This window comes from Moschus berezovskii, chromosome 21, assembly GCF_049115385.1.
Source record: "Moschus berezovskii isolate FMDL1 chromosome 21, NW_MosBer_1.0, whole genome shotgun sequence".
Classification (NCBI taxonomy): Eukaryota; Metazoa; Chordata; class Mammalia; order Artiodactyla; family Moschidae; genus Moschus; species Moschus berezovskii.
Genome location: NC_142480.1, coordinates 60,166,956 through 60,239,044, shown reverse-complemented (window position 1 = coordinate 60,239,044; position 72,089 = coordinate 60,166,956).

The window sequence follows — 72,089 nt, the reverse complement described above, 5'->3', positions numbered from 1 at the left end:
ATATTTTTACACTCCTCTCTATTATACAAAACAATAAACCCTCTCCAGCTGATTTCTCTCATTGTGAAATGCAAATCGCCTATAAAAGTCCTCAGGGTGTGAGAAGACACTCATCAAACAGACATTACACATGCATTCATAGAAACTATGCAGCCTCAGACTCTATTTAAGATGCATTAAGGACCAAAAACATAGGTGTGAACCTGTCTGTGTAGCTATAACAATTATGGCCTGAAGTAGCTATGTTGGTTAAGATATGTAGATTACTCAACTGCTCCCACTAACTTCTGATCTACTGCACACCTGCCTCCTACCAAGAGAAGTAAAATCTTCAGAACAATTAAAAAAAAAAAAGAAACAAAACACATTATGTGTGAGGTTTGAAAGACTGTCCTAAATTATTAATCTGGCTTTTACCAGTTAGCTACATTTTACATGTGACATACTCAATATTATACTCTTTGCTTATTCCCCCATGGAGATCTGCACATTCCCCTGTGTGATAAATTGACTGTTGGTAACAGGTAATGCAAGTTCCATGGGGTTAATGACCTTGAAGAATCCACATAAACTTTCATCCAGAAATTCACTGCTGCCCATGGTGCATGAATAGTCAAACAGGAAAAAAAGAAAAGAATAACATTTCACAGAAAAGTGTTCCGGCTTCAATTTGTACTAGGAGAGAAAAAAAATAGTCTGCAAAGGCATTAGAATAAAATCTAAATTGAAAACACAAGGAAGATGTTAAAATTTTCAAATAAAATTAGCTGAAGATGTTCTAAGAGATGAAATCTTGGAGACCAGTAACATGTGACTTATTTTTATATTTCCTATGATGTTTATGTCTTAGATACTATAGGCAATATAATATATATAAAATAGATAAATGTAAGAATATCTTAAATAAATGAAATGAATATCTTAAAAATAAAATCAAGATGCTTTATAAGCATAAAATGAAAAAAAAAAACAAGGTCTGATTTAGATAAAACATTTAAATTCTGCTTTCTGAGGGAAATATTATGCACAATTAAACCTCATCATGAGATTTCATTTGTTTACCAAGGACCACTTCTAAAATTTGAATTTGCATTTCAGCAAGTTAAATTTTTTTTACAAACCTTACACTGAATTCAAGTTCCTTGTTCTATGAGAGAAGCAATTAAGGGCCAATCATTTTTAATACATCATAAATAATCTTCACACTTGCTGTTAAGTTAATTAATATAATCAGTAAAGCCAAATGCATCAAAATGAAGCTTATTTTGCAAACATGCAAAATGTTCTGCCTCATTGCCCTACCACCGAGACTAAATGACATTTTACTAACAACTGTTTCAAAGTTGAGCCCAAATTTCGTCTTTTAAAAAGGATCACCAGAAGGAACACAGTGATGTCAATGGATATGCAAAATGATTGGCCATGGAAGTGGTGGTGGTATATCTAGCTACCTAGGTAACATTCAAATACACTGGTACTAACCCAAAGCCAGAGGACTTGGTTTTAAAAATAGAGTACAAACGATAACATAATTAAAGCAATCCCATTCTCATTCATTTTAAAGCACTTTAATTTCTTTGGGGTTGAGTCTTTCCCTAGGATATTGTCTATTCAGATAACTTGTCCAGAGAAGCCAATATATTACCAAAAAGCTGTTGAACTAGTCTATAGATCATTCTTCAGTTTGTCTATCCATTTGCATGATATCTACAAATCAGTAAATAACCATTTTACAGCACTCATAAACAGTTTCATGTTCTCCAACTCTCAGATGCACTGCAACATGTTCCACAACAAGATAAATTTCCTTTTCATAGTGTAAAGGCAGAGACACAATTTCTGAGTACAAATAGCAACATGAAAAAGAAGAGACTGCCTTTTTCTCTTCCTAAAACCTGAATGATGACAACAATAAAAACACTTAACCAAAAGCAATCAAACCAGGAAAGGAATTCGTATTTAAAATAAAAATTCAAAAGGTGAAGTGATGAAAAGAGGCAGAATATTCTAGTAAGTTTGAGAAAGATGGGTGTGGTACTTACCTCCAACCTATCTTCCAGAAATTCTACCAAAATATAGTATGGTTGAGTTTTGCAGTTTTGGACTGATGCCAAAAATTTATTAGACTCTGGACTGTGGGCATGTCCTTCCGCATCTGTTCCATTTGCCTGAAGAGCAGAAGCAGGTCCTTGGAAGGGGTGAGTGAAGTGGGGCAGATAAACCACTGGAACTAACGCTGACATGTCAGTAGCCTCTGCCGCGTTCTGGGAGAGACCTAAATCCTAGCGTAGCCCCGCCCACCTTGTTAGGTAATACTGCTGCGGAAAAGTCAAGAAATTTCAGAAGCAAGTGCAGAACCTCACTCCAAAAGCAAACCCAGAACTTGGCGTTAGTAAAGGAATGTGGCTTCTCCTCCCTAGAGGAGACTCTACGAGTCTGTGGAAGATTCATTCACAGAAAATAAACATGAATCAGGTAAGGTTAGATGTGAGTCAAAGAAAAGTTACCCACACTGTATTAGTGCAAGCAGCAACCCATACAAAGACTCATCATTCAGTTCAGTTGCTCAGTCGTGTCCGACTCTTTGTTACCCCATGGACTGCAGCACGCCAAGCTTCCCTGTCCATCACCACCTCCTGGAGCTTGCTCAAACTCATGTCCATAGAGTCGATGATGCCATCCAACCATCTCATCCTCTGTCATCCCCTTCTCCTGCCTTCAGTCTTTCCCAGCATCAGGATCTTTTCCAATGAGTTCACTCTTTGCATCAATGGCCAAAGTATTGGAGTTTCAGCTTCAGCATCAGTCCTTCCAATGAATATTCAGGACTGATTTCCTTTTAGTTTGACTGGTTTTATCTTCATGCAGTCCAAGGGACTCTCAAAGAGTCCTCTTCAACATCACAGTTCAAAAACATCAATTCTTCAGTGCTAAGCTTTCTTTATAGTCCAACTGCCACATCTATACATGACCACTGGAAAAACCATAGCTTTGACCAGACGGACCTTTGTTGGGAAAGTCAAGTCTCTGCTTTATAATATGCTGTCTAGCTTGGTCATAGCTTTCTTTCAAGGAGCAAGTGTCTTTTAATTTCATGGCTGCAGTCACCATCTGCAGTGATTTTGGAGCCCAAGGAAATAACATCTATCACTGTTTCCATTGTTTCCCCATCTATTTGCCATGAAGTGATGTGACTGAATGCCACAATCTTAGTTTTTTGAATGCTGAGTTTTAAGCCAGCTTTTTCACTCTCCTCTTTCATCTTTATGAGGCTCTTCAATTCCTCTTTGCTTTCTGCCATAAGGGTGGTGTTATGTGTATATCTCAAGTTATTGCTATTTCTCCCTCTAATCTTGATCCAACTCGTGCTTCATCCAGTCTAGCATTTTGCATGCTGTACTCTGCATATAAGTTAAATAAGCAGGGTGACGATTACACACGCTTGACCTACTCCTTTCCCAATTTGGAACTAGTCCATTGTTCCATGTCTGGTTCTAAATGTTGCTTCTTGACCTGCATACAGATTTCTCAGGAAATGGAACATAAAAATTATACAAAGTCTTAGGCCAAGGATCACAAACTGGGAGGAATGTATTTTGTCTCACTTGTGCATTCTCTCTTTTTAAAAATTGTTCCTCAGAGTTTTGATGTAGAGCATCCATGATCTGGTTTTTCATGGGCCCCATCACTTCATCTAAAGTAACGCAACTTACTTTATACATTTCTGGTAGGTACCAGCCCTGTGTCAGCCTTTAAGGTTATGACTTCTGACATAAAGTGAGATTTCATTGGACCTAAGGAAAAAATTAGTAGTCTGAGTGGTATCTTATCTCCCAGATAAAAAAATTATTAGCTTAGAAACAGAGCCTGGTTAAATACTGAACTTGAAGGATAAGGAAAGAAATATTCAAATACCCAGGCAAAGAAAACAAATTAATTATAAGAGGAAAAGAGAAAGTTCAGAAAGGGTTTGTACATTTTATACACATACATACCCAGACATATTTATACATGCATGATATATGTGTATGTATAATACTCACATGTGAAAATATGCATATATACTCAATTACACCCTATTATGGAGTAGCAACTACAAAGTCTTGAGAGAGACAAAGTTTGGATACAAATTCTAAACCCAAGAAATAATCTGACTTGCAAATATGAAATATAAATATAATTGTCATTTAAATATAAAAGCATCAGTCAGGTACACTAGCTACAGAATGTCACACCATCAACTCTTTAAAAAGTTACTAGACATTATAAAGCCTTGGAAGATGTGATAAAAGGACTGATGCAATTCTCAGGCCAAGAGATGTTGGAACAATGCCTAAAATAACCCTGATGGAAGGAAAATAACCTTTAAAAAATATATCCAGATAAATTGTCCTTGATTTTTAAAATTGTAATTATGCAAAAGCCCAGGTAGGTAGCCCCAGTGAGATGTCAACCAGCACAAAACCAGACCTACCTGGTGATGAAACTCAGGTAAGCACGATTTGGTGGGTGATCAGAAGTGAACACTGAACCCATTCATGCATAAAATTAAGATTAAACAATTGTGAATCACACAGTTATAGAACAGAATCTCAGTGTTACATATCCAGAAATAAAAAAGTTTATTCTATAACTAAAAAAACAGAGAGATAAGGGAAGACATTTTTTTTTTTAATGTTACAGTAGAATTTTTCTTCTTTCAGAGCAGGGGATTGATTGTCTTCATCTGAAATTGAAACAGGCTATGAAAAGATGGATTCAAACACTTTAAGTTTTATTTTCTCTTTATATTTCTTTTTCTTCCTTAGAGATTTCAGGAAGCAATGAAAAATATAAAATGCATACACTCATATGTATATATTAATATATGCTTATGTATGGCTTTTCCAGTTCAGTTCAGTTCAGTTCAGTCGCTCAGTCGTGTCCGACTCTCCGCAACCCCACAGCACGCCAGGCCTCCCTGTCCATCACCAACTCCCGGAGTTCACTCAAACTCAGGTCCACAGAGTCGGTGATGCCATCCAGCCATCTCATTCTCTGTCGTCCCCTTCTCCTCCCGCCCCTAATCCTTCCCAGCATCAGAGTCTTTTCCAGTGAGTCAACTCGTCGCATGAGGTGGCCAAAGTATTGCAGTTGCAGCTTTAGCATCAGTCCTTCCAATGAACACCCAGGATCAATCTCCCTTAGAATGGACTGGTTGGGTCTCCTTGCGGTACAAGGGACTCTCAAGAGTCTTCTCCAACACCACAGATCAAAAGCATCAATTCTTCGGTGATCAGCTTTCTTCACAGTCCAACTCTCACATCCATACATGACCACGGGAAAAACCATTGCCTTGACTAGACGGACCTTTGCTGGCAAAGTAATGAATCTGCTTTTTAATATACTATCAAGATTGGTCATAACTTTCCTTCCAAGGAGCAAGCGTCTTTTAATTTCATGGCTGCAATCAGCATCCACAGTGATTTTGGAGCCCAAAAAAATAAAGTCTGACACTGTTTCCACTGTTTTTCCATCTATTTCCCATGAAGTGATGGGACCAGATGCCATGATCTTTGTTTTCTGAATGTTGAGCTTCAAGCCAACCTTTTCACTCTCCTCTTTCACTTTCATCAAGAGACTTTTGAGTTCCTCTTCACTTTCTGCCATAAGGGTAGTGTCATCTGCATATCTGAGATTGTTGATATTTCTCCCGGCAATCTTGATTCCAGCTTGTGCTTCTTCCAGCCCAGCGTTCCTCATGATGTACTCTGCAGATAAATAAGCAGTAGTCATGTATTAATATGAGTGTCAAACTATAAAGAAAGCTGAGCGCTGAAGAAATGATGCTTTTGAGGTATGGTGTTGGAGAAGACTCTTGAGAGTCCCTTGGACCACAAGGAGATCCAGCCAGTCCATTCATTCTAAAGAAAGTCAGTCCTGAATATTCACTGGAAGGACTGATGTTGAAGCTGAAACTCCAATATGTTAGCCACCTGATGCGAAGAGCTGACTCATTTGAAAAGACCCTGATGCTGGGAAAGACTGAAGGCAGGAGGAAAAGGGGACGATAGAGGATGAGATGGTTGGATGGCATCACTGACTCAATGGACATGAGTTTGAGTAACCTCTGGGAACTGGTGATGGACAGGGAGGCCTGGCGTGCTGCAGTCCATGGGGTCGCAAAGAGTCTGACACAACTGAATGACTGAACTGAACTGAACTGAACTGATGTATATTTCAGCAGGCTTCCCTGGTGGCTCATAAAGTAAAGAATCTGCCTGCAATGCAGGAGACCTGGGTTCAAGCCTTGAATCGAGGAAATCCCCTGGAGATCAGAATGGCTATGCATGGCAAGGAGATCAAACCAGTCAATCCTAAAGGAAATCAGTCCCAAATACTCATTGGAAAGACTGATGCTGAAGCTGAAGCTCCAATACTTTGGCCACCTGATGTGAAGAACTGACTCACTGGAAAATACTATATTTCCCTGATGCTGGGAAAGATTGAAGGCAGGAGGAGAAAGGGATGACAGACTATGAGATGGTTGGATGGCATCACTGATGCGATGGATATGAGTTTGAGCAAGCTCCGGGAGTTGGTGATAGACAGGGAAGCCTAGTGTACTGCATTCCATGGGTTCGCAAAGAGGCAGACACAACTGAGCAACTGAACTGAAATGATTTTTGCCTGGAGAATCCCAAAGATAGAGGAGCCCGGAAGACTATAGCTCATGAGGTCTCAAAGAGTTGGACATGACTGAGCAAATAACACTTCATATTACAATTTCTTTTGTTTCTTTTTATCTGTTAAATTAAATAAAAAACACAAAGTTTTAATAATTTTTATTAAAATGTACAAGTAGTGTGAAACCATTTTCATAAAATTATTTGTCTGTATACTATTGTATCTGAACACTGACACACAAATATATATTAATAAGTGAAAGTGAAAGTGGCTCAGTCGTGTACGTCTCTTTGTGACCCCATGGACTATACAGTCCATGGAATTCTCCAGGCCAGGATACTGGAGTGGGTAACCTTTCCCTTCTCCAGGGGATCTTCCCAATCCAGGGATTGAACCCAGGTCTCCCACATTGCAAGTGAATTCTTTACCAGCTGAGCCACAAGGGAAGCACAAGAATACTGGAGTAGGTAGCCTATCCCTTCTCCAGCAGATCTTCCTGACCCAGGAATAGAACCGGGGTCTCCTGCATTGCAGGTGGATTCTTTACCAACTGAACGGTCAGGGAAGAAGCCATATATTAATAATATTCATTTAACTATGCAAATTTCTAAAAGATGAACATTGGATTGATTTTCTTTCCTTTTACTTTTTAATTTTTTGGTTCTTTGAAATAGATAAATCATTAAAATGAGCTTGAAGTACTTTTTAAAAAACAATGAAATAGTTTAAAAACCAAGAATTATGGCTAAAGTTTTGGGGTTTTTCATTATGCTTTTTTGCTGTCGGTACTTAGAGATATTTTTTTAAAACCTGAATTTCAAATGTAGTATATCCGTATCTTCAATGCCTTAGGCCCTTCTTACACAGCCTCAAAGTGATAAAATTTGGTAGAGAAAGGTTTCAGGCAGCAACCACTGTTTTCTCAGAAATGATGACACACACAAAAAGGGAAGATCTTTTATTTTACTTTTTGACAAGGTAACATATTCATATAATACAACAATTAAAAGGATAAGACACACTTTTACCTAAAAAGGGCAGATTTTTGTTGTCAAAAGAAAAAAACGCAATTAATTATCATATTTTGATTCTTCCTTGTATCATAATTCCCCCCAACTTTTTGCTCTCTTGCATCTTAATATCAACTGATAATTTCCATCTTCTCAACCATTATTCTGTCCTCTGACACCCGTGGCTCCCCCATGACCTCCACACCTTGTGACTTCTTACCTTGACCCCTTCTCAGATGAGTATCTCAAAATGGTCACCCCCATCAGCTAAGTGCTGCTTTTTGTGCCAGATATTGGGACTTCAGCATGGCAACCCACTCCAGTATTCCTGTCTGGAGAATCCCTATGGACAGAGGAGCCTGGCGGGCTACAGTCCACGGGGCTGCAAAGTCAGACATGACTGAGTGACTAAGCCCACGTTGACGACCTGGGTCTCCTGCATTGCAGGCAGATTCTTTACCATCTGAGCCACCTCAGTTCAGTTCAGTCGCTCAGTAGTATCCAACTCTGCAACCCCATGGACTGCAGCATGCCAGCCTTCCCTGTCTATCACCAACTCCTGGAGCTTACTCAAACTCAAATCCATCACGTCGGTGATGCTGTCCAACCATCTCATCTTCTGCCGTCCCCTTCTCCTCCCACCTTTAATCTTTCCCAGTACCAGGGTCTTTTCCAATGAGTCAGTTCTTCACATCAGGTGGCCAAAGTATTGGAGTTTTAGCTTCAACTGGGCAAGTTAACCCATTTGCAGCAAGTTCCAAGACCCCTGGAAAGAAGGTAAGCACAAAGTGAATACACATTTCTCAGATACCTGCATCTAACTTATTAGTCATTGAAAATATAGGTATTCTAAGCAGAAATGGTTTATATACAACAAAGAAAATATTGGGGAGCCACTATGGTCTTAGAATGGTGTGACGTTTAATTGCCAAGTAATTGTCATAGGTCAATAATCCGATGTTAAGGTATTTGAAATTATATAACAAATAAATTGGTAGGGGGACAGCACTCAGTAGAATATCAGATTGACCTGAAGTTGTTTTTGGATTTTCACCTACTAACTTGGAATCTTGGAGGAATTATTTTAATGACTCTGAGCCTCAGTTTCCTTTTTTATGGAGACTATAATACCTATCTGGGAGAAATACTTGGGTTTCCAGTATTTGCTTCTGTCATTCCTGGGCTCATCTTTCACCTCTTTCATAGTAAGATGGATCATGTAACTGACTCTGACTCAAAGGCATACTTCATTCACACAATAAGGCAAAGGAAAACCCTTTTGCAAACTTCTAACTCTCTGTCTTGTATAAAGAGTTGAGGCCCTTCCTAAGGAAGCAAGGCAGAAGATTGAAGAAGCCAGTATCCTCAAACTTGCAACATGGATATTTGCCTAATCTGCAGTGGACTTTTTGTAAGTGATAAGGTTCAATCTTAAGCCTCTGAGGGCTTGAAATTGTTTATCATAAAGGATAAGCTCAGTCTGATCTAATATGGTAAAGTCACTTCAGTCCTGTCTGACTCTTTGTGACCCGATGGACTGTAGCCCGCCAGGCTCCTCTGTCCATGGGTTTTGCCAGGCAAGAATACTGGAGTGGGTTGCCATTGCCTTCTCCATGGGATCTTCCCGACCCAGGGATCGAACCTGCATCTCTTACATTTCCTGCACTGGCACGCAGGTTCCTTACCACTAGCACTACTTGGGAGGCCCCAACCTAATATAGGCTGAGGAAACTATGTCAGGTGCTGCAAAGTGAGGGTGGTAAAGAAAGGTTTATGAAAGTATTATCCATGTTTGTTGTTCGGTTGCTCAGTCATGTCTGACTCTTTGCAACCCCATGAACTGCAGCAAGCATGTTGCTGCTGTTAAGTCACTTCAGTCGTGTCCGACTCTGTGTGACCCCATAGACGGAAGCCCACCAGGCTCCCCCGTCCCCGGGATTCTCCAGGCAAGAACACTGGAGTGGGTTGCCATTTCCTTCTCCAATGTGTGAAAGTGAAAAGTGAAAGTGAAGTCGCTCAGTCGTGTCCGACCCTTAGCGACCCCACGGACTGCAGCCTACCAGGCTACTCCATCCATGGGATTTTCTAGGCAAGAGTACTGGAGTGGCTTGCCATTGCCTTCTCCGAGCAAGCATGTTAGCCAGGAGCAAAATGCGTGCTACACTTGTGGACACTTGGGAAGCACTTGCCTCAGGAACTTGTATCTCCAGGGGAAGGGATTGAAGACACAGCTTAGTCCTCATTGCTAGTGGCTAATAGCTACATTTGGCAGGGTATTACAAGAAAGCTATGAGTCTAGAAAAAAAATTTTTTTGCAAATTTTCAAACAGTAGCAAGATTTAGTAAGAATAGAGAGACCGAAGAAATTTAGGGTATTTTGTGTTGACACCAAAGAGTAAGAGATAAAATTTTAAAAGATTTTGAGGGACAAATGCAGATTTTTAAAAAATTGTTTCACTTGATGTCCAAATGCCTCAGTTGACTAAAATAACTCAGGATAGAGATAAGATCAAGGATGTGGCTTTCCCCCAAAAGCCTGACAGCCCCCATGTAACACGGAAGCAGGAGATAATGGGATGTAGCAAACCAAACGGTTTTATGATGGCATCAGTCTCCCTCCAGTTATAAGGTGGCAAATTATCAAAAAAGAACTTTAAAACAATTACAAAACCAATTGAAGATCAGCTTGACTTTATCATCTCCATATGCCAACAATCCTATGCCACCTTGTCAGGGATATAATTCTCAATCAGCCTGAGGCCAACCTATCTTTCCTCTCTTTTTATACCATTATGAGCTTCCCTGGTGGCTCAGAAGGTAAAGAATCTACAGTAAAGTCTCCTACCTTGCAGGAGACCCGGCTTCAATTCCTGGGTCGGGAATATCCCCTGGAGAATGGAATGGCTACCCACTCCAGTATTCTGACCTGGAGCGTCCCAGAGACAGGGCAGCCTGGCAGACTACAGTCCGTGGGGTGGCACAGAGTCAGACACGACTAAGCGACTAAGCACACACATAAAAGAGTGAGAAAGCAAATCAGTATTTCAGACTGGAGAACCCTGTCATCATGAAGACAGGAGTTACTAAGTTTTTGAGTTGCACTGGTTGAGAATCTTTAGGCCTGGGGTTAAAGAGCCTATGATTGTGAAACACTCCTCAGTCCTCTAATATTCAGTAGTCAGGAATTGGACTTAGAGAGTTTCTCAGTGCCTGAGAGGGATGTATTTCCTCATCCACTTTAGATGTGGCCAAGGAAAATAATAGACGAGGGAAAATTCTCCCGAGGACAGGGTATCTGCTCCATAATGAGAGGCGTACCTGTATTACCAAAAGGAGAAATACAAGGTCATGTAATGTGCTCCAAACTTGAAAATGTGAAGATTTAGGTTTAATGTTCTACATGGCTGTTGGATACAACGATTACACTTATATAAAATGTGTAATAGATACTGGGCTTCCCTGGTGGCTCAGTATGTTATATTAATACAAGCATGCCTGGGTTTACTGAACTTTATTTTATCACACCTCACAAATACTGCATTTTTGCAAATTGGATGTTTATGGTTATCATGTGTCAAGCAAGTTTATTGGTCACATTTATCTAACAGCACTAATTTTTAATTAAATTAAATTATTTAATTTTTAAACATTTTTACTTTGTATTGGGGTATAGCCAAGGAACAGTATTGTGATAGTTTCAGGTGAATGGTGAAGGAATTCAGCCATATATCTACATATACCCATTCTCTCATCATGGGCTCAGTGGACATGAGTTTGAGCAAATTCCAAAAGATAGTGAAAGATGGGGAAGCCTGCCACGCTGTAGCCAGTGGGGTCAAAAAGTGCTGCACATGGCTTAGTGACTGAACAACAGCAATATTGTCCCCCAAATTCCCCTCCTATCCAGGCGGCCATGCAACACCGAGCAGAGTTCCATGTGCTGTACTGTAGGTCCTTGCTGGTTATTCAGTTTAAATATAGTGCACACGTCCATTTCCAACTCATTCCATGGGATCGCTAAGAGTTGGACACGACTGAAGCGACTTAGCAGCAGCAGCAGCAACTATCCCTTCCGCCCATCATTTCCCTACTTACTTTCAAAACAGAAAGAGACTCACAGACTTAGCTAACAGCATTATTTTTAAAATTAAAATTTGTACATTTGAAACATATAATACTATTGCACAGACTCCAGAATAGTGTAAACATAACATGCGCACACTGGAAATATTCAAAATATTCATGCACCTGACTTTGTTGTGATATTTGTTTTATTGCCGTGGCCTAGAACAAAATTTGCACTATCTCTAAGATGCACCTATATAAAATGAATGTGCACTTTATTTTTGTTCAGCTTCTAAGTCATATCCAGCTCTTCATAACCCCATGGACTGCAGCTCACCAGGCTCCTCTGTTCTCCACCGTCTTCCAGAGTTGGCTCAAATTCATGTTCACTGAGTCAGTGGTGCTGTCTATCTCATCCTCTGCCATCCCCTTCTCCTCCTGCCTTCAATCTTTCCCGGTATCAGGGTCTTTTCCAATGAGTTGGTGTTTCGCATCAGGTGGCTAAAGTATTGGAGCTTCATCTTCAGCATCAGTCTTTCCAACAATATGTACATGGGCACATTTTAATTGTTTACTTTAAATGTTCTGTGGCTTAATTTCTTATTTATTTGTTCTGTTAGATATTGATGGGTCTTAAACTCTACTGTTGTCATGGATTTGTCTACTTTTCATAACTGTCAATTTTGCTTGGTGTAGTTTGAGGCTATGTTACTATATATACACATATCAAAAATATTGTATTTTCTTGACTCCGTTTTTATTACAAAAATTTCTGTTTCTAGTAATGTTTCCTGTCCTAGAGCTTACTTATTCTGGTAGTATATTCATACTTCAATTAATGTACATATGTTATATTTTCTCCTGTCCCTTGCTTTCAACATTTCTGTGTCCGTTTATTTAAGATTCTTCCCTTAGAATTTGCATCTATGTGGCCTTTGCTTTTTATGGCTTTCAATTGGAGAATGTAATCTATCTACATTTGAGGTAATTCCTGTTATATTTGAATTTATATTTATCATTTTTCTACTTCTTTGTTATTTGACCTAATTATTTTCTTTCCTCAGCCCTTTCTTTGGGATTAATCATATTATTATTATTACTATTCTTATCCTATTTCTTCTTCTCTCTTAGTTTGTTATTTGGGTATCATTTTATTCCTCTTTTGGGCTTCTCTAGGGGCTCAGTGGTAAACAATCCACCTGCCAATGCAGGAGACAAGGCTTTGATCCCTGAATTGGGAAGATTGCCTAGAGAAGGAAATGGCAACCCACTCCAGCACGCTTGCCTGGGAAATCCCATGGACAGAGGAGCCTGGAAGGCTGCAGTTCGTGAGGTCGCAGAGGAGTTGGACATGTCTTAGTGACTAAACAACAGCAATATTCCTCTTTTAGGGATTTCCCAGATATTACCATACAAATCTTTGACTGACTTGATGAAATAGAAATTATTGCTTTGAACACTTCTCATGTAATTCTAGAACTTTAGAACACTTTCACTGGAAACCTGTGAATAAACTGGAAGTCTTACTGGAAGTGGTTCAAGAACTTTGTTAGAAAGAAACCATTCCAACACAGCTGAGAAGAGGTGAAAATGAAGAAATCCATTTCCTTCTACCACTACATGTTGATTGCATCTTGTCTTCCAAGTGAAAATGACTTGTGCATGACCCCTCCCAGGTCACAGTTTTGCCTCCAAGCACCACTGCCGGGGCAGCGTGTAGCATTTAGCCCACTGCGTGTACCAGAACGGACAGGAAAAGTAATTGGGACCTATTAGCAGAAATTTTCGTAATGACTTTGGCAATAAACACCCATTATCTTCATGCATTAGTATCTGTGTGATTACTTAACTATTTTAGATGAAAGATCATTGTTGTTTGGGTATCAGTTCAGTTCAGTCGCTCAGTCATGTCTGACTCTTTGTGACCCCATGAATCACAGCACACCAGGCCTCCCTGTCCATCACCAACTCCCGGGGTTCACTCAAACTCATGTCCATTGAGTCAGTGATGCCATCCAGCCATCTCATTCCCTGTCGTCCCCTCTCCTCCTGCCCCCAATCCCTTCCAGCATCTGAGTCTTTTCCAGTGAGTCAACTCTTCACATGAGGTGGCCAAAGTATTGGAGGTTCAGCTTTAGCATCAGTCCTTCCAATGAACACCCAGGATTGATCTCCTCTAGAATGGACTGGTTGGATCTCCTTGCAGTCCAAGGGACTCTCAAGAATCTTCTCCAGCACCACAGTTCAAAAACATCAATTCTTCGGCAATCAGCTTTCTTCACAGTCCAACTCTCACATCCATACATGATCACTGGAAAAACAATAGCCTTGACTAGACAGACCTTTGTTGGCAAAGTAATGTCTCTGCTTTTGAATATGCTATCTAGGTTGGTCATAACTTTCCTTCCAAGGAGTAAGCGTCTTTTAATTTCATGGCTGCAATCAGCATTTGCAGTGCTTTTGGAGCCCAAAAAAAGTCTGACACTGTTTCCACTGTTTCCCCATCTATTTCCCATGAAGTGATGGGACCAGATGCCATGATCTTTGTTTTCTGAATGTTGAGCTTCAAGTCAACCTTTTCACTCTCCTCTTTCACTTTCATCAAGAGGCTTTTGAGTTCCTCTTCACTTTCTGCCATAAGGGTGGTGTCATCTGCATATCTGAGATTGTTGATATTTCTCCCAGCAATCTTGATTCCAGCTTGTGCTTCTTCTAACCCAGGGTTCCTCATGATGTACTCTGCATAGAAGTTAAATAAACAGGGTGACAATATACAACCTTGACGTACTCCTTTTCCTATTTGGAACCAGTCTGTTGTTCCACGTCCAGTTCTCACTGTTGCTTCCTGACCTGCATACAGGTTTCTCAAGAGGCAGGTCAGGTGGTCTGGTATTCCCATCTCTTTATAGCAACTATCAAATAAATTGCAAGGGAAAAAATTAAAGTAAAAGGCTTCAAATGGTGTTTTCAAAATTATATTCTTAGTGTAAATTATCTTTGAGAAAACCTATATCAGATTTTTCAGTGTCTTCTACTTTAGAACATCTCAGGTAAAAAATGTTTAAAAGTCACAACTGAATTTCAAATAGATATCAAAGATAATCTTTAAAAAGAATATTTTTTTAAAGGGGAGCAGAAGTCTGTGCCCTACAATGCTTTATCCTGATATGATCAGGCATATTTGCTGTCTCTTTTTTCAATCTAAGGGCTTCTCAAAAGCAATTGCGTCTTAGAAAAGCAATACTGACTGGGGAAAATAATTCCATTACCTCAGCTACCTATCACAACACTGGCTAGAGTCTTTGAGAAACTGTAAGCTACCATTTGTAAGTATAAGTCGTGTCTGAATCTTGTGACCCCAAGGACTGTAGCCCACCAGGCTCCTCTGTCCTTGGGATTCTCCAGGCAAGAACACTGGAGTGGGTTGCCATTTCCTCCTCCAATTGTAAGTATGGTCAGTGAAATCAGCACACAATTGTTTACTAAATTCTGAGAGCATAGCAGTGACTTTCTCCAATAGAACAATGCAATACCATAAAAGATCTTAGCAGTTATCTGCCTAGAAATCTGCAAACATTTTTGTAATGGGTCAAATAATATATATTTAGGTTTTTTGATCTCTGTCATAAACAGTAAACTCTATTGTCATTGGACAAAAGTGGCTGTAAACAATACATAAACGAACTTGGCTATAATCCAATAAAACTTTACTAACAAAAGCAAATATTAGGCAATATATGAGGTGTGTTTCCTTGCTTCCCAATCACAGATCTGTTTCAGACTCTTCACTGAACATAAGGCAAAGCTAAGCACAAAGCCATCGCAATTTGCTCAAGAATATCCAGTCACCAAGTTGCCCTATTAGTTCAGTTCTCATTAGAGGAACTTTTTCATATTAAAAAAAAATTAATTTTAGTAAAGCTCTCTCATTCTCAGTTTCCTCATTGGCAAAAAAATGGAAATAATGATAATGATAGAACATACCTTGCCTTTCATACAACGTTTGGCCCAGGGGAAATTCTCCTTGACTGCAGCAAATGTTCTTGGCACAGGGTCTTGATATAATGTTTCTGTAAAGACAAACAGGTACAATCACAATTGTACTGCACAGCCAGAGGTGTGTGTATATATGAGAGATGACTGTTTGTGGAAATCTGGGTCAGTGGGACTTGGACACATAGTGCCTTAGTGCACAGGGCAAAGAGAGCTTGGCACAGTATTTTTATATTTTGTTGACAGCTACTCACTGCTTTGCTTTTCGTATTTTGGCCAAAAAATATCAAGCTGAAGTTTTATTGGAATAAAAAGAATAAAAATCAAGGGACCCTCAACAGACAAATCTACAAAGTCCAGGTCTGCTAGATAGATTTGTTGATGAATCTGACACCTCTGAGATGGAGACCCCATGCAAAGTGTCTCCATCCATGATGATCAAGGTTTCTAGAACCTTGTTGTGTTTAAAGCACTGGTTTAAGTTCATGTATAGGATCTCGCTTAATGCTCACACAATATCAGGAGGTCTTCAATCAGGCATTAAACCGTCTTCTGGGCATTAAACCTTGGGATATGGCAGGAAAGCAAAATGAAAAAGTTTCCATTCTTGTGTGTTACATTCTTCAATAACTATATATATGATTCTGGGTGTTGGTAAGTGATATTAAGAAAAATAAAGTCCAACCCAATATATTAACACATTTATGTGGAATCTAGAAAAATGGTATAGATTATCTTATTTGCAAAGCAGAAGTAGAGACACCGACATAAAGAACAAATATATGGATACCAAAGCAGGAAAAGGGGTTGAGAAGAATTTGGAGGTTGACATTGACATATTATACACTATTGCTGCTATGTATAAAATAGATAATTAATTAGAACCTATTGTATAGCACAGAGAACTCTTATCAGTGCTATGTTGGTGACCTAAATGGGCAGGAAATCCAAAAGAGAGGGAATATATGTATACACATAGCTGATTACTTTGCTGTACAGTAGAAACTAATGCAGCTTTGTAAAGCAACCACACTCCAATAAAAATTAATTTAAAAAATAAAAGTAAGGTAAGGAGATAGAGAGATGGCAGAGCCCTTTAAAAGGATGACCAAGGATATTGACTCCTTTCAAGCATAAGCCTGAATAAAGCAGGTAAGCAAGCGAGGAGCACTCCTGGAGGAGTATGACCAACCTAGACAGCATATTAAAAAGCACAGGCATTACTTTTGCCAACAAAGGTCCGTCTAGTCAAGGCTATGGTTTTTCCAGTGGTCATGTATGGATGTGAGAGTTGGACTATAAAGAAAGCTGAGTGCAGAAGAATTAATGCTTTTGAGCTGTGGTGTTGGAGAAGACTCTTGAGAATCCCTTGGACTGCAAGGAGATCCAACCAGTCCATCCTAAAGGAAATCAGTCCCGAGTGTTCATTCGAAGGACTGATGTTGAAGCTGAAACTCCAATACTTTGGCCACCTGATGCGAAGACCTGACTCATTTGAAAAGACTGTGATGCTGGGAAAGACTGAAGGCAGGAGGAGAAGGGAACGAGAGAGATGAGATGGTTGGATGGCATCACTGACTCAATGGACGTGAGTTTGAGTAAACTCCTGGAGTTGTTGATGGACAGGGGAGCCTGGCGTGCTGTGATTCATGGGGTTGCAAAGAGTCAGACACAACTGAGTGACTGAACTGAACTGAACTGAGGAGGAGAATGTGCCAAGACCATAATCAGAGGGTGCTCACAGTTAGGGGGTGCTTGGCATGTGTGAGGAACAGTAGGGGTTATCCAGGACTCTTGAAACCAGTGAGCTAAAGTGATGCTCAGACTTGGGCCCACAGTGGGAAGTTGGAGTGTCCCCTGCCTGAGTTGCCCTTGGGATGGCCTCCCCAACTCCTGCAGCAGGCTTCCAGGGCCCTGTCTCTCTGCACTGGTCACTGTCTCGGCTGGAGGCTCATCTGCACATAATCTCATCTGCACATCAGCGGTCCCCCCAGCAAGCACAACCTTCCTGACTTCTCCTGGAGCACCACCCTCCCTTGCGCTCAGTACTTCCTTCTCTGGGATATTCATCCACAGGGACATTATCCCTGGCCACAGAGGAGATTGGCTTACTGGGAGGCCGTAAGAAAGACCACAAGCTGGGTGGCTTAAGCAACAGGCACTTATTTCCTTATAGTCTTGGAGGCTGGAAGTCTAGGACTAAGGTCTCAGCAATGTTGATTTCTCCTGAGGTCTCTTTTCTTGGCTTGTAAATGGCTGCCTTAACACTGGGTCTAAATGTGGTCTTTCCTGCGCTTGACGACCCCTGGTGTTCCTCTGTGTGTCTAAATTTCCTCTTCTTAAAAGGACATCAGTCGAATTGAATTAAGGTTGACTCTAACAGCCTTCATTTAACTTAGTCACCTCTAAAGGCCCTGTCTTCAAATACAGTCCCATTCTGAGGTACTGGAGACTAGGACTTAAACATCTGAATTTTGAAGGTGGTCATTTAAGCCCATTACAGAGGCTTAACAGTTCATGGTGCAACTTTTCCAGGTAGAGTTTGGTTCCTCTTTGCTGATCATTGGACATGCACTCGTTGGGTAGAGGATGACCAGGCTTCCTGACTTGCCACACACTAGGCACAGAGTGCTCATCCTCAGCGTGTGTACCGAGGGATAACCAGGCCCTTTCCAGGGAAAATCCATCAGTCTACAGTTTTTGCAAAGCAAAGGCCTTAGGGAGTCTGCTGGTCAGAGCAGAGCATTTATTGGGTGTTATGTTCCAGGAGGAGCTTGTATTCATGTGCTGGCTCTACACCCCACATACCTGGTTTCTAGCAGATCCTCAGTCATCAGTATCAAATGAGTGGAAGCTCTCAACTCTGTCTGGAGAGGAAACTAGGAAAGTCACTGCTCATAATTTCCATGTTAGCAGCCTGGAAGAACATACCTACACGTCAACACAGTAAACTTGTAAAGGTGATCAGGAAAGCTTCAGCAAATCCCATTTTGATGAGATGGTGGAGAATTGCCAAACAACATGACTTGAGTACTCGAGGACATTGTCAGTCTGCAGAACAGCTTGCTAGTAGGGTAAGTGCTGAACTCACCCCATGGTAGCCCCAGCATCCACAAGACATTTTGTTGTGATTTTAGAATCAAACTATGTGACCCACATGTATACATATTCAGTCATGGTTAAAGTTGTATCAATGAACATGCTTTGATGTCCACGGTCTCCTAACACATTTTTATGACTCATTTGACTCAAAAATGGGAGAATAATGGCTTGCTAGAGTGAAAAAGAAAGGTGGAGTAGAGTCTGTTTTGGAGGATAGTCTTTTTCAGTGTCAGTTCTGACATGTATGATTTAAACAGAGACCATGGTGTGTCCTTTCAAAAAAAAAAATCAGACTCCAGTTGACATTCTGTTGGTAATCCTGTTCCTCATGAGGAAAGCCTCACGAGGATTATTCAAACAGAAAATAACAAAGTAACCCAAAGGAAAAAAAAAGTTAATGTCTTAGAGAGAAATTTTTAATGACAGCATGATGTCCATTTTACAGAATTTAATTCAAATAACAGGCAAAGCGTTTCCCAACTGGGACATTAGTTCTATTTCCCAGCTACTTCATCATTATGTGTTTATTATGTCTTACCTTAAAGTTGCTTCCACCACATCAGAAATAATTTACCCCTAGCCAGGTTTTAAATCAAGGATATTCATCAACGCACACTGGTTTGAAGTGATGTTATTTTCAATACCAGGGACTGAAAAGAAATGAGTTGAAAATGTTAAATGTGGTTCAAGTTCTTGTCACACCACAAGGAAAACATATTCCAAGCTAAATTAATTTAGGAAGTAAGACACTGGAAAGCATCCTCCTGTCAGCTGCAGCTTGACACATTGTGATTTTCTTGATGAAAAATGCAGCAGGACGTGAATTTCTCCAGTACACTCACCAGTGAAGAGGAAAACAGAGAAGATAATGTTCTTAACTAGTTGCTCTTCAGACTTTTCCAAAAAGAACACTATTTGCAGTTTCAAAGAACAGTGGGTCTCGAGCTGGGCTATGACCAGACTAGCTTGTTGGTCAATTCATGTGAAACGGAGGTTCAACTTCACTTGGGCTGGAGTCTGGAGCCCAAAGCCTGTCCCCAGACTGAAATTCTTCTGTACTTCAGCTTTCCTTTTGTTCCGACGGCACTTCTCTCAACAGTGCTTGACAATGAGTGATGCTCTAAAACCCTGCTCTTTCACACCCGGTGGGTGACCTATAACTTTTCATGGGTCACCTTTGACCTGGGAGCTGACAGTTTGATTTATTGTCCAGTGTTATGATTTATGAGTATCTTCTCAGAATAATTAACAGACAACAGGTGGCAGCATAATAATTTTGATTACCCAGCGGTTCATGAAACCACGACAAAGGTGACTTCATTTTCTGAATAAGAGAAGGACAACAATTAGAAATTAAACAAAGAAATGCTTTTATGCCATAGTTTTCAGCCTTTTGTCCATCACAACAGAAGACTTATTTAAGAAGCCTGCATTCCTCTTAGACACCAGGAAAAAAAAATAAGGGACTTCTACTCAGTGAATATCAGAAGACACTTTTCATCACCGTATGGGTAGAATTATTTTCCTTTCTTTGGTGAAGTCTTGATTAATTGAGTTATGTCAGACCTGTCATGCAGACCACCTTTTAGCATCCAGTTTTTGACAATGGCCATTGCCCAGAGGAGAACTGATGGTCAAAGGAAGTTTGGGAAAGCATTTAATTTTCTATAAAGCACTCTAACGTAATTCAACCAACTATACTTTTAAACATTTCTGCCTGAGTATGCAAACAAAAGCCAAAAATACTCCCCTGCACAGAGCTTATTTTTATTTCAGAGTCTACAAAAAGCAATCTGCATGTGTTTTTTAAAAAGTACTATATTATTATGGTCCCTGTTAGTTTCAACTTCCTCCCCTATGCTCAGTTTTTGTCATGTTTTTCTTCGGGAGACACTACGTCTCTCTTATTCAAGTCAAGGGGGGCATCCTCACTAGAGATTTTATTATGGGCACCTCACTCTCCTAGGGATTGACATTTATTTCCAAATGAATCCTCCGTGCATTTAGGTAGGCACCTACCTTTAAGAATGCCTAATGCCGTTTTTGTAATACTAAATAAAAATCAAGTCAGGTAAGATTTATTCCCCATAGCTCTCCATTTAATCTCTGCCGAAAATGGACCTAAGTGTTACTAATGAAATTGAAGTACACAGGCCTCTGAATATGTAACAGTCCTGCCTGCCACCCAAATGCGAGGTGGCTAAGGACCTCCCGTGCATATGAAATGCCATTTTGTACAGCTCCACCACAGTGATATTACAGGCTTATCATTTTAATTGACTTTCTGACATATAAAAATATTCCTGCAATCCTGCTTTACATTATAGTTTAATAACAGCTTAACACACATCTATGAAATATTCATTCCTGTTACATTCAAATTTTAAAATATCTGATGGAGAGCCTGGTTAATAGATAAAAGAGAGTTCCTGGAATATTAAAGACACTTAGGTGCAGGTAGTTTCCTCCACTGGAAAAGAAAGCACAATTGCCATGAGGACCGCAGATTTTTATTTATTTATTTTAATTCAGAAAGATCCTCTTGAACCAAACTCTGGTGAATATAAGGGCAATTTTGTGGCAGACTTTTTTTTTCTCTCTCTGACTACAGCTGCAAGTTTCCTGTTTCTGTTCCATCAGCCTCACTAAACACAACCATATTTCTGAAGAAAAATCACAGAAATACCAGATTCATACATTTATGTTTGAAGCATTCTAGGGATAAAAACCTGCATATTTAGCAAACACCTCAGCAAATTCAGCGCCACAGAAATCCACCATTTGGTTACCATGTTTCCAGGATCTCCACCCACCTTTCAGCTTCAGCGAGCAGGCTGGGGAGAAAGTTTACTTTTCACACATGATACATGTGCGAATCATGAGGTGATTTCGGTACTTTGTTCCCCATCAATTTTTAAATTAATTATCTGGAAGCAAGCAGCGGTTAATTTTGGCCATAGACTTTTTGATTAGAAGCGTTGACCCCTTTTGCCTTTTGGCATCTCCTATACAATCCCCTGACATGCAGGGTAACCCCTGACACCTGACTCAACACAAAGTCACACCCTGGCCGGGCCATCTTCCGCATTCAGCAATCCTTTTGTCTCCTTGGGACGTTCACCCACCTCCGTCCTCCTCTAAGGAACGCTGCTCCCTTGTCTTCCCCTTAAGCCTCTGCTTCAAACTTATTTCCCAGGGAAAAGAACAGCTCACCCCTCCCCATCCCGACTTTGTACCATTACTTCTGTTTTTACAAACTTTTCACTACGGCATCATCCCATATGTTTGTGCAGCGCACAAGAAGGCTTCTTTAGAAAGCGCTGATGCTAATTATAAATTTAATTTGCATTTTAATTAGAATGGTAGCAAATTAAAAGCGTGGCAGCTGGAGAATTTTGAACGCTTTGCAGAGATTTGGTGTCAGTATCTCCCTGTTTTTGACTTTGCAGCCCTTTCCCTTTTTCTCCCTCGCTATCTTTCCTTTGCACAAGCTTATTGGCAATTTTTCTCCCCTCATCCCTCGGTCTCTCTCTTTCTCTCTCATTCCTTTCATTGGCACATTTTTCTATTCCTCCATTCTCCCCCTCCCCTAAGGATCAACTTATGTATTCTTTCTTTCTCGTGCTGATAAACGCCTGGTGCCAGCATACGGTGTGCAGTGGTGATAGTATGTGTGTGGAGAGCCTTTTAAAGCCCCTTCTGGTGTGACTCAGTTTTGCGCTCCACGTCTGTCATACAGGTAGGAATCTGATATTTCCTTTCCTGGAAGAAGGGAGCTGTTTGGATTCCTTGAGCCTCTGTTTACCACAAATTTTGGTCTCAATAACAGTGTCTTTAAATGACTCGAAATCTCAGCCACAGGCCTTGGATGCGTTAATAAAATATTCATCAGGCCCTCAGATGCCCCCTCCACATCTGAGCAGAGGCATTGTTCAGGGTATACCTTTGGGCAAAAGCCCTGTGCCATCAGCCCGCGGACTCCAGTGGTTGCATTTCTCAGAGCTGTCTCTCACTTGGGATGTGAGCATGTCTGTTTTTAGCGCTCACGTGAGCACACTGAGGCAGTTCTGTCGTTTTCCCTATGTTGTGTCTCCATGGTCATTTTCCTTCCTTCTGTTCACTTCCCCCACGGTGTCCTTGCTCAATAATTTTCATTAATTGATTGACAGCTCTGATAGACCCAACTAACCTCTAGCTCACTCTCATGTCTGTTTTTAAATAAGTACTTGTACGTCCAATGACCTTGTCGCCTCGTCAGCTATCAGAAAATGAGCATGCAGATATGGAAGGAGCTGATTAGCAAAATAAGCAATAGATCTCGTTGCTGGCTGAAGTCCACTGTGAGCAGTGACAGCAAAACTTTGCCATTTTACATTTCCGAGAGCATTAAAAAATAAAAGGGTAAGCAATAAACCGGTGATGCTGAAACTCACTGGCATCTGTTCAAACGTATTAGGAACAAGCCCCTGCCCATCATTTGGTCACCCTGAAGGAAGAGGAGGAAGGTGTGGGATTCGTGCCTCAACTGCTCAGGGAAGGAAGATGCTTGGCAGTCACCTCACTGGTCCTCCTTAAACCTTGAACCCAAACAGTTCCGACTGAGAGCATTATTCATCCTAAGAGCAGGTTGCTTCTACAGAATTCTGTAGAAGCACACATGTGTGTGTGTGTATTACTTTTTGTCTACCTGTGTATTCTTGATTTGGGGGTATGCTAGATAGATCAACCTTCAAGATTTACTGTTGATAATGAGCTCTACGACTCTCATCCACCTAATAAGGAGTGAAATGTACTTCTACATCATCAAACTCCCAACACTGTACTAAATACTAAGACAAGATAAAGGACAGTAATCTACATCTGATAGCAGCAAAAACTTGTTATAGAGTGTTTTAAATATGCCAATTTTTACCTAAGTCAGTAGTCATATCCTATGAATGAGACTGAATTAGAAAGTTACTAATTACCTAATGGTAAGACATCACATTTCTCAAACTACCAAAAAAAAATAAAATAAACCCACTGATACAAATGTCAAAATTTACTTTTTAATTCCAAATAATTTTTAGTGGATACTACCACTCATTTTACTTGATGAATATTTTACATTTTTTAATTTCAAGGATCTCGAACATGATTTAAAAACTATTTACATCAAGGATGCAGATAAAAGTGGAATTTCCTAAAGGAAGAATTGTTTTATAAGTACCGTCTATAATTTACACCAAGTTTTGGAAGTCGGAGATTGCTAAGTTGCCAAATAAACTATTTTATATTTTTATAAGGTTGATTGGGGTTATTTCAGAAATAAAAAAGCCTACCACAAAATTAAGTTCTTTAAAATTTGGACCCAGAAGAGTTAGAAAAAAAGACGGCATTAGCGTTTACTTTAAGTATAGGGGTGAATTGATAAGATGTGCTGAAAGTAACATTTTGATGATGGCAAAGGTATCTAGAGTTTCACAGTTTGGTTTACTGGTAGTTTAAACTTTGTTGTAAAGAGTGCTTTATTGTATAAAAATTTGCTTCTTTAATTTATAATTTTCATTTGAGAATTCTATCTTGAATTTTCAAAAGCAGGAGTATCTCTGTGATACTGGCATTTTAAAAATGTTAATAAGCATATTGCCATCAAAGAGTAATTGTTTAAAATAGGGGATAATGGTATGCAAAACGTTGGCCATGACTTACCCTAATTAAGTAACACAATGACAAGACAAAATAGTGAAAATAAAACTTCTTATTTCTTGTGCCACTGTGGCATCCACCACTTGTCTTCTTCTTAGCCAAAATATACCCACTGTAGTTTAAAACCATACACGTCGATCCCCTGGCTTTGAAAGGAAACACACATTTTTGATGGCATTTTGAGATGGACAATGCAGTTTTCTGAGATAAATCTTTTTCACTGCCACTTTGGAAAGGTTTAGTTTTTCTTCATGTAATTTTTTGCAGCTGTACAAAACACTTTCATTAACCCAAGAATGGATTATTTGGAGTGCTAATTAATTGATTCTTCAAAATGCCAATTGACACACTCCCAGGGAAAACCTGATCTAAGCAACTATGTTAATCAAGCTATTGTACTTGTGGTTCTGTCTGAATATCAGACCATCTGAAATGAGGAGAACTTTGCCATTACTCGCCTGGCCCTCTCATGGGCAGCTAATTAATATGAGCTGAATATGACAGTTGTACTTGTACGTTCGCCGTACTGCCTGACAATAACTCTATAAAATTACATTTCAGCTAAAGAATGGAAACAGTGTTAAATACCATTATTTGCCTTCCTTTGATGTCTCAGAGTCATTATGAAAGCAATTACAGCAGTTTCTCTGTCTGTATGTCTACGGGGTATTTATTATCTGTATCTGTCTGAATCCTTTGCCAGGTGGAGAATATATGGCATATTAAAGACAAGGGAATCCAGCCACAATTATCAGGATGGGAACAGAGAAAGAAACAAAATCAGAGTTTTGTGGATGATCCTGCCAGAAAACAGTAATTTGATATTGAAATCTGGTGATCCGGGGGAAACTTACAGGCTCTTTTTATTTAAATTTTTTTAAAAAAAGAAAATTCTCCAGGTTCACAAAGCTCATGAATCTAGGGCAAAATTAATCAAAACCAATAGGGAACTAGAAAACACAAAAACAAAAGGGGGGAAAAAAAAAAACCTCAGGGCAGCAGCAGAAAATATATTTTTCTTCTTAATTATAAGCGAATATTCTCCTTTTCCACAAGCCCTTTCCTCAACAACCAGTGCAGTCCCCAAGATGGGTTTTCACTTTTCCAGGTAAAATGACTCATGGTCTTTTCGCACATGGAGTGACAGACACCAAGGATTCAATTTTCTGGTCACCTCCAGGACTTTCCCGGTGCTATTGGAATCTGGCGTAATTCTGACATATCCCTGTGCCGCTCAGGTCTAACTTCCCGCTATGAAAGATGTCTCTGCACTTCAAAGGACACTTCTGACTGACAGGCAAGGCATGGCGGCTGCCCGCCCTGTGGTGGAGTTTTTCTCTAGGGCAGTGTCTGAGGACCGGCCTCTACATGATTCAATTCAGAGAATATTGATTGCGTCTCCCCGTGTGTTCAGCCTTCCATGAATGCTGTGGCGAAGGAGAGATGAAAAAGGCGGGTGGGGGGCTTGAGGTCTCCCCCCCTTCGAAGGACTGAAGGAGAGACAGAGCCCAACCATCTTTTAGCCAGGCTTTGGGCAAAGTCCTTGATGTGCATTATCATGTTTCATCTGTGTAATGGCATACGAGGTGGCTTCTATTATCTCCGTTCATGGATCAACAAATCACAGTGCCCAAGGGTGAGGCAGTTTGCCCAAAGTCACACAATTGAGCGGCAGGGCTGGGCTTCAAACTACCTTGTCTGGCTCCGAAGCCTTACTCTCTCTCCTAGCTCACAGTCCTGCAAATGCCTAAGATCTTACTGGGGGCAACCACAGGTGCTGTGGGTACCACGTGCTGCCAGGAGGAGGGAGAAAGAGGACGGTCTACAGGGAGAAGCTGGAGTTTCGATTTGCACAGCCTCCTGCAGATGGACAGAACCACAAGAAGGAAGGGAGCCCCTGCCTTTCCTCTCCTTCAGGATTCCTCACTAAGACCCAAACATGGACTCCTACGTAACGAAGTTAACCAGTGTGATTTGCAAAACACTGCACAGAGAAATGTGCTCATTAATATTACTGATCCTAAACAGATTGACATAGGATTCAGTTCAGTTCAGTTCAGTTCAGTCGCTCAGTCGTGTCTTTGCGAGCCCGTGAATCACAGCACACTAGGCCTCCCTGTCCATCACCAATTCCCGGAGTTCACTCAAACTCATGTCCATCGAGTCGGTGATGCCATCCAGCCATCTCATTAGCCAGGATATGCTGGAAGGACACTGAAGAGATGGGCTGGTTAGAACGAAGGGTTGGAATTCTGATGTGCTGTATCCGTAAAGCTTTGAGGGGCACTGCCTTGTGTATCCAGAGAGCAGGGCCCTTCTGGGTGGAGATCAGTGGATACAGAGATGCTGGGCAAAGAGAACTCAAAACAGTCCAGCACTACAACCAATAGTCTGACAATTTCAGCTCTGATGAATGGGTCTCTCTTTTTTATTCCTTCTTCATCTGCTGCTGCTTCTTTTTAGACAGGTGCATTGGAAAAGTTAAACCACTGTCCAGAGCAGGAAGGATGCTGTAACAAGTCATCAGTATCACAGTCTGAATGGCATCTGGCTTGCAAATATAAAATTGTTTCCATGACTGCAAAAATAAAGTCAGCTGCTGAAACAGTTAACGGAAGGCTAACCTGAATTGGACAAAGGGCTGGATGTACATTCGTGATGCTAACACCTGGAGTCGGGGAAAATATAGATATTTATTTAACAAGAAGGGCCCTGGAAACATTTTATTTTTTTGTCCCAAGTAACTTTAACTAAAGTAACTCAACAGAGTTCATGGAGTTGGCGATTCCAGTGCCTACAAAGACTAGATCTGAATTGAATCATGTTTCTGTTTTGTCTCCAGAACAAAATGTTTGTATATTTTTCAAGTATGTGAGTAATAAACTAACGTATGTATTTCTATTAATAAAGTGGTAAACCACTTGTAAAGGAGGGAAAACAACAAAGGCAATAAATTAAGACCAACCTGGGCTCAAGGTCGAATCTTTCCATCTCTGCACATTGGAGGATGTTGTTTTTTCTTTTCCCCTTGAATAGAAATATCATTTGCTTCCCATGGTTACTATGATGTCTTAAGTAAAAAAAAAGATACAAATTATCTAGCAATATATATGGCATGTAGCAGGTGCACCATACATGTTATCACTCCTTTTCAGTTTTTAATTTGGTGCATGAAATTTTATTTGGAGTAGAAATTGTCGTACAAGCTTCAAAAGTATTTAGGACTGGGAATGGCTTAAATAATTTCGGCTTTTAAAGATACTTTGTGCGTTTCTTTCATGAGAAATTCAATTCTTGTAATCAATGATGACTTTTATTTTGAAGGTTTATAATCATGCTGGAGAAGACTCTTGAGAGTCCCTTGGACTGCAAGGAGATCCAACCAGTCCATCCTAAAGGAGATCAGTCCTGGGTGTTCATTGGAAGGACTGATGCTAAAGGTGAAACTCCAATACTTTGGCCACCTCATGCGACGAGTTGACTCACTGGAAAAGACTCTGATGCTGGCAAGGATTGGGGGTGGGAGGAGAAGGGGACGACAGAGAATGAGATGGCTGGATGGCATCACAGACTCGATGGACGTGAGTTTGAGTGAACTCCAGGAGTTGGTGATGGACAGGGAGGCCTGGCGTGCTGTGATTCATGGGGTTACAAAGAGTCTGACATGACTGAGCGACTGAACTGAACTGAACTGAATCATCATTAAACATTCATTAGGGAAAAAACTTCAACATGCCTGTATCATGGGTACATGTCTGTATCACGGGTGAGGTTATACTGCAGTAACAAACCATTACCAACAATGTAACTCAAAAACCTCAGGGTCTCAGAGCAATATGAGGTGCTTTCCCATGTCTGCTTCATGTCCTGTGGAGACTGCAGGATCTGCTCCATGCTGTCCCTACTCGGAGACTTCAAATTTTTCTTATCCCTGGGTGTTCATTGCAAGGACTGATGCTAAAGCTGAAACTACAATACTTTGGCCACCTCATGGGACGAGTTGACTCACTGGAAAAGACTCTGATGCTGGGAAAGGTTGGGGGCAGGAGGAGAAGGGGATGACTGAGAATGAGATGGCTGGATGGCATCACCGACTCTGTGGACATGAGTTTGAGTGAACTCCGGGAGTTGGTGATGGACAGGGAGGCCTGGCGTGCTGTGATTCATGGGGTCGTGGAGAGTCGGACACGACTGAGCGACTGAACTGAACTGAACTGAACTGTGGCAGAGGGGAAGGAAGCTGGAGGGTCCCTCTCGGACAATTAGATGCCCCAGCCTGGAAGTGACCCGAGTCACCTCTTCTCACAGCTGGTGCAGCTGGAGCAGTCACAGGGCCCTATCTCACTCCAAGACCCCAAGTTTTTCAAGCCTACCATTTCCCCAGAAGGAAAACGGGAATAGTGGTGAACTGGTTGCCACACTGGTCTTAGAGGACCATTTTTACATGTTTTCAACATGCTTATAAACATCTGAACTTAAAATTTAATGAAAGAGCAGAGTGACTGCAAAATCAAACCACTTTTTAAAATCTGTAAACGTGTCTCATAATACTCTTCTCTAAGTTCATTAAGTACCAGGTTGTCTTGATTTTTTTCCTTTGGGATCAGGTCAGTCACAAGCATCGAGACCCGTGAGACTCTTTGAAGCTGAGCAGACCTCTTGGATATTGGCTGCAAACTCGGGTGAAAGCGTTTCTCCTGCCCATCGCCAGCACTCCCTTTTGCTGCCCTGATCAATAACTCTAGCTACAAAAAGCATCAAACATCTCAAAGACATCCCAAAGGCACAGGTCGCCAAAGGGAATAAAAAGAAAACACCGCATACATTAGCGTCCTCCTTAGGCTGCGCAGACATCCTTGTAGGCCCGAGGCCTACAAGAGGCCGGTGGTGATTGGGATGCTTCAAATTAGAGACCTGAACAACATTTCTTTATGAAATAGTTTTTTGAGCCTCTAGAGAAAAGAATTCTCATTCAAAGAGTGACTGTTTCCTGTTTCGCAACCTGCATTTTCTCACCAAGTAGGTGAGAAAGGACAAAAAAAAGAAAAAAAAAACCAGGAGAATGATGCCAAGGATACTGATAAATATATAATAATAATAACATCATATTAAGATCGAAAAAAATGTAAATGCCAGGTGTTGACAAGAATGTGGGGCCAGCTAGCAATCTCATCCATTGCTGGTGATAGCGTAAATAGAAAAAAACAATTCTTGAGGGCAACTTGGAAATATGCAGCAAAATTCTCAGAAAAGAAAAATGCATGCCCTTTTACTCAGCAATTTCACTGTTAGGATTCTACTTTAAGGAAGTAATCAGAGATGTGTTTAAAGGCATGTTTATATGAATTATCATATTAGTTATAACACTGAAATAATAAAATATGCTGAATATACAATAGGGATTCAATTAAGTACATTCTATATGTGAAATGCTGATAAGCTATTGAAACTCACATATGTGGGTACATTTCTATATGAGCAGAGAGAAAACTCTGGAGCAAAGCAAACAATTCTAAAGATATTTGATAGAAGACAGAAGAGTAGGATATGACAAGTTTGTCCTTTTTGCTTCTTTTTCTTTTTTTTGGCCCATGTACATTATTTGAAAACAAAAAAAAGATACAAATAAATAAAAATAAACTTTTAGTATGACTCCTTAGAGTTACTTACTAAGTTATGAAGGTGGGTTCTCATCTGCTGTGTCCCAAAATATATATAAGGTAGACAAGGAAGTACAATTATTCCTATTTTCCAGAAGATAAAATGAGGTTCAGAAATTTTGAACACTATCTTAAACTGGTTTTATAACATCAGTGGGCCTGTGTAAATATTAGTATCTAATGATTCATGAGGTCACGGACAGTCGGACACGACTGAGCGACTGAACTGAACTGAACTGAATGATACAATCAAGATAAACCAGTAATTTGTAAATTAATGAGAATGTACATTGAAAAGTGAACTGAATGGACTCCCTCTGTTTGTCCAGTGGTTAAAAATTCATCTTGCAATGCAGAGGGTGTAGGTTCCAGGCCTGATCAGGGAACTAAGATTTCACATGCCCTGGGGCAACTGAGCCCACACACGGCAATTACTGAGCCCTTGCAATGGAAGATCCTCATGATGCAACTAAGACCTACCATGACTGAATAAATAAATAAACATTAAAAAAAAAAAAGGAAAGGGAAGTGAACTGAAGCAGTAAGTTACTTAAAATATCTTTTGTGTTATGTTATATATACTTTAATTTTAAAGCATCAAATTTTAGTAAGCATAAATCATGTTAAGATGGGAAATAAGTCTTTTTTTCTTTAGGGGTAAGATGTTAGACTCAAGAGATAGGAATGGATTGTTAATATATCACTTTTTTGAAACACATTCTGACATTTGTTAATTAAACTTTTCTTAAGGTTTAATGCATTGTCAACATAGGGCACATTTTCAGGAAAGCCTTGTGATCCTCCCAAGATTTAAAATAATCCAAAAGCTCATTTTGACATTCTACCTAATGTAGATAAAAGAGTATCTTAAGCTCATGCAAATCTAAAGAAACAGGGAAATTTGATTCATCCCATTAATTAGTAGGTAACGCACTTATGTTTCTCTGAAAGGATGATTAATGCAGATTTAAACACCCTTTTTGGTTTTACAAAGTTAATACTATTTAATTACATGAGATTAAAGTTATACCATACCACATAGTTTATTCAGTATAGATGGGGTCAGAAGTTACAGTGTTTAGCCAAGATCACCTTTTGCATTTTTCCAATATTGAATAAACATGGAAATTTTAAATTATAAATGCTGACAATATTTAAGAGGTTTCTCATGTCTTCTAATTTTAGCATAATAATCTTCTCTCCGGATATCACTAATTTTCTTGGGGTCATAATTCCATACAATGAAATGACCCAAGAGTGAGGATAAAACACAATCTGTAATCTGAATGTTATCGGATTAGAGTCAAGTTGTTATCTGATCAAAAGCTTCCTACAGAATATGTAAATGTAATGAATGTGAGTGACTTGCTGGGGAAGGAGACACACTGCTCAGTCTTACAAAGAATCTGGGAGACCTATGCCTCTCAGTGACCCACTCCAGTATCCTTGCCTGGAAAATTCCATGGACAGAAGAGCCTGGCAGGCTGCAGTCCATGGGGTTGCAGAGTTCAACACTACTGAGCACACACGAATTCACACATGCCTCTGGTCACTTTCCAGAAGCGAGTCAGGTAGAATGGGAGGAGCATGGACACTAGCCCACCTTCTTAGACATGCAACCTCCAGCTGGTGTACAGTCTCCAAGTCATACTTTCTTCATGCTCAAAACAGGCAAAACACAGGCTGCACCAAGTCTCGCAATGAGTAAAAGGTGACAATGTGCGTAAAAGAGATGGTGTATTAAAGGTGTTTCATGGATATTAGTTTCCTTGCCTCTCCCCCATCCCCTTAACAAAATATTAGACTGTAAGGATTCTAGCATCAGGCAGAGGGACTCTATCAAAAGATGAAGTGCATCTGCAAACTAGTTTAACTGGAATGACATGTCAGTCTGAACTGATAATCATAAATATATGAGGCAGATATTATAAAATGCCTAGACATTTTATGTAATGATGGATTTTTTTTTTTAAAGAGAAGAGTGAAAATGGGGAGAGGGCAGAATTAATAATAATACTATCTACTTAAGTCATTAAAGATCTGATTTAGGTTTGGTTCTTTCCCAAAGTGACAGAAAAAGCATGCTTTACTGATTCTTATTCCATCACAAAAGTGAAAAACTGAGAAAAAGGAGTACTGACCTCCAGGTTGCAAATGAAATGAAAACACCCAGATGGAATCTCAGTTTTGGACGAGGTCAATGCGACACAACACTGTCCACATATCTGACAGCAGTGGGTTCCTTTCCTGGAGTCTGTTATGGGGACTTGTCTTTGCTGCCATATTCACTGATCTAGGCATTGAGTCACCACATTGAAGTCAGTCCAGCACTCTGCTGAACACCAGATAGGCAAGTAAGAATGAAACTTAAAACTCGACTGCAAATCTCTCCATAAAAATCAGAAGAGTAACTGTCTGCACTTACTTCACAGTTTCTAAAGCACTGTTGTGTCTTCTGTTTGTTAACAACCCTGTACAGCAGTCATTATTGTCACTAACCCCCACTTTCAGAAATGTGAGATGAAGGCTCAATGAACCAAGGCCATTTCTTGAAGAACTACTCACTCATCGACAGAAATTCAAGACATCTGCAATCCATGATCCTTGATTGAAATTTGGATTTTAAAAAAACTAAACTAAAAGCTAAGCAAGCATACCAAGAAGAAAGTGGGAGAGTGGAGAGTTTTGTGGATGATGGACTGTGAAAACAAGGAGGTGAAGGGGAAGGGCTTAGGCAGTTGGGAAGGGCAGGAGGAGAGGCAGAGGAAGCAAAGTGCAGGGGTTCATGGTGATCAGAGCATGAAACAGCAAAGCAGGACCCACGGGCTAAGATTGAAGGCCATATGGGAGACAAATGGCAGAGCGAGAGAGATCTGAATGGATACAAGGCAGAGGTAGTGGAGAGACTGCAAAAACAAAGGGGCAAGGCACATGGGTGTTCAACCCCAGATCTGATCAGCAGTCAACTTCTTCAAGCTCCTTACTTTCCCAAGATGACTCTTTCTTCCATAGGGAAGTGGTTAAAGGGGTTGAAGTGTCTTGCCTACAGGGTGGGCCCCTCTGAGTCTGGCCCTCATACTAACTGTCCTCTCTGAGAGAGAGGTCCGCGGAGCTCGCTGCTCTCAGTCTGAGCCTGCAACCGTTTTCAACACCCATGTGATTTGCCCCTTTGGCATCTGGTGAAGTCTGTGAACTTTTCTCTGCATGTTTCTAAGTACAAAGGTAACATCAGTGGGCTTAGAGAGAAAACAATCATTGAGAAATAGTTTTTAAAATATAACTTGAAAGTATCAGTTCAGTTCGGTTCAGTCGCTCAGTAGCGTCCGACTCTTTGTGATCCCATGAATCACAGCACGCCAGGCCTCCCTGTCCATCACCAACTCCCAGAGTTCACTCAAACTCATGTCCATTGAGTCGTTGATACCATCCAGCCATCTCATTCTCTGTTGTCCCCTTCTCCTCCTGCCCCTAATCCTTCCCAGCAACAGAGTCTTTTCCAGTGAGTCAACTCTTTGCATGAAGTGGCCAAAGTATTGGACTTTCAGCTTTAATGAATCACCAGTCCAGATTCGATGCATGATACAGGATGCTTGGAGCTGGTGTGCTGGGATGAACCAGAGGGATGGGATGGGGAAGGATGTGGGAGGGGAGTTCAAGATGGGGAACACATGTACACCCAGGGCAGATTCATGTCAATGTATGCAAAACCAATACAATAATGTAATTAGCCTCCAATTAAAACAACTAAATTAAAAAAAATGGAGAAGACCCTTGAGAGTCCCTTGGACTGCAAGGAGATCCAACAAGTCCATTCTAAAGCAGATCAGTCCTGAGTGTTCTTTGGAAGGACTGATATTGAAGCTGAAACTCCAATACTTTGGCCACCTGATGCAAAGAACTGACTCATTTAAAAAGCCCTTGATGCTGGGAAAGATTGAGTGTGGGAGGAGGAGGGGACAATAGAGGATGAGATGGTTGGATGGCATCAGTAACTCAATGGACATGAGTTTGAGTAAACTCTGGGAGTTGGTGATGGACAGGGAGGCCTGACGTGCTGCAGTCCACGGGGTCACAAAGAGTTGGACACAACTGGACTGAATTGACTGAAAGTATAATAGAGAAAGATATGTGTTGGTTTGTTCAAACATTAACAGTGAGTCTGATAGCTATCATGCTTTGATATAGTGTGAGCATAAACCTTGTTTTATCATCCTGGAATGTGAACTCATCCTGGAATGTAGAGTCAAGTGGGCCTTAGGAAGCATCACTATGAACAAAGTTAGTGGAGGTGATGGAATTCCAGTTGAGCTATTTCACATCCTAAAAGATGATGCTGTGAAAGAGCTACATTCAATATACCAGCAAATTTAGAAAATTCATCAGTGGCCATAGGACTGGAAAAGGTCTGCTTTCATTTCAATCCCAAAGAAAGGCAATGCCAAAGAATGCTCAAACTACTGCACAACTGCACTCATCTCACACACTAGCAAAGTAATGTTCAAAATTCTCCAAGCCAAGCTTCAACTGTATGTTAACTGTGAACTTCAAACTAGTTTTAGAAAAGGCAGAGGAACCAGAGATCAAATTGCCAACATCCACTGGATCCTTGAAAAAGCAAGAGAGTTCCAGAAAAACATCTACTTCTGCTTTATTGACTATGTGAAAGCCTTTGTCTGTGTGGATCACAAAAACCTGTGGAAAATTCTGAAAGAGATGGGAATACCAGACCACCTGACCTGCCTCCTGTGAAATCTGTATGCAGGTCTAGAAGCAACAGTTAGAGCTGGACATGAAAAACAGACTGGTTCCAAACAGGAAAAGGAATATGTCAAGGCTGTATTTTTTCACCCTGCTTATTTAACTTATGTGTGAGTACATCATGAGAAATGCTGGGCTGGATGAAGCACAAGCTGGAATCAAAATTGCCAGGAAAAATATCCATAACCTCAGATATGCAGATGACACCACCCTTATGGCAGAAAGTGAAGAAGAACTAAAGAGCCTCTTGATGAAATTGAAAGAGGAGAGTGAAAAAGTTGGCCTAGAACTCAATATTCAGAAAACTAAGATCATGGCATCCTGTCCCATCACTTGATATCAAATAGATGGGGAAGCACTGGAAACAGTGAGAGACTTTATTTTGGGGGGCTTCAAAATCACTGCAGATGATGACTGCAGCCACAAAATTAAAAGACGCTTACTCCTTGGAAGAAAAGCTATGACAGGAGAAGGAACAAGATGGCGGAGGAATAGGATGGCGAGACCACTCCCTCCCCCACAAATTCATCAAAAGAATATTTGAATGTGGAGTCAAGTCCACAAAACAACTTCTGAATGCTGGCAGAAGACATCAGGCACCCAGAAAAGCAGCCCATTGTCTTCAAAAGGAGGTAGGAAAAAACATAAAAGATAAAAAGAGAGACAAAAGTGGTAAGGACGGAGCTCCGTCCCGGGAAGGGAGGCTTTAAAAAGAGAGAAGTTTCCAAACACCAGGAAACACGCTTACTGGCTAGTCTGTGGCGAGACTTGGAACCTCAGAGGGCCACATAACTGGGAGGAAAAAAGAAAGAAAGAATTAAAACCCACAGATTACCCGCCAAATGGTAACTCCCAGCGGAGAAACAGTGCAGACGCCTGCATATGCCATTAGCAAGCGGGGGCTGGGCAGGGAGGAGCCGGCTGAACTGCTTAGAGAGAGGACTGGGCTTGAATGCTGCGAGGGCAATCTGAGAGAACTGGGGATAGCAAAGCAGACTGGGATAACTTCCCCACGAAAAGGTGGAAAGCTCAAACCTAAGACTCCGCCAGCCCCGCTCACAGAACAAAGGGCCGAGTAGAGTGAGCTGGCTACGGTCGGCCCATCCTCCATCCCCCGCCAAGACAGGCAGGGAGGTCAGCCAGAGCCAGAGGGGGCAACCGCGGCCCCAGAAAGGCATCCGATACAAACTGCAGTCAGGCTTGTTGCTAAACAAGACTTCTTGGGCTTGGGCCGGTCAATATCAGCCGGAGAAGGTGCGCCGGTTGTACACCCAGAAAACCGAGTGGCAGGGACTGGGGAGGTGATAAGTCGCAACGACCGTGCTCGCCAAAGCTGCTCAGACAGGGGAAGGCACAAAACGCAGGCCCAACCAAGTCTGTGCCTTTGTGGAGTACCGGAGAACCTGAACTTGAGCTGCTCAGACCTGGGAAGTGCATACAACCCAGCACCGGCCTCGGACAGTTCCCGGCAGAGCAACCTAGAGCCTGTGCAGTGTAGACTGGGACAACACACGTGTTGTGAGCGGGGGCAAACCCAGTGTGGCCGAGACGCTGAGAGCACTCCCCACAGATGCCAGAGATATTTGTCTGCAGTGTTCCTCCCTTCCCAGAACAGGACTGAACAACTGAGCCTTAAAAAGTGTCCACCCGCACCCTAGTGTCAGGGCGGAAATTAGACACTGAAGAGACCAGCAAACAGAAGCTAAAACACTGAAGAGACCAGCAAACAGAAGCTAAAACAGAGGGAACCACCTTGGAAATGACAGATAGTCTAGAGACTACTCCAAGAATAAGACCAAAAACCAGAGGCAAGAGGCTTAAGCCTGAATCCTGAGAACACCAGAGAACTCCTGACTCCAGGCAACATTAACTGATAGGAGCTCATCAAACGCCTCCATACCTACACTAAAACCAAGCATCACCCAAGGCTCAACAAGTTCCAGAGCAAGACATACCACGCAAATTCTCCAGCAACACAGGAAAATAGCCCTGAGTTTCAATATATAGGCTGCCCAAAGTCACTCCAAACCCACTGACATCTCATAACTCATTACTGGACACTACATTGCACTCAAGAGAGAAGAAATCCAACTCCACCCACCAGAACACCGACACAAGCTTCCCTAACCAGGGAACACAGACAAGTCACCCGTCCAACCCCACACACAGCAAGGAAACTACATAATAAAGAGAACTCCACAAACTGCCAGAAGAGGGAAAGACCACCCCAAGCAAAGCAATATAAGCAAGATGAAGAGGCAGAGAAATACCCAGAAAGTAAAGGAACAAGATAAATGCCCACCAACACAAACAAACGAGGAAGATATAGGGAATCTACCTGATAAAGAACTTCGAATTTTGATGGTGAAAATTATTCAAAATCCTGAAAGCAAAATGGAGTTACAGATAAATAACCTGGAGAAAAGGATTGAGAAGATGGAAGAAAGGTTTAATAAGGACTTAGAGGAAATAAAAAAGAGTCAATATACAATGAATAATGCAATAGATGAGATCAGAAACACTCTGGAGGGAACAAACAGTAGAATAACAGAGGCAGAAGACAGGATAAGCGAACTAGAAGATAGAATTGTAGAAATAAATGAAACAGAGAGGAAAAAAGAAAAATGAATAAAAAGAAATGAGGACAATATTAGAGACCTCTGGGACAATGTTAAATGCTCCAACATTTGAATCATAGGAGTCCCAGAAGAAGAAGACAAGAAGAAAGACCATGAGAAAATACTTGAGGAGATAATAGTCGAAAACTTCCCCAAAATGGGGAAAGAAATAATCACCCAAGTCCAAGAAACCCAGAGAGTCCCCAACAGGATAAACCCAAGGCGAAATACTCCAAGACACATATTAATCAAATTAACAAAGATCAAACACAAAGAACAAATATTAAAAGCAGCAAGGGAAAAGCAGCAAATAACACACAAGGGGATTCCCATAAGGATAATAGCTGATCATTCAACAGAAACTCTTCAGGCTAGGAGGGAATGGCAAGATATACTTAAAGTGATGAAAGAAAATAACCTACAGCCCAGATTACTGTACCCAGCAAGGATCTCATTCAAATATGAAGGAGAAATCAAAAGCTTTACAGACAAACAAAAGCTGAGAGAATTCAGCATTACCAAACCACCTCTCCAACAAATGCTAAAGGATCTTCTCTAGACAGGAAACACAGAAAGAGTGTATAAACTCGAACCCAAAGCAATAAAGAAAATGGCAATGGGATCATACTTATCAATAATTACCTTAAATGTAAATGAGTTGAATGCCCCAACCAAAAGACAAAGGCTGGTTGAATGGATACAAAAACAAGACCCCCATATATGTTGTCTACAAGATACCCACCTCAAAACGAGGGACACATAGAGACTGAAAGTGAAGGGCTGGAAAAGATATCCCACGCAAATAGAGACCAAAAGAAAGCAGGAGTAGCAATACTCATATCAGATAAAATAGACTTTAAAACAAAGGCTGTGAAAAGAGACAAAGAAGGAAACTACATAATGATCAAAGGATCAATCCAAGAAGAAGATATAACAATTATAAATATTTATGCATCCAACATAGGAGCACCGCAATATGTAAGACAATTACTAACAAGTATGAAAGGGGAAATTAGCATTAACACAATAATAGTGGGAGACTTTAATACCCCACTTACATCTATGGATAGATCAACTAAACAGAAAATTAACAAGGAAACACAAACTTTAAGTGATACAATAGACCAGTTAGACCTAATAGATCTCTATAGGACATTTCACCCCAAAACAATGAATTTCACTTTTTTCTCAAGTGCACACGGAACCTTTTCCAGGATAGATCACATCCTGGGCCATAAATCTAGCCTTGGTAAATTCAAAAAAATTGAAATCATTCCAAGCATCTTTTCTGACCACAATGATTAGATCTCAATTAAGGAGAAAAACTATTAAAAATGACAACATATGGAAGCTGAACAACATGCTGCTGAATAATGAACAAATCATAGAAGAAATCAAAAGAGAAATCAAAATATGCATAGAAATGAATGAAAATGAAAACACAACAACCCAAAACCTCTGGGACACTGTAAAAGCAGTTCTAAGGGGAAAGTTCATAGCAATACAGGCACACATCAAGAAACAAGAAAAAAGTCAACTAAATAACCTAACTCTACATCTAAAGAAACTAGAAAAGGAAGAAATGAAGAACCCCAGGGTTAGCAGAAGGAAAGAAATCGTAAAAATTAGGGCAGAGATAAATGCAAAAGAAACAAAAGAGACCATAGCAAAAATCAACAAAGCCAAAAGCTGGTTCTTTGAGAAGGTAAATAAAATTGACAAACCACTAGCCAGACTCATCAAGAAACAAAGGGAGAAGAACCAAATCAATAAAATTAGAAATGAAAAGGGAGAGATCACAACCAACAACACAGAAATACAAAGGATTATTAGAGAATACTGTCAGCAATTATATGGCAATAAAATGAATAACTTGGAAGAAATGGACAAATTCCTAGAAAAGTACAACTTTCCAAAACTGAACCAGGAAGAAATAGAAAATCTGAACAGACCCATCACAAGCATGGAACTAGAGGAAGTAATCAGAAATCTTCCAGCAAACAAAAGCCCAGGTCCATACGGCTTCATAGCTGAATTCTACCAAAAATTTAGAGAAGAGCTACCACCTATTCTACTCAAACTCTTCCAGAAAATTGCTGAGGAAGGGAAACTTCCAAACTCATTCTACGAGGCCACCATCACCCTAATCCCAAAACCTGGTAAAGATCCCACAAAAAAGAAAACTACAGGCCAATATCACTGATGAACATAGATGCAAAAATCCTTAACAAAATTCTAGCAATCAGAATCCAACAACACATTAAGAAGATCATACATCATGACCAAGTGGGCTTTATCCAAGGAATGCAAGGATTCTTCAATATCCACAAATCAATCAACGTAATACACCACATTAACAAACTGAAAAAGAAAAATCATGATTATCTCAGTAGATGCAGAGAAAGCCTTCAACAAAATTCAGCATCCATTTATGATAAAAACCCTCCAGAAAGTGGAAATAGAAGGGACATATCTCAACATAATAAAAGCTATATATGACAAACCCACAGCAAACATTATCCTCAACGGTGAAAAACTGAAAGCATTTCCCCTAAAGTCAGGAACAAGACAAGGGTGCCCACTCTCACCACTACTATTCAACATAGTTCTGGAAGTTTTGGCCACAGCAATCAGAGCAGAAAAAGACATAAAAGGAATACAAATAGGAAAAGAAGAAGTAAAACTTTCACTGTTCGCTGATGACATGATCCTCTACACAGAAAACCCTAAAGACTCTACCAGAAAACTACTAGAGCTAATCAATGAATACAGTAAAGTTGCAGGATATAAAATCAACACACAGAAATCCCTTGCATTCCTATATACTAATAATGAGAAAATAGAGAAATTAAGGAAACTATTCCATTCACTGTTGCAACGAAAAGAATTAAATACTTAGGAATATATCTACCTAAGGAAACAAAAGACTTGTACATAGAAAACTATAAAACACTAGTGAAAGTAATCAAAGAGGACACTAATAGTTGGAGAAATATATCATGTTAGTGGATTGGAAGAATAAATATTGTGAAAATGAGTATACTACCCAAAGTAATTTATACATTCAATGCAATCCCTATCAAGCTACCAATGATATTTTTCACAGAACTAGAACAAATAATCTCACAATTTGTATGGAAATACAAAAAACCTTGAATAGCCAAAGCAATCTTGAGGAAGAAAAATGGAACTGGAGGAATTAACCTACCGGACTTCAGGCTCTACTACAAAGCCACAGTCATCAAGACAGTATGGTACTGGCATAAAGACAGAAATATAGATCAATGGAACAAAATAGAAAGCCCAGAGATAAATCCACACACCTATGGACACCTTATCTTTGACAAAGGAGGCAAGAATATGAAATGGGGAAAAGACAGTCTCTTCAACAAGTGGTGCTGGGAAAACTGGTCAGCCACTTGTAAAAGAATGAAACTAGAACACTTCCTAACACCATACACCAAAATAAACTCAAAATGGATTAGCGAGCTAAATGTAAGACCAGATACTATAAAACTCCTAGAGGAGAACATAGGCAAAACACTCTCCGACATAAATCACAGCAGGATCCTCCAAGACCCACCTCCCAGAATATTGGAAATAAAAGCAAAAATAAACAAATGGGACCTAATTAAAATCAAAAGCTTCTGCACAGCAAAGGAAACTATAAGCAAAGCGAAAAGACAGCCCTCAGAATGGGAGAAAATAATAGCAAATGAAGCAACTGATAAAGGATTAATCTCCAAAATATACAAGCAGCTCCTGCAGCTCAATTCCAGAAAAATAAATGACCCAATCAAAAAATGGGCCAAAGAACTAAACAGACATTTCTCCAAAGAAAACATAAAGATGGCTAACAAACACATGAAAAAATGCTCAACATCCCTCATAATCAGAGAAATGCAAATCAAAACCACAATGAGATACCATTTCACACCAGTCAGAATGGCTGCTATCCAAAAGTCTACGTGCAATAAATGCTGGAGAGGGTGTGGAGAGAAGGGAACCCTCTTACACTGTTGGTGAGAATGCAAACTAGTACAGCCACTATGGAGAACAGTGTGGAGATTCCTCAAAAAACTGGAAGTAGAACTGCCATATGATCCAGCAATCACACTCCTGGGCATACACACCGAGGAAACCAGAATTGAAAGAGACACATGTACTCCAATGTTCATTGCAGCACTGTTTATAATAGCCAGGACATGGAAGCAACCTAGATGTCCATCTGCAGACGAATGGATAACAAAGCTTTGGTACATATACACAATGGAGTGTTACTCAGCCATTAAAAAAAAAATGCATTTGAACCAGTTCTAATGAGGTGGATGAAACTAGAGCTTATTATACAGAGTGAAGTAAGCCAGAAATAAAAACACCAATACAATATACTAATTCATATATATGGAATTTAGAAAGATGGTAATGATAACCCTGTATATGAGACAGCAAAAGAGACACAGATATATAAAACAGTCTTTGGGACTCTGTGGGAAAGGGTGAGGGTGGGATGGTTTGGGAGAATGGCATTGAAACATGTATATTATCGTATGTAAAATGAATCGCCAGTTCAGGGTCGATGCATGATACAGGATGCTCGGGGCTGGTGCACGGGGATGACCCAGAGGGAGGATAAGGGGAGGAGGGAGGTGGGAGGGGGGTTCAGGAGGGGGAACTCATGTACACCTGGGGCGGATTCATATCAATATATGGTAAAACCAACCAATATAATATTGTAAAATAATTAGCCTCCAATAAAAATTAAAAAAAAAAAGAAAAGCTATGACCAATCTAGATAGCATATTAAAAACCAGAGACATTACTTTGCCAAAAGGTCCATCTAGTCAAAGCTATGATTTTTCCAGTAGTCATTATGGATGTGAGAGTTGGACTATAAAGAAAGCTAAGCGTGGAAGAATTGATGCTTTTGAACTGTGGTGTTGGAGAAGACTCTTGAGACTCCCTTGGACAGCAAGGAGATCCAACCAGTCCATCCTAAAGGAAATCAGTCCTGGATATTCATCGGAAGGACTGATGCTGAAGCTGAAACTCCAATACTTAGGCCACCTGATGCGAAAACTGACTCATTGGAAGAGACTGATGCTGGGAAAGATTGAAGGTGGGAGGAGAAGGGCATTACAGAGGATGAGGTGGTTGGATGGCATCACTGACTCAATGGACATGAGTTGTCCAGGAGTTGGTGATGTACAGGGAAGCCTGGTGTGCTGCAGTCCATGGGGTCGCAAAGAATCTGATATGACTGAGTGACTGAACTGAACTGAAACCTTGTTTTGAGACATCTGCAACAGTTACATGATGTAAAAGTATCTACAGGTGACAAAAATGCAGCTAGTGCTAATATTATCATGATTTATTTCTGTCATTCATTATTAAAAGAAATGCTGCATTTCAGTTAGTTGTTAGTGGCTTTCAAAATTGAGAGACCTCAAGGTACAAATCTTGGTAAGGAGATCCACAGGTGCCAAGCTCTGTGCTGGAAGATATACCTGGACTTCTTATAATTATCCTCTGTGACTCTGAGAACTCTGTTAACTATAAACCAAAAATTAAGGGATTGTTATGGTCTCTTTATGCCTTGGGCACACTGCTGAAGGCTCTGTTGAATAATGTCAGAGTGGATGATCACGACTCTCCCCAAGTCACAAGTGTTAGGCTGTACAAATCTCCATCTTTGAATCACTTATTGCGTACATGTATTTGTGCTCAGTGGACAAGTCATGGTCAACTCTGTGACCCCATGGACTGTAGCTCACCAGGCTCCTTCATCCATGGGATTTCCCAGGCAAGAATCCTGGAGTGTGTTGCCATTTCTTCCCAACCCAAGGATTGAACCTATGTTTTCTGCATTGGCAGGTGGATTCTTTGCCACACAGCCACTTGGGAAACTGGATCACCTCTTCTGGGCCCTTAATATAGTGTTTGTAAGTTTTCTTAAATGCTGTATTTTTCACATCTTCTCTGGGCTTCATGTCCAAATTAAGATCCCAGTTATTACCTATTCTCCAAAACCCAGTTTCAAATAAACTAACTTAAAAATTGAGTTTTAACCTAGAATCCAGTGTGATGAATTTTTTGAGATATTCTAAACTAATTTTTAAAAGTCTTTCTACCAAGTTTTCTCACTTATAAAAAATATATAAAATACAAAACATTTAGATATCTTATTTAATGGACAGAAAGATGGCCTGAAATACAATTCTATCATGTATTGACTATGTTGGTCTTTGAGAATAAAGGCCACTTAATTGCTGCCATATCTATTTAAATTGCACCTCATTTAGGTGGCTTCAAAAGAGTATATGTCATAGCATAGCTAAAAAACACAAATGAAAATAAAACATGCGCAAGGAAAAAAAGTCCAGGTCAGGAAATGTATATGAAATAGAAACTAAAAGAGATAGTTATTATAAGTAAGCTTCCAGAAGATCAATGTAAGAAATAACTGATGGTCATTAATTTTAGAAGAAAAGTTAAAATTTCTGGCTTAGAGGAAAGTCAAAACTTTCCTAGGGCTTCTCTGGTGGCTCAGTGGTAAAGAACCAGCCTGCCAATGCAGGAGATGCAGGTTCGATCCCTGGGTTGGGAAGATCCTCTGGAAAAGGAAATGGCAACCTACTCCAATATTCCTGCCTGGAGAATCCCATGGACATAGGAGCCTGGAGGGCTATAGTCCATGTAATTGCAAAAGAGTCAGACATGACTTAGCAACCGAACAAAAACTAGTCTTTCTCAGAAGTAAATTTCAAAGCAGTTTCTCCATGGAACCTTATGCAGGAACACTGACTGGTGACAAGGAGCATACACTTTCAGTAACTTTCTCACAGCAGAAAATGGTAATGGGTGACATATAGCTGACCTTGTCATCTTCTTTTGACTTGACTGTGAACAGGGTGTGAGTTAACATGGACTATTGTGGACCACGTGCGAATTTAAAATCCATCCCTTGGGTACTGTGGTTGGCAGGCTCTTAGGTGCACTCAGTGAGCCAACTCCTGGTGTTCACAGTTAGCTAGTTAAAATAGGAAAAAGGAGTCCAGAATGGGGGTGGCTAAAAGACAAGGAAGGGAAAAGCCCACAAAAATAGAACAAAGGGATACAGAGTGATGTATCAAACTGAGCTGTAACTCTGGTCCGTCCGAGGGTTGTAACGCTGGTCCATCTGTCACTTCAAATTTTTGCTGCAACTAGACAGAACCAAGGAAATCACACCCTCCCCGACAATACCTTATATGATTCCTGCTCCTTGAGTGTGCATGGGACCTTGTTTCTAAGCTATGGAATGAAGTGCTGGTGATGGGATGTCAATTTCCTGACAATGTTACCTGAGACTGGGACTTGCATCTTGCTAGCAGGCTCTGTTGACTCTCTGCCTTGCAGCCTCTGATGGTTAAGACTTCTTAGGGAGAGTCCCATATTACAAGGAGCTGGGAGGCATCCTCTGGTCAACAGCCCTGAACAAATGGCTGAATTCTTCTCACACCATCTGAGCTTGGAGTTAAGTCCCTTCACAGTTGAATCTCAAAAGGTGGCCCCACCCAGGTCATGACACCTGCACTGTTAAAGCCAGAGGACCAGCTAAGCCATGCCCAAATCCCTAATCCACAGAAAATTTAATAGATGGGTGCTGTCTTAAACTGGTGATTTTGTGGTAATTTCTTATGCAGAAATGGATAAAACACAATAAATAAGATAAAACACAATTTTAAAAAGTAAAGCAGAGGCTATATTTGTGCTAGGCTGTGTGTACCACTTGGGTGGTGCTCCAGAAGATAGGATAGTATGATGTTTCAGCTTTTGGTCACTTTGCTAGCTTTTATGATTTCATAGTCTCTCATTAGCACAGATGCCAAATTACAAGCCAAAAAGCTTATGGTTCATATGTGAATAACCTTGCCATAAAACCAGAATTATGGAGATTAATTATGTGCATTCAGATAATTAGAAAGTCATAAAATCATAAACCAAACATGGAATGTGTATATTGTTGGGCTTATGACAGGTGGCATGAGACAATGCCACTAGCTACTTCAAGGTTCCCCATACAGTTTGACATACAATCAAAGAAAAACCAGTGGTTTCAGGGAAATATACATATTCAGAGGGGAACAGGGGCTCTGGATGAAGATGTTTACACAGAGAATGATCTAATTTGGGGGAGGAAAAGATCCAGAAATTGGGAGATGGATTAAAATGTTTATTTGGTCATTCATTCATCAAATACTTTTTTACAATCTTCCATGAGCCAGCCCCTTATTAGATGATGAAGATTTTTGTCTTGCCATCAAACTCACTGTCCAGCATGGATAAAGACTATGATCATATATTGGAAAAGTATGTTCTAGGCTATGATAAGAACTCTACACACTTTGACAGAAAATGGAAGTTTAATATTTATCCCAATTTAATTGGTCAGTTCAGTCACTCAGTCATGTCTGACTCTTTGTGACCCCATGAATCACAGCACACCAGGCCTCCCTGTCCATCACCAACTCCCGGAGTTCACTCAAACTCATGTCCATCACGTCTGTGATGCCATCCAGCCATCTCATTCTCTGTCGTCGCCATCTCCTCCCACCCCCAATCCCTCCCAGCATCAGAGTCTTCTCCAGTGAGTCAACTCGTCGTATGAGGTGGCCAAAGTATTGGAGTTTCAGCTTTAGCATCAGTCCTCCCAATGAACACCCAGGATTGATCTCCTTTAGAATGGACTGATTGGATCTCCTTGCAGTCCAAACTGAGGTTTAGAAATCACACAGCAAGCACACAGCAAAGCTGGAATTTGATCCTGAGTCTTCTGACTGTAGAAATTGCTTTTGCCCTTTCTTACTGTCTTCTGGTGCAATGAGAGTACTAACTTAAAACATTTCGCAACCTAAAAGTTGAGGTTTTATTTTATTCGGTGGGAATTTTTAGGGCTTTTTGTTTACTCAGAAAACAGCATCTAGGTGACCCTGAGATAACAGCTCTGATGAGGTGGGGAAGTCAGGTTATATAGAAGATTGCAACAAAGGGCAGGTAGTCTGAAATCATAAGTTATTGCTAATTAATGAAAGAAAATCGGATATTTCAAGATAAGGAACTTAGCACTTTTCTATATGTGAAAAGAGCAAGAGTCTGGGCTCACTGAATTGATTCTTTTGATACACATTTCAGCATTCTGAGGGCTTTCCCTAGTAAAGAATCTGCTGCAATGCGAGAGACCAGGTTTGACCCCTGGGTTGGGAAGATCACCTGGAGAAGGGAACGGCTACCCATTCCAGTATTCTTGCCTGGCAAATCCCATGGACAGAGGAGGGTAGTGTGAATGGGGTCTTAGCATCAGACAGGATTTAACAGCTAAACAAGAACAGCTATTCACAGCTGGTGGCGTCAGGGCCTCTAATAGTCCTCAAACCTGACATTCATCAAGTGCCCTCAGGTCTGGTGTGAGCTGAGTCTGAACAGCTCTACCACATCAGGCAGACTTGGTCCCAGCCTGCACACACGCATGCCAGACCCAGTGTCAGCTCCACCCGCATGGTTCTTCATGAACACCCTGGGAAAACGCCAAGCGTTCCACTTCCTCACACTTGAAATCAGAAAAGCAGTTCAACCTTTGTGTACAACAACTTGAAACATTTTATTCCAAAGAGATTGTGCTGAACACATATGCCATGTTCTGAGCTAAGTCCTAGGATCTAGAAATGCATGAGGAAGTGTCCTGCCCTCCAGAGCATGAGAGGAGCACATAAAAAGTCAGTGAAGAGGGTGTAACCCAAAACTGGGATTGAGAAGCGTCCATATGGGGAGAAGTTGGTCCTGAGCACACATGATGGATGAAACAGTCCGGATATAGCGCTATGTACCAAGAAGTTGGGGAGGAGTGTCCTCTGTGGGGGCTAGCTAAAGAAGTGGGGAGGAGGCCACGGCATCAGCTGGATGGAGCCTGCACCGGGGGCCTGGGCTGGTGTCCCATGTGAAGCCACCTTCCATTTGCTGTTGAGGACAAGTGGGAAGTGCAAATGGAGAAGAACCTGATGCCCTGCATCCTCCACTCCCTTGGTGATGACCAACAGACTCAGTGTGAGGGTGGCCCCAGCACTGGGGTTCCTGACCCTCGGGACAGCAATACAGAAGAAACCAGTGTCTCCTCATCACCTGAGTCGCTGACACAGGCTCCTGGTGGAGTCGGATGGGTCCTTCTCCTTGAGTCTCTTGGCTCCTTGCATGACTTGAGGTCCAATCTTCCTTGTGAGCAAAATTTAAAAACATATATAAATATACATATATGACAAAACAAAGCAAAGAGGGTGTAAGAGGCAGAAATGGACACGTTGTACAAAATGTGTACAGACATGTACAAAATGCACACAAAGCCTCCCTCTGTTGGAGAGGGAAGACAAAGAGGAAGTAAGCACTGGAGCAGGGCTTCCTAAACCCTCACTCCTGGCCCAGGTGGAGCGGGTTTTACAGGGAGCACTTGCGGGCCCCTGGGCATTTGGCCACGGCCCCTTCTCCTGCCTCGGGGACAACGAGTGTCATCTTCCCCACACACCTGTCAACCCACGCTGCAGGGAGGCTGCAGAGAGGTCTCAATGACCTCCAGGGAGAGACAAGGCCATAGGAGGGGTTCAAGGCAGAGACACAGAAGTGGGGAGACTGCCTAGAGCAGGGGGCGGGGCCTGGAGAGCGGAACCAGGGGCTGGAGCGAGGGACAAGCCTCAATGCGCAGAGCCGGCCATTCCTTGTGGTGTCTCCTCTGCCCTGCAGCTCCTGAGAGGAGCAGACATGTCATCTCAGGGAAGGAGCCGCTGAGGATGCAGGTGTGCGGCCGTGGAGGGGGTCGAGAGGGGCACACAGTGCAGGAGAGATTTCCTGACAAGCGATGTCCTTGTCACCCCCGCCACCCTGGGCAGCAGCCACTCCAGGGCCAACCCTGTGGGCCTCCAGCTGCAGGGACACGGCCCAGCTTCTGGGAACTGTGGCTGGGATGGCCGACGGGGGAGAAAACAGGGCCGGCAGGACAGGATGTCTCTCCCAGTTAGGAGCCCACCGGGAGCCAGAGCCCCCAGCCCTACCTCTGGCCCCAGCACTCCTACCGCTGAGGAAGAGTCTTCACCCTGGGGGCCGCACCCCGGGCTGCGACCCTCCGAGCCCACCTGGGAGCTCTTCAGCAGGTGCCTTCAGACCAAGTCCAGCCCTTCCAGGGCAGGCGCACTGGGTCGGGTCTTTGGCCCCAACACCCCTCCAGCTTGACCCCAGCCTCTGGTCTGAAGGGAGACCTGACAGCTCATGGCATATCACAAGGGAATGCTTGGCAGCTTGAAATGTTTCTTTTCCACAACATAATGGTCACTTAATATGGGTCAGCCCCTCACCCAGGAAAGGCATGTTTAATGGTGGGACATCACATTTGGGACAGACAGCTTCTGGAAGGAGGCAGGAGTCTCTTGGCAAAAGCAGGGGCTCTCCCCTGCCCTTCTTTCCCTGACACCCTGGCTGCCAGAAGAAGCCCCAAGGCCAGGAAGGAGCTTAGTGGTTCTGAGCAGGGATGGAGCAGCCGTCTCTGAGCAAGAGGTCTGCCCAGGCCATTCAGAAGCCCCTGCTCCTGGAGAGTTCCAGACCCGAACCACATGGAGACGTGGTTGCTCTTTAGGCAACTGACAGAGTCCTGCTGGGCCTCCCTGGAATCCCCAACGGAAGCAACTGTCACTGGATGGGGGTTGGGGGGGTGGGGCAGGGAGGCTTTAAAGTCTGGTTCCTCCCACTGCCCCCCATTCACTGTCCTGCTCTCCAGCAGGAAGATCACAGCTCTGAGACCTGAAGGGAGCAACCGCACGGCTCCCACCTGTCCTGGGGGAAACGGGGCTCAGAGATGCCACTGGATGGCTTAGAGGTCTGCACAAACATGCCTCCTTGTCTAATGGGTCCTTAGATAAACATTTTGTAGAGACACAAATACATAAAATTATGGAGGGATATATATAGGGTGGCCACCGTCTACCAGAAGCAGGATTGCTAGCAAGATGGGAAGCTGCACGGTAGGGGGCACCTGGCTCCGTGGGCACCCGCAGCTTCTGAGCCCCCTCCTCGGGCAGAGAGGAGCCCAGAGGGTGGAGGCTGTGTCTGCCATGAGCAGGCTTCTCCCCTCCTCGAGCCCCCATTCTTGTGAAAGCAAAGTTGAAAGGGCAGGGGAGAAAAGGAAGGGAAGAGCATAAGGCCCAGAGTGGGTGTAGGATGGAGAAGATTACAGAGATAAATTAGACACCAGAGAACCTCTGGCAAGATGGGGCCCTTAAGCTGAAAGGGAGGAAGCGATGGGACGCAGAGCAGAGGGGTTGGAGGGGTGGTTAGACGGAGTGGCTGCAGGGCGGAGACACGGAGTCAGCGGGGCCAGCGGAAAACTGCACTGCTGAAGTTGTGTTGCTGAAGCACTGACTTGACTAACCAGGGCTGGAGGGCTGGCCCCGGGGCCTGTGAGATGGCTTCTTGTTCTATGTCACCCCCAAGGGGAGGAAGGGGGAGATGGAGGCAGAGGGTAAAAGCTAAGGGGACAGACAGAGCAAGACAGAGGAGGGCAGACAATCCTGAAGTGCCCTTCTCTCTTCTCTTCCCTGGTCCCCAACCCACCAAGAGCCTACAAACCAAGGAAGGGAAGGGGACCAGATAAAATAGGGTGGAAGGATGGGAAATGAGCATCCTTGCCAGAAAGAATGTACAGCTTGACAGTAATCAGTCCAGTGACTGGGAAACAGCTCCATAATGGTGGAGGGTTAAGGATCCAGTATAAAGCTCTGGGGGGAGTGGTATGGTCAGGCTCGAGAGTCTTTCTGAACCCCTCAGAATGCCAGCCTAGGTCACCCCTGCAGGTGAGCCCCAGGGGAAGTCAGGGCTCGGAGAGATCCAGTAATGGTTCAAGGCTCAGCAGGAGGTTGGGCTGCCTCTTCTGAGGAGGGTACCTGAAGATTCTAGGTCAGACAAGGCAGGGAACTGGCAGCAGAGAGGGGTGCTGGGCCTGTGTTCCCCGCACCGTCAGTGTCTAACACTGATGTTACATTTGGAGCATGGTTACAGGTAGGGACCCAGCAGACCTGGGACCTAGGATTTTGTGGAAAGATTCCTTCAGAAGACTGTCCCAGCAAACCCAAGTCCCCAGCGCCAGGCCCTGGGAAGTGGTGGAGTTCTGGCGTCACTTCCCTTTTGATTTCCCTGTGGCCGTCATCTTCTGATGTCTGTTCAGGAACGCACCCGCCCAGTCATAAGCCCCCTGCTGTATCAAACGTTTTTGGAGCTTTGCTGGGCAGTGGGGATACAAAGATGAATGAGGCAAAGTTCCTGTGTTCCAGTCCCTTCCTCCCTAGTGAGAAAGGGCAGATTGACATGCTGAGAATGAAGTCAAGTGCAAGGGCAGGCTGCCGTTTATGGTTCAGACATAACTGATCCCTAGTTCTACCCCACCTCCCTCACCCCTAAGTTGATACATCTACTCAGAGAAAACTAACACTCAAAAAATGCTCTCCTGTACTCCACGTGAATGCTTTCTTTGCCAAGAATTCACGCAGGTGGGGGCAATAGGGTCAGCTAACCGAGAGTCTTGGCTGGTACATAGCATCATTCAAAGAAGATAGTGGTGGTTTTCTATCCAGCCAGTCCTTCGGTCCTGAGTTTCTTTCCTTCTCCTCTTCAAACTTGTTAGTTCATCTGGCCTCATTTGGCGATTAGTAGCCAAGATGAATCACCCTGTAAGAAGGGAAGTTAGCGCACATATCTGTGAATCCCACAAAATCTTGCTGACCCCATTCCAGAAGAACCTGGAAAAGCTCCCTGAGTCATGCTCCTCTGGAAGCTCCTCATTCCTCGCTTTCCATCTTTTTGAACGAACCACGAGATTCAGAACAATTTGCTGATTCTCCTGGAGAGCTGGCCACCTGGGGCAGAGCGTGGCCGGCCGCTTCCCCTAGTGGCCCCAGACCCTCCGCCGCCTATGAGGGGGCGCTCTCTGGCCCTTGGCTGGGAGGGGAAGCATGCTGGCACCTCGAAGGCCCTGACGCACCCTCCTCTGAACTTATGTCCCACCACCACTCCTGTTTTTCCTCTCTGTGTTGCTTCCTCTCCTTCTCTGTCTCAGCAAGGTCTCCCTCCTCACCAAGGGCCAGATGCCCTGGGCCTGAAGAGTCCCAGACCCTGCTGCTGCTCTTAGAAGCCAGACGCACAGCCCTGCCTACCCCGCAGGCTTCTGGACGCCTTGGTTAAGCTCCTCTCCAGCTTGAACTTGTATGGTGGCACCTAGACTTATCAGGTCCTGCCGGGATCGCTGGCCCAAGCCATTTGGGACATAGTCCTGCTTCTTCCCCGTCCCCCTTCTCTCTCCTGACTGGCTTTTCTTCCTAAAGAGGCTGAGAAAGCATATTTACTTTCCTTCCGCCCTGTCCCACCAACCCTTCTCTCAGGATGCTTGCATAAATAGTGATGCAACACTCTTTCTCAGAAGCAAAAGGATGATGGTGCTTGGATGGATTTATTCCCCCGAGAAAGTTTTATCTTAATGCCAAAGGACCCAGGGATATGGGGTCAGGGACTAGACACCTTATATTATAAGTGACTTACATGAAAAGTCTTAACCCTGGAACTTTCTCACTTTACTCCCTCCTGAAATCCAGGTTGGCTTAAGAATCAAAAACTAATAAAGCCTTTGAAGTTGGTCCCAGGTACAGTTCTCCTAGGGGGAAGAAGCAGATCATTTAGGAAATGCCCAAATCACAATTTAATTAAATAAACCAAGGAATCAGAACTGTGGTCTTGGGACTAGGACTGCTTTTCAGTCTTCACAGGCTCTTTAGTCTTCATAGGCTTCAGTCTTCAATGGCCTCTGAATTCAGCTAACCTCAAGAGATGTATTTCCTCTAGGATATCCTATGACGTCTATCAGTAAATTTGCTGAAATTTAGAAAAGGACCTGAGTCCAAGAACGTCTTGCTTTCAATCAACTCACAGTCTGAGAAGGGAAGATAAGTGAAGTCGCTCAATTGTGTCTAACTCTTTGTGAACCCATGGACTGTAGCCTGCCAGGCTTCTCTGTCCTTGGGATTTTCCAGGCAAGAGTACTAGAGTGGGCTGCCATTTCCTTCTCCAGGAAATCTTCCTGACCCAGGGATTGAACCCATGTCTCTCCCGCATTGTAGGCAGACGCTTTACCGTCTGAGCCACCAGGGAAGTCTTAGGCAAGTGTATAATCATATGACCCTGTGGATATAGGGTGAATGTAGGTCCCTGATGCCCCAACACTCAGAGAACCCCAGCTTCACTGAAGCAGTCATAATAAAAAAATTGCAGGGCCTGGGAACTCCGAAGATAGCGCTTTTTGGAGGTCATTGGTCTGTCTTCAGACCAGCCTGGGAACAATGAGTCAGGAAAGTATGGAGGGGGGCAGAGAAGGTTTTCCTGGATCCAGGTTTAAGGAGTTGACATACACAGTTGGATCAGGAGCACTTTACTCTTTCCAGCTGAAGAACAATAGAGTTGAGTGGGGTGGGGAAGGAACTCATCCCTAACGAACTGTCCCTTTCCACTGGAAAGCATCTAATAAGGTGGTGGTGCTTTAGTTGCCAAGTCGTGTCCAACTCTTGCAACCCCATAGACTGTAGCCCATCAGGCTCTGTCCATGGGATTCTCCAGGCAAGAATACTGGAGTGGGTTGTCATTTCCTTCTCCAGGCGATCTTTAGGACACAGGAATCGATCTCGGGTCTCCTACATTGCATGTGGACTCCCTAAAATATAGGGAGTCTTCCTGCATTGCAGGCGGATTCTTTACCAACTGAGCTATAAGGGAAGTCCATTGAATAAGGAGGGAAAGGGGAAATGAGGGCCGCTTGGTGAGTAAATCTTGATACAAGAAAAGAACCAGTAGCAGAAAGAAGTTGGCTGTGTCCTTCTTCTTGGGTCATTGATCTCTCTCTCTTTCCTCATGGTCCCTATTTTGTCAACCTGGAGACAATTTTTTCTTAGTTTTTTTTTTTTGTCAGTGGACTAACACAGACACAGGATACACACTATTCTGAAACAAGACCAAGTAGGGACAGAAATAGAGAAGAGCAGCAGGAAGTGTGGGAAGATGGATCCTGAGAGACGAGCAGAGCAGAGGCATGGGGAGGGAGTAGAGACTGGTGCAGCCATGGAGGGGGTGGGGGAGGGCAGAACCAGGTACTGGGGGGATGGATGGGGAGGGAGCCGAGTTTTCTCTTTCAACAAATGCATGTTGCAGAAATCGTGCTTTGGAAAGAGAAGTTTTGTGGAAATGCAGTGATGGCCAGGAATTTAGGAATAAACTGCTATCTGACTTGTCTGTTCCTCCTCCTGATTGTCAGCTTAAGTTTCTGGGGAAGAGGGAGTCCACAAAGCAAGAGCATCACAAGTCTGCCCAGGAGGCGAAGACTCGAAAGGAGGTGTTTCACAAACAGGAGGGGCCGGGGCTGCTACTGTCTGGCCCTAGGCTGCCCACACTGCAGGCTGTGCGTTTAGGTTGGAGGGGAGAGTATGGGGCAGAGTTGGAGGGCTGTGGTTGGGAGGATTAGTGAGGTACTTCAAGCTCTTGTGAATCCAGGTACCAGGCCTCTGGGCTGTTCCCTTGAGGTCTTCATTCTGATGTGGTTTTCAGTCAGGCCAGAGCCCGGATTAGCTATTGAAGAGGAAAAAATTGACCAAGACCCACAGATTCTCCCTTCAAAATAGGCATTCCCAAAACAAATGGACTTGGACTGGGGCCCCATCACCTCTGGGGGAGAACCATAGTATTTAGGTTCAGTCTTGATTTCCCTTTACTCCTGGAAGGGACATATATCCTACCAAGAAGTGCGGTAGGCTGTCTGCCCCAGGGTGGGACAGAGAATGACTTTCCAACCATAGTTGGGGCATAAGCTTAGGGAATTATCAAATGACCTATTGGTATGGCGCCTTAAGAAAGACAAGGCAAAGTTGAGTTGTTCTGAAGAAAGTAAGTTTTGTTCCAGTCCCCTTCACCAGCCACCCTCCTTCTACCCCACCCTTCTCTTTGCTCAGGATTGCTTCCCCTAACCCCCATCTTTGATTTCAACCATCCAGACTTCATTCCCACCTGTCTCCTTTGGATTGGTTCTTCCAGCAGGACTTTGCTCCCACTGAGCCCTGGGACACCAACCTGCTGCCCTGGGCACCTGGGAATCCTGCATCTTTATAAGAGAGGATGCCTGTTTTGAAGGGAGCATTTGTGGACTCTGTTCTTTCCCACAAGCATTTATTAAATCTGTACATTTTAACACATGCATTTAAATGTAATTTAAAACACATGTTTTTAAATTTAGTGAAGGACTATAGGGGTTTGTCTTGATCTGTAGTTTTGGCTACACCTGCTTGGGAAGACATTACCTTCTGGGAACTCCTGCCACCCACCCCCGAGTCACTGACTGACTCAAGTTGTCTGGGATCGATTAGAATTCCTCATCTGCAGGTGCTCGGACACACGGAAGCTAATATCCATCCAGTATTTTCTAGAATTCATGGACTCATATTCCTGCCTTCCTTTCCTGGCTTCTTTACCATTTCTTGCCTCCCAAGCTGCTGTATATGTTCTGGTTTCTTGTATAACATAAAACACTTGGGAATTGAACATTAATTCCATTCAAAACACACCCATGGAAATACAAATATTCAGATACTCAAATAGGTCTTGGGATTACAACAATGAATGAGAAACAGTGTCTTTTCTCTAAAAGCACTTAATCTTATCCATTAACCTTCAGTATTTTCCATTAATTAAAGGTGAGATAGAGTTTAAAATATAGGGAGTCAGTCTCTTTAATGGGAAATAGAAATCCTTGAAGACAATAGGTCATGAAAGGCTGGGGTTGGTTTTAAGGAACCACTAAGAAGAAGCTTGCTGACAAAACAGATGCTCCCTCAGACTTATAGGAAGCACAGAAGTCTCAAAGGTTTCAGGGTTTATAGATGTGGGATCCATAGTTGGAGAGGTAAGCTGTCTTATCAGAGTTTCTAGCTGGAAGGCAGAAGCTTTCATGTGGTTTCATGAAAGTGAAAGCGGAAATGTTAGTTGCTCAGCCGTGTCCGACTCTCTGCAATCCCAGGGACTGTAGTCCCCCAGGCGCCTCTCTGTTCATGGAATTCTCCAGGCAAGAATACTGGAGTGGGTTGCCATGCCCTCCTCCGTGGGATCTTCCTGATCCAGATAGCAAACCTGGGTTTCCCATATTACAGACAGATTCTTTACTGTATAACCCCCCAGGGAAGCCCTGATTTCATGGTGGTTTCATGAAAGTGTCAGTTAAATAGTGACTATTGTAAAAGAGAAGTGTAATCAAGGATGCAAAGCCAGGAGAGACCAGAGTGATGGAATACCATCATAGGCAAAAAAAAAAAAAATCATTCCCCCTTGCCGCTATCCCTAAGCGGATTTGCTGGAGCATGCACGGAGAAGGAAATGGCAACCCACTCCAGTGTTCTTGCCTGGAGAATCCCAGGGACGGGGGAGCCTGGTGGGCTTCTGTCTATGGGGTCGCACAGAGTAGGACACGACTGACGCGACTTAGCAGCAGCAGCAGCACGGAGAATAGCCATGTGGTGTCCAATTCCACCCCTGCTTTCCGACCCCACTTCAGTTTTCCTTGTGTCCTTCCTTTCCAGGAAAGAAAAGATACAAATGTCCCCACCAGAAGGGGGAAATCTGATAGCATAGAGAGGTAGCTATACAGATAGAGATGCAGGAGACAACAAGAAGCTGAGATCATGTAACAAAAAGTTACGACATAAGAAAAAAAGCAAAAGTACAGGAAGCACTCCCTGGGAGCAATGACATTAAGAATAAAAACAATAATAATAATAAGAGAATATCAGCAGAATGCAAAGAGATTTCTTCTCTATCAGAGACCTGACAAGGTTCAGAGAGGGCAAAAGAGCAGAAGTGGAATTACAACATCCTGTTCCACTGAGGCTATTACTCCTAGCACCCCAAACTCCTTCCCACACATTGATGGACAAAGGAGCAGAGGAAAGCCCTGAGACGGAGCAGGAAGGAGGAGTGAAAAGAAAGGGCAGATGTGGGAAGCTTTTGAAGAAACGGGGAAGGAGGGAAGGATTCTGGCCCTGGTGTGTGTCACATCATGCCTGAAAGGCTGGTTATGTACCCCACCACCATCACATGTTCCCACTCCCAAGGAAGCTTCTGCAGGGTACACGTGGAAACAAAGGAAACAAAAAATAAGTACTTGGTTGAATGAGGGTCAGACAGCTTGGGAGAACTGAAAATTCCCCAATGCGTTTATTTCTCCTACTTCTGAAATCCAGTATTAAACTCAGTGCTGACACTGGCCGCTACCCAAAACACATCTAGACCTGTCGCTGCCTCTTGTCCCTAAATGAAGGCAAGAGGAGGTTTCTAGTAGATGCCCGTGACATGGATGCCTGTGACGTGGTCCCTGGTGCTCAAGGGAACTGATCCTTGTCTGGTGCAGTAGGGATGGAATGTGCCATTGTTTGAAAACTTTTGGCCTCATATGAAGTCCTGATCCTGTGTTGTGGTTGGTACTGGGAGCCAGACCTCTGGACTCATTTCATCTGATAAATAAGCCTCTGATGCAGTAGTAGGGAGAGGAGACAGTTGAAAGATGACCTTGAGTTTTGAGCAAGTCTTTAAAACAAAAGCACTGGCATATAGGGCACCATTTCTTCTTTACTTTTTAGTCTTGATATAATGACTATATAAGAAGATTCCTCAAGGTAGAAGATAGCTGCATTTGTTTTGCCATCAGTCGTAGGAGGGCCTAGAGTATATTCTTCCCATTTCAATAAACATCCATCCAGTACTTAGTAGATCACACTAGGATGTCTGCTGCTTCAGAAATTTTACCAAAATATTTGAGGCTAAGCTCAATTCCAGAGACCTTCAACTGTAATCTGTCCCAGATTTCCTTGTGGCAAGCTATGGATGGGGGAAGAGGGTGGCACAAAAAAATCTTGCATTGTTCAAAAAATTGGCCCGTAGCAATTCAGGTCAATAAACGCCCAATCCTAAAGTATGGGACCAGATTTTCCACCTGGGCTAGCTAGGATCTGTGGTTGGTCCTGATTTATTTATTTCCGGAAAAAAATCACTTTTGTGGGGTCCTTAACAGTGCGGATGTAGGGCTGCTGAAAAGCCACAGCAGTCTCAGAACTATTCAAAGAACTGGCTCCAGCTGTCGGGTTTATGCCTTAAAAAAGCAGCCTAGTATTCATCCATTTCTTCCCCTCCTTTCCTTTTAGAGTCTCTCATCTTGCCTTCATTATTTAAGTTGGCTTTCCTCTCTGAATTAGTAGATACACAAAAATATTTTAGAATAAATCTAACATAAATTTATCACTCTTGTTAACAAGCATTTATTGAACTTTATTTAATGCCAAGTTTCTGGTAGTATTGGGGATTCGAAGTTAAAGTGTGGTTTCCTCCTGAGTAAGACACTGTTGAGAAGGGAAGGGTTAACTTCAGAAAGGGAGGCTGGGTCTGGTGTTCTTTGAGGAGTTATTCCTCTGGGAATTTACAAACAACACTGGGGATCAAGAAAAAGTGTGTGATTTCTTGCTGGTTCCACTTGGAGAATAAAGAGCCAGATGGTGAGGATGATGAGTGAGGTGCATGATCCCTTCAGATACCATTCTTCTCGTGCTGCTGCTGCTGCTAAGTCACTTCAGTCATGTCCGACTCTGTGTGACCCCATAAACGGAAGCCCACCAGGCTCTCCCATCCCTGGGATTCTCCAGGCAAGAACACTGGAGTGGGTTGCCATGTCCTTCTCCAATGCATGAAAGCGAAAAGGGAAAGTGAAGTTGCTCAGTTGTGTCTGACTCTTAGCGACCCCATGGACTGCAGCCCTCCAGGCTCCTCCATCCATGGGATCTTCCAGGCAAGAGTACTGGTGTGGGGTGCCATTGTCTTCTCCATTCTTCTCATAGACAATGTCAATAATTGCAGAGGTGGAGAGGGGCTGGGACACCTGAGAAAGGGTATGAAATGGGCTACCCAGATAGTTTTCCAGGGAAGGATAAACCTGACTGAATCATTTGTCTCTTGGCTGGTGAAATGGTGCCCCGCCTCATTCCTTCCATACCCTTACTGTCCCTGTAGCAAATTCAAGCTTCAGGCATCCCTCCTTGTCTTAAAAAAACACACTAGACAAGCAAGAGAAGAGACAAACACTCAGATCCTGACTCTGGAAAACTGGAAAGAAAGACGTGAAGAGACAAGTAATTAAAAAAAGAAAGAAAGCTTAGAGAGAGAAATGTTAGAGCTATAATGGCAAAAAAAAAAAAAAAAAGGGTTGGAAGAAGAAATCTAAAGATCAAACAGGAAAAAAAAAAAGCAATGGAGGGAATTGTGATCAAATGGGAACGCACAGCAGAGGTAGTGGGAGCCATCACCCCACCAGGGCATTCTTCTCCCCTGCTGGGCGGTGGCCAGGGATGCTTGAATTCATGATTCCTGAAAAGGCAAAAGTTTCTCAGCGGCAAAGGAGATGGAACCAGAGACTGTATAGGGAGCAACTAAGAAGGCTGTGTCAAGAACATGGAGGAATCTGAGGTCCCAAGAATGCCCATCCCTCCCTAACTGACCCAACCTATTCCCACACTGGGAATAAAGAGAGTAAAGTAATAAAAACATGATAAGTGGAGGACTGGGGCGGTGGGTGTGCTGTTTGGCAGCCTCCACCTATCTTCCGTGTCCCCATTTAATTCGGTTGAAATAACACTGCCCCTTACTTGAGGGTAGCCTTTGAGGGAGCTGACAACCCCAAATCACCCACCTTTTCCTCTTAAGGGTGATTTCTGTGCAGGGCTGAGGTAGGGAGGAAGAGAAGGTATTGAGGGTGTGCACGTGAAACAAATTTAAGGACCCTTTTAGTAAGATAAAAACCAAAGCTCTCTTTCCAATTATCAATAGGATGATAAAAGGATATCAAAACAGGACTCTTGTTTTGTTTTCATTGAAGTCTAAAAGGCCAAGAGAAAAAAATAGGTGGAAAATTTCTGCTACGTGGTTAAAGGAGCTAAGACTCAAAGATGAAGCAGCCCCAACCCAATCCCAAGCCTTAATCATAAACCCACAAGAAGGGTATAAAAATGTTTGAGCATTGGAAAAGAAAAGAGACTTCTTCAGAGAAAGTTCTTGGAGTGACATTTTCCTTGACTGCACGGTGGAGCAAAACGTGTTCCTTCCTCATTGCCACAAGCTGAAGGCACCAACCACACGGGGCCCTTGACCCATGTTTCTGGGATTTTGTGAAGCCAGCCTGCTGCACTGGCACTGGAGATAGCAGTGCAGGGACTCAGCTTCAGTGGGAAGAGGCTACACTGCCCCAGACAGAGCAGAGAGCCAGGATGGTCCACTGTTTCATGCTGACCACACTTGCCACTCGAGAAGAATTGCTGACAAGAAGCCATTAAAAATTGTGTCCAGGAGTGTCATGGTTGGGGTGGCAGTGGGGGGAGTGCCTGACTGAAAAGGAAGAGGTAATTGCGGACCTGAGGGAGCACTTTGCCCCTGGCTGGGAAGTGCTGTTAGATGTGCTCAATGGAGAAATCCAAGGGATACGCAGTAGCACAGCACAGAAGAGTCAGCCTGGAGCTCACATCAAGCCCAGAGCGCGCTGTCACCTGACCCCATGCAAACCAGCCCACCTGGCCATTCCTGAAGGCTGGGGTGGAGACGGAGGCTGGGGGTGTGGGGAGAGAAGAGCAGAAAAAGCTCGAGACTGGGAATTAGTGAGAAGCTCATCGCAAGCAAGACGGAGAGTGGACAACTCTAAATGAATTTGCTCTTTTGACTATTACACGGGACTGGGTCCTTTAGTTACTCAAAAGGTTCTGTCTTATGGCTAAAACTGCCAGGAGGTCTGGCTTACCTGAGGATCAGTTGCAATTTTCTCACCGAAGTAGGAGGGCCAGAAATGACTTCACAAAATAGATTTTCAATCAGCAGTACCCCTTAAGTTGTAGGGTATTTGGGTCTTGTAAATGGTTAGAGGAACTTTACTCACTCCTCCCTTTGGCCTCACAGGCTTCCTCCAGCCCCAAAGGACCTGTTCCAGGCAGAGAGAAGCACCCCGAGTATTATAAAAACTGCTTCTTTCTCTAGCTTCTTGATCCTGCCACAGAGTCTTGACTCTGTAGGAAAATGCATCCTCCCACCCTTTTGCTCACTCCCTGATCCTTTGGCAGGGACCTGAGATTCGGCTTCTTTCTAGAAGTATCTGGAACTTCTCCCAGGTGATGGGGAGGGGGAGGATCACAAAGATTCTACCAGCACCCTCTGCTTGTCTCTGGCTCATAACTGAGGGTCATCATTGCCTGCTTACTTTTCCTGTCTGTCTCCTAAAATACTGTAGATTCCTTGAGGGCAGGGATTCTATCTTATTTACTTGTTAGAGAATGTCTGGGCACATTGTCAATGTTCACCTAATGTTTATTAAGTCAGTGCATAAACACACTTTAGCAGGACTAAAGGACAGAGAAAGAGGAAAAACTGTGTGGGCCACATTGCCTTCTGGACAAAGCATCTTCCAGAACAAAGTTCTCACTGTGTTTTTGGATGATGTAGTTGGTCCACAATCATATGCACATCATCCTGGAACGGCGCGGCCCTGTGGTCTCAGGCCCCGTCCATGCAGTTCTATTCCCCAGCCTTTGCTGGCTTTCAATGACCCAACCCTCCCCAGGACGGGGACTGCCCCCTGTCCCTCTTCATTGAGGACTGTAAGCTCCCAGGGATGGAGGGGGTGCTCTTCCTGCACCAGGGGTTTTCCACAGTTGGCACCTTTGGATGCCTTCCTCCCAGCCAGGCTTCAAGGTGCTCCAGGCTTCATCCCTAGTTCACAGGTGACAGGCTAGCTGTGTGACAAGGCCCTCTACCTGGCTTCTCCACGCAGACTCAGCACTCGTGGAAGCAGAAGATGGTGCCCCCAGCCCACCTCCTACCGTGTGACTGTGGCTCCACACAGGGCTACGTGGCAGAGAAGGCCAGTCCCTGTCTGTACATGAAGTTAAGAGGGTCACAGGATGTGCTCAGGATGTAGATGCACATGTTAAACTTAAAATAGTAGATGAGGACTGTGCAAAGCCACCAGGAAAAATAATACAGTGGCCCCTCAGTACATGTGGGGTTTTGAATCCAGGAATCCCCACCCCTCCATGGATACCAAATTCCTGGGATATTCCAGGCCCCCGTATAAAATAGCGTCAGCCCTTCATATCCACAGGTTCACATCCTGCAGCCATAGCTTTCCCACAGGCGGCACCGCTGGATGCTCACCCCCAGTCGGGTCCCGAGCTGCTCCAGTCTCCCCTTGTTCACGGGTGACAGGCTAGCTGTGTGACAAGCCCCACAACCTGGTTTTTCCACACAGACTCAGCACTTGTGATACAGAAGACGCTTCTGCGGGCCCGTCTCTTACCCCGTTGCTGTGGCTGGGCTCCAGCAGGGCAAGATGGCACAGCAGGCCAGTTCATCTCTGAACATGAAGTTAAGAAGAGGATCACAGGATGTGATCAGGTTGTAGATACGCATGTCAAACTTCAAGTTGTAGATGAGGAAGGGCTGAGAGCCTGAAAACCCACCAGGAAATACAGAAATACAGTTGTCCCTCAGTCTCTGAAGGGTATTGGATCCAGGAATCCCCACACCACCATAGACACCAAACCCGGGGATACTCTGGTCTCTTGTATAACATAGTGTCTGTCTTCCATATCCACGGGTTCCACATCCAACTGTACTTTGGAAGTACCTACTCTGTACCATAAACTGCTGTTAGTGCTTCCAGAATTAAAAAGAAAAAAAAAAAGCTCTCTCAACCTGATTACTGAGAGAGCTTAATTCTGTATCTTGCTACGTATAAGCCGCTATTTTGGGTATTCTTTAACTTTAAAAAAATATTTAGTGCATGCCTTTTGTCTGACACTAACCAGCGAAAGATAAAAAATAATACAAGCTGTGCTGGGAAAGGAAATGGCAACCTATTCCTGCCTGGAAAAGCCCATGGAGAGAGGATCTTGGTGGGTTACAGTCTATGGAGTCACAAATAGTCAGACACAACTGAGCGACAAAACCACCCCACCCCACCCAAACTAATCCCTCTGTGTTTCCGACTTTATGTTCCACTGCCTGAGGACACTCCTCTCCGAGGGGTCCCGTTCAGGGCAGATCTTGGTTTTGCAAAACCCAGGAGACAGTCCTCAACCACTAGCCTGTCGTCCAGCAAGATGTCAAAACCAAGGATCTCAAAACAGGCACACATGTAGCTCCACTCAGATGTTAGGGGAAACACGTTCAGTAGTTGTGACGAAGAACAGAATGTGCCAAAATAATGGTTTGATGACAAAGTCCTCAAGGTCTCTACACAGCTCACTGTGATTTAGCTGTGCTCTCCAAGCCAGGCATTGAGTGTGGACAGCCTCCTGTGAGGTCCACTGTTCAGAGGAAGACCAGGAGGGCCAGGCTTCAGGCAGGAGGCTCCATAACATTGACTCTGACCACGCCTAGGTTCTCTGTGTTTTCAGGGATTGTGGCGAGCTTGGAGCAGGGTTTCATTAGAGGGTAGGGTTGGGGGTGAACTAGGTGGTCAGCCCCCTGGCAGCAGTCTATAAAACTGGACCCAGCTCAGCCTCCCAAGGACTAGCTCATCATGGGCTGCTGACTCTGTGGGGCTAAAGGACAGAGAAAGAGGAAAAGAAACTGAGCGGGCCATGCCTCTTATTTCCTGCAGCTTCGACCTGGATAAAGTTTGCATTCTGTTTTTGGATGATGTAATTGGTCAGAATCACGGGCAAATCATCCTGGAAGGGATGGCCCTCTGGTCTCAGGCTCTGTCTGTGCAGCTCTTCTTGCCAGCCCTTCGCTGACTATGGATGACTTGCACCTCCCCAGATGGTTCATGCCTTGTCCTTCTTCACTGAGACCATCCTGCAAGCTCCCGTGGAGGAAGGGGTGCTCTTCCTGCAGCCACAGCTTTCCCACAGATGGCACCCCTGGATGCTCTCTGCCCCAGCCAGGTCCCGAGCAGCTCCAGTCTTCCCCTGTTCACGGGTGACAGGCTAGCTTTGTGATGAGCCCCTCTACCTGGCTTTTCCACACAGACTCAGCACTTGTGGCAGCAGAAGGTGATGCCGCTGGCAGGGCTCTTCCCAAGTTTCTGTGGCTGGGCTCCACACTGGGCGAGGAGGCATGGCAGGCCAGTTCCTCTCCGAATATGAAGTTAAGAAGAGGGTCACAGGATGTGACCAGGACGTAGGGAAATAGTCATGATGGACTTGAAGTTATAGATGAGGAAGGGCTGAGAGACTGTGCCAACCCACCGGGAACAATAATAATACGGTCGTCCCTCAGTGTCTGTAGGGTAATGAATCCAGGAATCCCCACCCCTGCGTGGGTACCAAAGCCCAGGAATGCTCTGCTGCTGCTGCTAAGTCGCTTCAGTCATGTCCAACTCTGTGGGACTCCACAGACAGCAGCCCACCAGGCTTCCCCGTCCCTGGGATTCTCCAGGCAAGAACACTGGAGTGGGTTGCCATTTCCTTCTCCAATGCATGAAAGGGAAAAGTGAAAGTGAAGTCGCTCAGTCATGTCCAACTCTTAGTGACCCCATGGACTGCAGCCTACTAGACTCCTCCGTCCATGGGTTGTTCCAGGCAAGAGTACTGGAGTGGGTCGCCAGGGCCTTCTCCCCAGGAATGCTCTAGTCCCTCATATAACACGGTGTCAGCCTTCCATATCCACAGGTTCCACCTCCCACTGTACTTTGAAAGTACCTACTATGTACCATAATCTGTTGTCAGCGCTTCCTGAAGAATAAACAAATCAGTCTAAGTTCTGAAGCCTGACTAATGAGAAAGCTTAATTCTGTGTCTCACCTAGGTATTAACTGCTATTTTCACTGTTCTTGAATCTCTCTGGCGTTACAGGAGGGTAAAGGGCAGTGGCACTACTTTTGAATGACATAGCCCAGAGATACAACATTAACCGGGTGGAACCTAATGGGCCCAGCATGGCAGACAAGTTGACTTTTTCAGACCTTGATCCTCAATCAGCAAGCTAAATGACTTACGCAGGGGCGCCATGATAGCACTAAAGCACTGTCAAAGGTCTGAGGAGTGGGCCGTGGTCCAATTCCTGGAAATCTCCACCCCTTCCCCAGAATGGTTGGAATGGCCGTCCCACTCATTAACATGAAACTACCCAGCCCATAGGAACTAACCAGGTCACATTTTGCGGCTGCACTCCGTGATGGCCCACACTCTGGGGATTGTGTTTGTCTCTGAATTGGAAGGATTCCACACTTTACCTCTCATTTGTCTCTCACTGAAATCTTTCTGCAATGAGACATCAGAACCTGAGCATCGTTAGGTCCTGAAACCAGGTACCATGGATTTTGGCAGGGTTCGAGTCCCAGCCTTGTGGGTTCAAATCCCAAATGGATTTTGGCTGGATTCACATCCCAGCACTTGGCTCAAGTCCCAGTCTGAGGTAAACAGTTTCATTTCCTCATCTGTAATATATATATATGAATATTTTTGAATCATTATAAAGATAGGATGATAGTCTTTGAAAAACACATATTACAATGGAATTGCTGTTGTTCAGTCACCAAGTCATGTCCCACTCGATGAAATCCCATGGACTGCAGCACACCAGGCTTCCCTGTCTTTCACCATCTCCTAGTTTTCCCAAGTTCATGTTCATTGACTCTGTGATGGCATCCAGCCATCTCATCCTCTGTCACCCTCGTCTCCTTCTGCTTTCATCTTTCCCAGCATCAGAATCTTTTCCACTGAGTTGGTTGTTCACATCAGGTGGCCAAAATATTGGAGCTTCAGTCTCAGTTCTTCGAATTGTGTTCAGGGTTGTTTTCTTTTAATATTGACTGCTTTGATCTCACTGCTGTCCAAGGGACTCTCAAGACTCTTCTCCAGCACCACAATTTGAAAGCATTAATTCTTTGACACTCGGCCTTCTTTATGGTCCAACTCTCACATTTTTATATATGACTATTGTGAAGATAACAGCCTTGACTATAGGGATCTTCGTGGACAAAATGAAGTCTTTGTCTTTCAATACACTGTCTAGGGTTTTCATAGTTTTCCTTCTAAGAAGCAATCATCTTTTAATTTCATGGCTGCAGTCACCATTCACAGTGATTTAGAGCCCAAGTAGAGGGAATCTTTCACTGCTTCCACATTTTCCCCTTCTATTTGTCATAAAATGATAGGGTCAGATGCCATGATCTTAGTTTTTTGAATATTGAATTTTAAGTTGACCTTTTTTCACTCTCCTCTTTCACCCTTATCAAGAAGCTTTTTAATTCCTCTTCACTTTCTGTCATAAGAATGGTGGTGGCGGTGGTTTAGTTGCTAAGTTGGGGTCCAACTATTATGATCCCATGGACTGTAGCCTGCCAGACTCCTCTGTCCACAGGATTTTTTTAGCAAGAATACTGAAGTGGGTTGCCATTTCCTTCTCCATTAGTATAATGTCACTTGCATATTTGAGATTGTTGATATTTCTCCAAGAAATCTTGATTTCAACTTATAACTCATCCAGCCCAGTTTTTGGCATAATGTGCTCTGCATATAAGTTAAACAGGGTGACAATATATAGTCTTGTTGTACTTCTTTTTCAATTTTGAAAGTCCGTTGTTCCACAAGAAGTTCTGTTACTTCTTGACCCGCATGCAGGTTTCTCAGGAGACAAGTAAGGTTGTCTTGTATTCTCATCTCTTTTAGAGTTTTCTGCAGTTCGTTATGATACACACAGGGTTTAGCAAAGTCAACGAAGCAGAAGTATTTGTTTTTTTCTGGAATTCCCTTGCTTTCTCTGTGATCCAGATATTAATCAATTATCTTCTGAAGCTAAGGGGTTAACAAAACCCTTCCTCTTCCTCTGAGTGCATTTGTTATTGGATTCACTTTTTACCAGTTTTACTGAGATATGGTAAAGGCAGAAAGTCAACTGTGTTTCTAGGCAACATTGCTGCTGGTTAAAGCGATCCCACCCTGGGGAGTCGAGTCGCAACCCTGCCTAAGAGAAAGTATAAATGAGCTTTGTGTTCTGATTCTTAGAGCAGAACATGGTCCTTGAAGGGACACTGCAAGCAAATCCAAAAATCAGTTTCAGAAGATACTGGTTTCCAGTTGGAACATGGAGCTTCTAAGCCAGGAAGTGTTCTTGGTTGTTCCCTGGGGTAAGTCTTCTTCCTTCACTTGGGAGCTGTCACTTGAGGGAGCTGTCACAAAAAGGAACCCTGGGACTGATGCACAGACTTCTGTGAGGACCATTCCTGATGCTGCTTTGAGGGTACTGCATGTTTTTTGCATCCTTCTGAGAGTCAGGTCTGGCCTATGGCGATCATGCAGGTCCATTCTCCTTGGACTTGGGACATCCCAGGTAGGGCTCTGCATCTTCCCACAGGCATGCTGAGGACCTAAAACATGGAATAAGACTTGGAATATACCTAAGGGTTCATGAAGCATTCTAGTGATAAAGCATTGGCATGTATGAGTGCTGTCTAGTCTGTCACTGCTTCCATCTTTCCCCCTTTTGTTTGCCTTGACATGATGGGACCAGTTGACATGATCTTAAGTTTTTGAATGTTGAGTTTTAAATCAGCTTTCTCACTCTCCTCTTTCACTCTCATCATTACTAAGGGAGAAAGAAGATGCCAAGTAAATTAGGAAATTGCATAACAGCAGTAGGAATATCTTAATAGAATAAGAGGTCTCCTATTAGATGTAAGAAGGCCAAACATGGCTTTAAAAAAATGGGAATATAATTGCTTTATGTTAGTTTCTGCTGTAAAATGAAGTGAATTAGCTGTATGTATACATATATCCCCTCGGTTTAAAGCTCCCTGCCATTCACCCCCATCACACCCCTTCAGGTCCCCACAGAGCACTGAGCTCTCCCTGTTCTATACAGCAGGCTCCCACTAGCTACCTTGCATGTGGGTGTCTATATGCCAAATACAATCTCTCCCTCCCTGCTCCCAACCCCCTGTCCACGTGTCTGTTCCTGTGTCTGTATCTCTATTCCTACCCTGGCAATAGGTTCATCTATATGTATACAATTTTTCTAGATTCCACATATATGCTTTAATGCTCAACATTTGTTTTTCTCTTTCTGACCTACCTAACTCTGTGTAACAGACTCTGGATTCATCTACATTCTACAAATGACCCTACTTTATTCCTTTTAATAAGGATATTAAGTGATAGTCCACTATATATATAATGTAACACCATCTTTGTGCCTTCGTCTGTCATTGGACATTGAGATTGTAAACTGATACAACCACTATGGAGAACAGTATGGAGGTTCCTTAAGAAACTAAAAATAAAACTACCGTATGACTCAGCAAGCCCACTATTGGTAATATACCCTGAGAAAACCATAATTCAAAAGAACATATGCACCCCAATGTTCCCTGCAGCCTTATTTACAATAGCCAGGACATGGAAACATCCTAAATGTCCAAAGGTCAAATATGACTTGAAGAAAATTGAGAACACTGGGAACATTTATGACAGGTATTGTGTTAGTCAAGTATTCAGCTATCAAAAAAAAGTTATCAAGTTGAAGAGTGATTTTATGAAGTTGCAGTGGAACCCATAATCTCAATCATAAGGCTTTCTACAGAAGTTGCTTTAAAATTTGTTTTTAACCAATATATGCATCAATACATTTTAGATGACCACCCATCTGTATATATAGTTCCCAAATGTATAAAACAAATTGTAAATAACAAAAATCTTTGTGGACAACAAAAATTTCCCAAAAGAACTTTCTGCTCCACTAAACATAACGTAACTTATGTTCTACTGATATTTTGAATGCATCTTCTGACCCAGTCTATTGATTTTAGAGCCAGAGTCTTGAAATGCAATCTGAAAATCACTCAGTTCAGTTCAGTTCAGAAGCTAGGTTGTGTCCCGACTCTTTGCAACCCAACGAACTACAGCAGGCCAGGCCTCCCTGTCTATCATCAACTCCCACAGTCCATACAAACCCATGTCCATTGAGTCAGTGATGCCATCCAACCATCTCATCCTCTGTCGTCCCCTTCACCTCCTGCCCTCAATCTTTCCCACCATCAGGGTCTTTTGCAATGAGTCAGCTCATCAGGTGGCCAAAGTATTGGAGTTTCAGCTTCAACATCACCAATGAACATCCAGGACTGATCTCCTTTAGGATGGCTGGTTGGATCTCCTTGCAGTCCAAAGGACTCTTCAGGAGTCTTCTCCAACACCACAGTTCAAAAGCATCAATTCTTCAGTGCTCAGTTTTCTTTATAGTCCAACTCTCACATCCATACATGACCACTGGAAAAACCATAGCCTTGACTAGATGGACCTTTGTTGACAAAGTAATGTCTCTGCTTTTTAACATGCTGCTTTCCTTCCAAGGAGTAAGCATCTTTTAATTTCATGGCTACAATCAGCATCTGCAGTGATTTTGGAGCCCCACAAAATAAAGTCAGCCACTGTTCCCACTGTTTCCCCATCTATTTGCCATGAAGTGATGGGACCATATGCCATCATCTTAGTTTTCTGAATGTTGAGCTTTAAGCCAAATTTTTCAATCTCCTCTTTCACTTTCATCAAGAGGTTCTTTAGTTCTTCTTCACTTTCTGTCATAAGGGTGGTGTCATCTGCATGTCTGATGTTATTGATATTTCTCCCAGCAATCTTGATTCCAGCTTGTGCTTCTTCCAGCCCAGCGTTTCTCATGATATACTTTGCATAGAAGTTAAATAAGCAGGGTGACAATATATAGTCTTGACGTACTCCTTTTCCTATTTGGAACCAGTCTGTTGTTCCATGTCCAGTTCTAACTGTTGCTTCCTGACCTGCATACAGGTTTCTCAGGAGGCAGGTCAGGTGGTCTGGTATCCCCATCTCTTTCAGAATTTTCCACAGTTTATTGTGATCCACACAGTCAAAGGCTTTGGCATAGTCAATAAAGCAGAAATAGATGTTTTTCTGGAACTCTCTTGCTTTTTCGATGATCCAGCGGATGTTGGCAATTTGATCTCTGGCTCCTCTGCCTTTTCTAAAACCAGCTTGAACATCTGGAATTTCACGGTTCACGTATTGCTGAAGCCTGGCTTGGAGAATTTTAATCTATAATTGTCATCCCCCAGACTAATACAGGTACCTATGATTCCCTGGTATCTGGTTGGCATATATGTATGAGTCATATAATGTCAGAAACGTCAGGAAGAGATTCTGACCCCAATATTTCTGAGTGGAAAAAGAAAAAAAATCCTGCATGAACCTAGAGATAAATAAGAAACACAGTTTTCTCCTTGATGACCTATCAAAATATAGCAAACTTGTCAGTCATTTTATATGCTCTCAAACTGTTCAGTTGTTAGAATTTGCCCAAAGAGAGCCTTGTGGAGCCATCTGTGAAGTCAGAAGTTGAGTCCCAGTGCCCTGTTCTAACATCCCTTTCAGACAGAAGGGCAGTTGCTGAGAGTGTGGCACCCTTATGGCATTCTAGACCTGGGGCCTCATACACTTTCTCTGCATTCTTCCAGCAGCAAGAGAAGGGTGCATTCCATAAAGTGGAGCCTCACTGTATATTTCGTTCTTCACACTGAAATTCTAGAACATAAGACTTTTTTTCTTCTTCCACTTCTTTATTCAGAATGGAGGAATGACACCACCAGGGTTTTGAAAATCAGATCTAGATCAAATCCCTATTTTACCTTTTGATGCTTGAAGATGTTGACAATGTCTGTTGACCTTTGGCACCTCATTATCCATAATTTAGAGAGTGATACCTTTCTGGTTGAAATAATATGAATGCGTCTGAAAATATTAGAAATGTTCAACTTAATTCCTACTCTTTCCCCTCTGTATTATAGCTGTTTTGAAGAAAAAAGGGTGAAATAGTGTCATTAGGTAGCTGCAGCCTGGTGGGCTTCCGTCTATGGGGTCGCACAGAGTCGGACATGACTGAAGTGGCTTAGCAGCAGCAGCAAAGAGGAAAAATTAATGTAGATGTTTTATGCTTAAACAAGTTGCAGTACTCAATCTGGCAAAGATGCAAGCATCCATTATTATGGCAAATCTTATTCAAGAGACAGCTTCATGAAACTCATTGTTACTGATATTTTTAAGTTGTTCCATCTCAAAACTTACTATAACCATAAATATACTATCGATCACTCCTCTTGGAATGTTTGGGTGGGAAAAACGTGCTGTTGAGGGTGCAACAATGGTAGTCCAAAGATTCTAAGAATGATCATGACCTAAGGACCCGGGGACTGAGTCACACTATGGAATATGACTACATTTAGCATGGAACTGGATGAGTGCAAAATTGAAAGGTCAGATTGTGCCTTCGCTAATCAGAAACACAACACTGCCATTCCCATTTCCATGTTTTGTGCATCAAGAGTCAGGTTTACATATGTTGGTGCCAAACAAAGTGAAAACACAGCATTAACACCTAAATAGAAAATTCTAATAAAATCAATAAAGCACAAGGAACCCAATCATCTTTAAGAAAATAATAAGTGATTTAGTGGACACTTCTTGCTCTTCAAGTATAGGAATAAAAAATTTAAAAATGAAAGGTCATCTCAAGAATACCACAAAGGTTTAAATTTTCTTTTTCAAGACTCTGAATAAGATTATATTATATGTATATAATAGATCTAAAATATATGCAACTGTATAAATAAGCTTCCTTTTTCAGGTAGAAGCTATAATCTTGTTATTTTAACATATTTACAGTTTTATATTTTTTAAAAAATTAAGGCTTTTTAAAGACAAGGAGTAATTAAGTTAGTAATTTTAAAGATATCTCCCACTTAAGCATCTGTCTGAATCAGTGGGTATTATTTCTCACCAATGTCAAAGAACTGTGCTGAGTTTCACTTGTCCAGAATTCGAAGTTAAGATTTTCATGTGCTGGACTTTTTTAGTATATACATCTGTAAGTTAAGGCTTCTCTGGTATCTCAGTGGTAAAGAATCCATCTGCCAATGCAATAGACATAGGAAGATCCCCCGGAGAAGGAAATGACAATTCAGTCCAGTATTCTTGCCTGTGAAGTCCCATGGGCAGAGGAGCTTGGCAGCCTATAGTCCATGGGTTTGCAAAAAGAGACACAACCTAGAGAATAAAAACAAGAAATCTGTAAGTTAAGAAGGAAGTCCAAAGATACAAAAAAGGTAAATCAATCACTTGGATGGCATTTATCCGCATGCAGATGAATACCCCTTAAGAAAATAAAAGTTGACAATTACACAGTCATGTCACTTGCTAAGTGCCTGTATAAATATGAGTGCTTTTCCTCTTTGCCCTACTTTGCTCACAGAATGGAGCCAAAGACATTGAGTTGTCATGTGGAAGATGTTAAGTCCAAAAAGAGAGCAAGAATAATATGTTCATCCCTATGGTGTCTGGAGGATTAGTAACTGCCCAAGGGCTCTCAAATACCTTCTATGCCAA